Raw genomic sequence first — 72,089 nt, forward strand, 5'->3', positions numbered from 1 at the left:
AATGTGCCAGTGCCCAGGAAGCTTCTAAATTGACACTTGGATCAAAAGATTCGCCTAATGATGAGTTAAGAGGTTCTAAAGCTCCAAGTGGAAGGCAGAAACTCTGAGTGAAGGACTGAAGAACAACTGGAGTTGAAGAGGACAACAAGTCACACATCAAGCTGACTTATCTTCACTCCAAAACTCTATATAAGGATCTCATCCCATGGGATCTGAAGGCCGGAATTTTGTGCAGAGAATTGTTGTTGGTTTACAGTTGAGAGTATTGGGTGATTGCTTGAGGGAGGTGAAGAAGAGATTTCTCTCCGTCAGGAAGGTGATGCTGGATTGGACCTCTCATGGTTGTATCACCGCCTGAACCTTACTTCCATATATTAATAAAGCATTTGAGGTTTCTTCTATTCGCATGTGTTTCAATAGTGTATTGTCTTACTTGCGTCTTTGATTTATGCTAATCCTTGAATCGATTATGAATGCATGCTTCTTGTAGTTTCCTTTTCTTGTCTTATTTGCAGGATCTCGTGTAGCTGGGCCCGTAAAAAGACTTGGAGCTGGGAGCAAGCGGCAATCAAAGGAGATTGGATCGACCATTTGCGCAAGACATCGGTAAGTGGATCTCTTCCTTTTATCTCTTGCATGTCATAAAGAAGAAACTTTAGATAGCTTTGCTTTCAGTTGTTGCTAAGGAACTGTCACCCTTAGAGTGGGATAGGGTCATTCCGTGTTGGATACTTTTCCCCACAATAGACTGGCGACTCCGCTGGGGATCATGTCTTGTTGGTAGCTTGTGTATTCTTGCTATTTATCTCTTGAACAAAGGGAGTACCGAATCGAACTGCATTCGAATCCTTCGAATGCAAAGTAGAGGGCAGCTACTCTAGCCCAGTGCTGGGCATGTTCATGATTTAAAGAGCTGATCCACAAGGACTCTTTTTTGCTCTTTGTGATAGTGTTCATCTTCCTCAATCATCCTCTAGTGTATACTTGTCTGATAGCTTCTGATTTGGCCAAAAACCGCTCATTTTTTAGCAAACTGTGACCCGGAATCTGAGAGAGACGTGAGTTGTCTCATCAGTGCAGCTGCAACAAAGGCTACCTGCACTGCAACACAGGTCCCGAAGGGGCTACCTGCGCTGCATCTCATATTGACAGTGCAGCACCTGCGCTGATCCAGTTTTGCTTTGTGCAATTTGGATTCTCCACTGTCTGTTGCCCAGTTTTCAGTATTGTTTTTGCAGCCTGTTGTCAACCTGTGTACCCAGCTGAAACTACCTTTCTTTGCCCTCATTCCGCCTCAGTTGTATGATGAAACCGTGATTGTTCTTATTGTATTTCTTGCTTGCATTCATAGTTTCCCATAGCGAAAGTGAACTAGTCTTGCTGTGACCTCTTGGATCTAGACCTGTGAGAAAGTGTCATTGTGATTCTAAGAGTTAGTTTATTGCTGTTCATAGCTGCTTGAGCATTTGCTTTCGTTATATGGTTCGAATTTCAGTATTTCTTGTGTTTGAAACGAGTGAATCTTAAGGTGTTCTTTTGATTATTGGACAAATACTTGTTTGCTTTCGCTTGAAATTGAATTCGAAATCGTACAACAGCTTTCTTTTTGTCATACACCAAACATTAAGAGAGAAGAAAAGAAATACTTGCATTGTGCATGTGCATTTTGACAGTTTTCATGTCGATTTAGGAAAGTGCATCAGTGTGTGCTCTATGATCTGTTTGAAAAGATGATGTCTTTCTTTTCCTTCAGTAGTTAAGGTTTTCATAAGTTGAAAGAATTGAAAAAGCTTGCTTATCATTCTTAGACTGCATTTAGGAGTTGTCTCATACATCACGTGGTGATCCATAAAGGCAAACTGCTAAGCAAGATCAACCTAAAAAGAACTGAATTTATCTAACAACGCTTTGAAACATAACGAAACACAGTAGAGGTCTAGGTAGAGACGTGAACCGGCGTCGTTAAACATAGTGACTGTTGATCTCTACGAAGGTGGGTGATTCCTCCTGAGGGACGATAGCACTAATACGGACTTGTGCCCCCACGTACCGTCGCGTATATTGGGGGACCCCTATAGGAACAAAGCCTTTATCCATAGGAAGCCGTGTCGGCCGCCCTACTGATCGCGATGCAATGAACACAGCATTCATGAAGATCGACCACTCGTACCGTAAAACGTATTCTGTGGTTTCGCGAAAGGTTTGGCACACCCTTGCCTAGAACTCCAGAGTAGTTTCTTTTGGCCTTTTTCAAACTCTATAACTGAAAAAGTCCATCCGAGCATTTGTCACTTCGGGCTCGTTAATACATCGAAGGAGACTAGAGTCATCTTTAGCTTTTTCTCGACTCTTAAAAAGTGAAAAAGCAAGTTGTGTCTAAAGCGTCGTCATATAAAATTCATCTTAAATGGAACATAATTACCCTTGATTCCTACGTTGATCTTTAAAGTTGAGAACATGGAACACACCAACCAAGGGATCCCACAGGGGGGGACCCCTAGCCCTTTCTCCTCTTGGGGAGAAGTTGGTGCGCCCCACATGGCCACATTGTCGCTTCCAGGACTGACAATTGGCCTGCCAGTTTGGCTATTCTCAACCGCTGTAGTTCAGACCACCACGGTTCCTGAACAGTCGAGTCAACAGTTAGACCAGTCTAGAACTACCCTCCAGCCTTCCACTTCTTATGAGCCTTCCTCCGATCCTTCTTCTTCGAAAGGTCAAGCCGCCAAAAGCACGGCTCCCATAGAAAAGAAGAAGGAAAAGAAGAAGAAAGAAAAGAAGCAGAAGGAGCCAAAGGCGCCTGGGGGCAAGCAGAAGGTATCTAACGAAAACCCACACACAGCATGGACCGGGCCCAAGTCGCCATGTGTCATATGTAGAGGGAACCACTTCCACAGTGATTGTCCCAGTATTCCCCGGATACTAAGGGACTGGTCCCCTCGCTTGCACAGTTCGGAAGCGTCAACCTCTGACAGTCAGGTTGAATGCTTACCGTCGACCAACGAACGTGAAGGTCCTAGACGACGAAGAGGATGGACATCCTCCTGCGAATTGTGTGAAGGCAATCACACCCTCCGCCGTTGTCCCTTTTTAGACGAAGCCAAGAGAGTTTTGGAAGATCAACCGGTTGCACCGTTGCTACTTCCTCCTGGATATCAAAAACTCGCGCCAAGTCCTTCGCTGGTCGAAAATACAGCTGCCCCGCTCATAGGGTTAGCTGAAGTGTCAGTCGCTGAAAGTGAACCTACTGAATCCGGACCGGACGAAAGTCCAAAGGTCGAAACGGCAGTTGACCCGGTTCTCCCTTCAGAAGTTTCATCTTCAAATACCACAGTCACTGAGGATTCATCTTCAGCTGACACCCCTACCGAAGAGAGTCAGGATGACACCGTCCAGATTCTTTTCATCAACACCGATTCTGATGAACATCAGGGCAATGTGCCCACTCCTTTATCGCAGGAGGGAGCATTGTCAGGATCGTACCCGGCCGTATATTCGGTCCCACCACCAAGCAACCTGGTTGTGTCCTTTGATTGGAACCAACTAGGCAGACCCCGGTTACCAGCCAGTATACCATTTAGAATTATAGTCCAAATATACAAAATGGTGATGGCTGGAACTATCATTGATGAAGGGGCGTCTGTGAGTATCCTGTCCTCTATTGCTTGGAAAGCACTGGGTTGCCCGACGCTTTTGCCCGAGACAAGGCGTCTCTCGGGTTTTGACAGAGGAACCAGTCGACCATTAGGGATTCTGCCTAATGTGCCTATTACCTTGAAAGGGAAGGCTGTCAAGATGAATTTGATGGTCGTCCAAGGACCCTTGGATTATAACCTACTCCTTGGACGAGACTACATATATTGCATGGAAGCAATAGTCTCCTCGCTCTTTCGAATAATGTGTTTTCCATACGAAGGAAGGATGGTCAAGCTCGTAGACCAACTTTCACTTCCGGGATCACACATCGCAAGTAGTCACATACCTATCCTCAATGGTCTTTTTGATCAAGAAAGGTCTCTACCCCCGATTCTTCTTCCTGATGAATGCGGGTGATTCGGGAAAGGAAGGCTGGAACCCAGGGGGCATGCATCCTGGTCTGCTCTGGAGGCAGAAAAAACCTTGGGTGTAAAGTAGAATTTCCACGGAAGAATATGACTAGTCCGTACCTCGTCCCCCTCCTTCATCTTTGTGAATCTTCCTCTGAGCCATCTTCGTGGAGAAGAAGGACAAGAAGGCAAAGAGAGAGTTGGACTCTCAGAAGGGGCTGTTAGGGATAAGGTTGTTCTGGAATAAGATGCTTTTGTTAAAGTTAAGTGTCTAACGTTAGTCACGTCATTCACCTTTGTCTAAATAGGTAGGCTCTACCAAAGAAGGGGATCTGTTTGTGGCAGCAAGTAGGTACCAGCTTTGGGTAAAAGGCCAGCCTCACCCTTTAAAACAAATGTTTTAAAGGATAAGTAGGGGCAGCCCCCAAAGATAGAGACGCTGTTGTTGCCACAAATTGTAACCATCTTTGGATAACCTAATGATAGACATCGCCGAAGATAGATTCTGTTTGAAAGATGAGCAGGACAATCTTTGGGTAACCTGAAAGAGGTAAGCCTCACCTGTTGAAAACAAAGGTTTTTAACGGAGAAGTTGGGGCCACCTTGAAATTAGACTTACACCTGGGGGCATGCAAACCTCTTGGAAGGCAAGCACGGGCGGCTTTTTAGTTTTAGGTAGGACTAACCCCTCTAACCCGTAGGATAGGCCGATACCCGGCTTGCACAAAGAGAGGATATGGAGCAATACGTAGGGAGATGAAGCTCTTTAAAAAATAGCGATCTTCCATGAGACCTTCCTACTCTATGACTGGTAAAAAACGAGTAGTTTTGGCAAGTTCATGCTCGTTAAAAAATAAACACAAGATCCGAGCAGTTTTAATGCGGAAGTTCATGCTCGTTAAAAAATAAATGTTAAGCTTGTGAGCAAGCTTCCCCCAGTGTTCAAGCTCACTAAGAAAAATGAACCGGTAAATAACCATTTGAGACCGTAAATTCATCAGCGATAAAAGCCTTGGTCGTGTTTGTGCACCGTCACCTCCACTTTTCATTTGGCCGATCATTCACATCCACTTGTTTGTTTACCTATTTTGAGGAACAGCTGCGAAGAGTGATTTCACCTAGCCACCCTTGTAATACTGCCGTGATTGGAAAATTCCAACCTGTACCTGGAATCTGCTGCTATCCCTGTTTATCACTCGTTCCTCAAAAGACGAGTCTTCTTTGAGCTCTTTTCACTGACTCGTAAAAAATGAAAAGTTTGCCGAGTTTTGGCCTTCCAGCTCGTTAAAAGGACCGGAAGAGCTATCCCTCCTCTAGATTTTAATCTTTTTGGACCTGAGGGATTATTGCACAAAAAGATCGAGCGCTTGTCTAGTTCGGCTCGATAAAGATATCGAACATTCATCCCTTCTGTATTGTTTTATACTTTTTCGGACTTAAGGGATTAGATGACAAAAAAGGACCCCTGGAGTCTACTTTATGTACCCTTTTCGGACTCTCTAAAAATGAAAAGGACCGAGTTGTCGTTGTCGCTGGGCTCGTTAAAAATATTAGATAGCGACAAACTTGTCTTTAGACGAGAACGAGTTTCCCTATCGCTAAGCTCATTAAAAACATAGCGATGGGCTTGCCCGAAGGGCAGGTTATAGATCAAGCATATGTTATCCTCCTCAAGCTTGACAAAAATAAAGAGGTACTGGTCAGAAATGACTGGGGAAAAATTGGGAAGAACCTCAAAGCTTAATGGTAGCAGGTCGCTCTTGAACATGACACTTTTGCCTCCGTAAAATATCGGGTTGGGTTATTATCATTCACCAGTCCCTTCACCATGGTCTCGCCATACCATCCATACATGGGGTAATGCCACCGATCCATCACATCAGTGTCGTTATATGTTCAAGAGATGTCATTCAGAAAGTGTCAACCGGGTCCCATCCACTACCATACATCATCTTTCATCCTTCCATGACCGCCACCCTGAATCATATTTCACAGATCGTTTTCACCATCATCACTAGCTCCGTTCCGTGTCACTGATGTGGGATTCATTAAAGCCCTCCTTTGACGGATCGCTTCTTGTCGACATCAGCTCATTATCCAAGAAGTTGATCTAGGAACACCCCCTCAGTACTTTGAAGCTTGCATGCCTCAATGGCAAGTTTCTCACTTCCGGCGATAGGTATACATTAATGACCTTCGACCGGAAGACTTTGCGTGGTGTTCGACGTCAGATCCTATATTCACGCCGCGTGAATTGTGCTGCAGTACCTTGAGGGTCATCATCATTATCGGTGATTCCTCTCGCGCATGTTAACGGTTTACATTATTGATTGGTAATCAAGCGATGTCTTTCCATGTTCGACTTCGAGAAATTCTCACATGGATCGACTTGTATTTAGAGTGAAGGTCGGAAGTTTGAAGACCCCGGATCTAGTTTCATCCATCCAGGCTGCGATATATATTCAGGAGATAAAAACATAGACATGTGCAGCAGATGATCATCCTACTAAAAGGATGATAATTAAAAGCAGAGAATTATCAGTCTATTATCAGACGATCGTCTGTTTATGTACAACAAATGTATTTATAAAGTTGAGCATGGGAAATGCCCGCATCAACTAGATCATGAAAAGAAAGTATGAAAAGATAATGTATTGTATTGTATTTTGTTACAGGTCACCTCCCGACGATTGAATGAACTTTGGATCCTCCTAATAAAGCATTTCACCCGATAAACGACCTCATACTTTAGGGGGCAACTGTTATAGACATTTTTGTGCCTAACAGCATGGAGCATGAAATGTCAATAATCTGAGGGATCCAAAGTCCCTAAACATGTTGTTCTTACCCTTAGAGGAACAAGGTCAGCAAACCACAGCACTACAAATCAATTCTCCACTGAAAAACACTCAAAAACAGGCCAGTTTTGGATCAAAGCAGCTGCTCCACTAGGCATCTGCGCTGCATAGCAGGTACAACAAAGGCTACCTGCGTTGCATAGCAGGTAGGACAAAGGCTACCTGCGCTGAGCGTACTTGGACATGTGGAGGAATCTTTTCTCAATGTGCCAGTGCCCAGGAAGCTTCTAAATTGACACTTGGATCAAAAGATTTGCCTAATGATGAGTTAAGAGGTTCTAAAGCTCCAAGTGGAAGGCAGAAACTCTGAGTGAAGGACTGAAGAAAAACTGGAGTTGAAGAGGACAACAAGTCACACATCAAGCTGACTTATCTTCACTCCAAAACTCTATATAAGGATCTCATCCCATGGGATCTGAAGGCCGGAATTTTGTGCAGAGAATTGCTGTTGGTTTACAGTTGAGAGTATTGGGTGATTGCTTGAGGGAGGTGAAGAAGAGATTTCTCTCCGTCGGGAAGGTGATGCTGGATTGGACCTCTCATGGTTGTATCACCGCCTGAACCTTACTTCCATATATTAATAAAGCATTTGAGGTTTCTTCTATTCGCATGTGTTTCAATAGTGTATTGTCTTACTTGCGTCTTTGATTTATGCTAATCCTTGAATCGATTATGAATGCATGCTTCTTGTAGTTTCCTTTTCTTGTCTTATTTGCAGGATCTCGTGTAGCTGGGCCCGTAAAAAGACTTGGAGCTGGGAGCAAGCGGCAATCAAAGGAGATTGGATCGACCATTTGCGCAAGACATCGGTAAGTGGATCTCTTCCTTTTATCTCTTGCATGTCATAAAGAAGAAACTTTAGATAGCTTTGCTTTCAGCTGTTGCTAAGGAACTGTCACCCTTAGAGTGGGATAGGGTCATTCCGTGTTGGATACTTTTCCCCACAACAACTGCAGAACAGAGGATCAGCTAGCTGACATCTTGACAAAACCATTAGCAAATAAAAGTTTTGATCATTTCAGGAAATGCCTGGGTATGCAGCGGTTGAAATTAAGGGGGAGTGTTGGAATTTAATTCCAACTGCAATAATGAACAGCTGGACATAAATCTGATTTTCAACAGATATTCCAGGCCGTTGATACCTCAAGTCGCGCTTGATATTATGCATATTTATGTGCATTAAATTTTGAATTGAATTCCCCTGCAACAGCCGACTTCATTTTCTTCAAAAGGCATCACCGCTTGCTGCATTCAATACACAGTTAAGCTTTAGAAGATATTTGTATTATTTTATTGTTTAAAGACAAATATGTTTTAACATATAAATGTAATGAACAGCAGTTCTGTTTTAAGTTAGAAGAATGTAGAAAAAGGTAGAGAAGCAGGCAGAGCAGAAAAAACAGCAAGAATACAGAGTCGCTCTGTTTTGGAGCAGCAATGCATTCTACAGGCTGTAACAGCAACTGCCTGTGTGTTTCAGCAACAGACTGTGTGGCTGAAGCTGTAATTCTCTGAGATAGTGAGAAATCGGTTTGTGGAACTGAAGCGTTCCTGCTGTAATCCCTCTATCAAGAGGAAGATGCTTTTCAGCATAAATCTTTTGTGAAAGTCCCTCTATGTGAGGAAGACGAATTTGTATCAGTTGGTTTACTGTTTATAAATACAAGTTTTTTTTACGTTGTTGTTACACCGTTGCACGTTGCTGTTACACCGTAAGCAAAAAATAAACTTGACGTCAAAACAACGTGTTGCTATTACACGAGTTTCAGCGTTGCTGAAACACCGATGCTGTTACACTGTAAACAGCAACTGACGAAACTGCGTTGCTGTTACACCAGTTTCTGTGTTGCTGAAACACCGTTTCCAGCAAACGATTTTCAGTTTTCTGTGTTAAAACAGAGTATTGTTCTGTTTTTCAGTTTTGTTTAGAATTATCAGAAATTCCAACAGCTTCGCCGGCTAGGAATGCGATTTCAAGAACCACGAATGGGGTGACAACAAAATGTGTACATGTGCGGAACCCTGTCTCCCTCGTTGGAAAGCAATTAATATTTCAAAAATAAAACAACTCCACGAATTACAAGTCTCCATTGGATCAGAATTTTTGGAATCAGAACCACTTTTGGAAGCTGGCCCACGTAGATGTCAATACAACATTGTATGCAAATTGTCTCACCGCCAATCTCACACAGCGTCAGCTCCAGTAAAAGATACGTGTTTTGGGACAATCACAAGCATGATTCCTAACCGTGGAGGAGAGAAATATCCTGAAAAATATATTCTCTGTGAGGAGTCGCCATATAAACACTAATAAACAGGGAATCCTATCAGGTAAATGACAATGTCGCCATCCATTAAATTTACAGAACCGGGCTCTCATTCTCGTTGTGTTAGAACATTAATCATGCCTAATCGTATGACGACGATAGTGGGCGAGTCATCAATATTAGTCGGAAGTGGGCGAGTGTTGGTGAAAAATAAATGACAATCAAGCTCAATCTATGTGTTTGTGAATGGAATGATTAAACTCTTTGATAGAGTCTTCAGTTTCTGTCATGGTATTAGAGCTGAGGGTTTCGGCTGTGGTTGCTGTTCGAGGAAGAGTGAGAGTTGTGGGCTCTGGGGTGGCTGTGTGTAAACTTGGAGCCAGCGGCAGCCTGGATAGCTGGCTAATCCTTGCGTGCGTGGAGTGTGGTTGACGGAGCCACTGCAAATCAAAGTGTGGAGAAAACCTGCGGTTATGGGTAGCGCTGAGTGAGGGAGTTGGCTGTTGTGAGTTCGTTGTGCCATTAATAGACGCTGCCGAGTGCCTTTAGGTTGTGAGGAATCGGTTGTGTGAATAGCCAAGTGTTCGCTGAAGAGCCCACTGAGTGACTAAGGAGAACCAAAGTTGTATGCGCCATTGTGCATAGTTAATCAAATCAATAGTTAAGATCTGTTGTGTGTTTACTGAGGAGAGTCTCCAAGGATCCGTAGCCGCTGTGAGTTGAAGTAGGCCGTTGTTGCCTGTTGTGATGTGAAGTGAGAGGGGTGAAAGCCTGGAGTTGTTTGCTGCGGTGGTGTGCAGACAAAGCATGAAGCTGTTTGTTGGGTGCCATTGTTGTGAGACATCAATAGCACTGTGTTGAGAGGGCTTGACGACAAATAGTTAAGATCTGTTGTGTGTTTACTGAGGGAGTCTCCAAAGATCCGTAGCTGCTGTGAGGTGAAGTAGGTAGTTGTTTCCTTTTGTGATGTGAAGCGAGGGGTGAAAGCCTGGAGTTGTTTGCTGGGTGCTATTGTTGTGAGATATCGATAGGACTGTGTTGAGAGGGCTTGAGGGTACGGTAGCGACTGTCAGACGAGTTGTCTATTTTCATTTACAAATCAAATGCAGGACAATATGTTTGTAGCAACAAAATTGATTAAAGAGGTTGAAGACATGAATCAACCAATTATATCAACAAAGAAAGAGGAAGGAAGCAACAAAACTTGAAGAAATTGCAAGCATTAAGAACAAGTATAAGTTTCAAAAACTTGTCGTGATGTTGAATACAAAGAATGTTAACCCGCAATCAAGAAAGGAGAAGCTCCATCACTATCTTATGGTAAAAAAAGTGTAGATGAAACTACACCAGCGAATGAACAAGCGTGGATCCTTTAGCAAGAAGGCAAAAATGAAATGTTTTTAGATCCTTGGTAATTAAGAAGAAGTGTTAGAACATTAATCACTCCTAATCGTATGATGACTCGATAGTGAACAAGTTATCAATATCAATCGGCAGATCGGAGTGTTGTAAAAAATATCGGCAGATCAGAGTGTTGTAAAAAATAAATGACAATCTGGCTCAATCTATATATAAATCTATGTGTTCGTGAATATAATGATTAAGCTCTTTGATAAAGTCTTCAGTTTCTATCGCGTTGTCCTAATCAGCCGAAGGAGGTAGGTTAAGATCCAGCAGAAAAGAAGTCTTCCTCCGCAGGGAAGAAGAGATCTTCTGCTCAGAAATCGCAACGCAACGCAGGGAGAATTGTTACGAGATTCGAACTCGGGTAGCCAGTTGCTTGCCAAGCCGACTTTACGTCTCTTGCTTGATTGCAAAGTCGGCGCAGAAGGAACTCACACTCGAGAAAAAAAAAACTGCGTTCCTCACACAATCAATCAAGTCACAATGTTTGTCGACAATCACCAGTGGAATTCTGGGTACAGGTGCGTGGTGTGTTGGGCGCAGAGCAATTGTATAAAATATTGTGGCTGATGATGCTATTCCTTGCAATCCAGGTGGAGAGCAACTTGAGCTACCTAACTGCAAATTTATATCTCACAGTAAAACAACCAGAAACCTCCACACACTTATGCTATTCTATGTACACAAAATCAACCAGAAACCTCCACACACTTATACTATTCTATGTACACAAATCAATTTTCAAATCTCTTCCATCTTTCTAGGCTGTCCGTTGAAAGAGTCAGGCTCATATTCCTACATAGGAAATGTCGCACAAATTCACTCACAAATCCATTTGTATATTTCGTAACAAAATCAAATTACAAATCACATAAATAATGATCATGAGATCTAACAATTTCTAAGACAAAAGAATTGTTGAAATATTAATTTCAACTGCTCTGTTTTGCAAAACCGCCAACAGTTTTCCCCGCACCACCTTTCACGCTGAGTGGTATTTTCCGAGGGGCTCCGATCACATTTGCTGATCGACACGTGGCCGCAACACTATTTCAAAACCACCCATTCCCCGGCCGGTAAAGTTCGATTGAAAGGGCCTCCCGGGGAATTAATGACAGCCGTCCGTTTGATGTGGATCAGATCTATGGTTGTGGTAGCGGCACATCTTTTTGTTATTTTTTTTGTTTTATTATCGTGAGGACCTCCGTAGCAGCTGTATAACAGGGTTAATAATAAAAAGAATGTTGCACCATGCTGAAACATTTAATGAACTTACCGTGGCCAGTGAAAGTCGTTAAAAGTTTAATTTTGTTTTATTCACGGATACGTTGACTATCTAATGGTTTTTTTGGTTGTTCTGGAGTATTGTATGTAGTAGCATGTGTAATGAAAAGCTCGCGGCAGCGAATGAAATAGAGGGATTTTTTTTACAGCAGGTTGAACACATGGAAAACGCAGCAGCGAAAAGGGAATGTATTTTTTTTTTTGTTGAAATGTAATGTAATGAAAATGCAGTAGCATAGGTAAGGAATTACATTTACAGCAGTAAATGTAAGAAAGTTTTTTTTTACATTAGTGTAAAGAATGAAGGAATTTGTATCAGCTGTTGTTTTATTAATGAATACAGAGTTTTTATGTGTGAATTTTGTTCTTCTCCAGCAAACAACTTTTTTTTGCTTCCCTGTGCTAAAACAGAGTATTATTTCCTGGGTTAAAAATAGAGCATTTTCTCTGTTCAGTGTTTTGTTTGAAATTACCAGAAATTTCCAACAAGAATACTGTTGATAAAATCTCTTAACAAACTCTAAACACTAACCAACAAAATCTGCCTCCATTCTAATGTAATGCTGACATTATTCCAAGTCTATGGTGTATTGTGCAATACATTTAGTGTCCAAAAAACGAATCAATCCTCTGATGTTTTGTTGCATTCAATTCCCAAAAAAACCAATGAATCCTCTAATTATTGTCGTAGTATAGTTTTGATGTTACCATGTGAAGCAAAACTAGCTCAATCTCCTCTTTCCGTTCTTTGAAGTTAGTATCCATTTCTAAGTGTGCAGAATTAAGGGCTGCAATATGAGATGTTCTCTCGCTAGCATGCAGAAAAGAAATCGCTAGTTCTTTTCATGGACAAGCAGTTCATGTTGGTTAAATCTATATCCGTAAATGGAACTTATGGATAGAAAGTGTAACCACATTTCACAGATAGAATAAAAACGTGAAATATAAAACATATTTATTTAATAGAGTAGTCTGAAAATAACATGGAATTACTTGATCATCGAAAAACAAAAATGCAAAATATTCAAAACAAAAGCATTAAGTTACTATTATTAAGTTTACGTGTATTTTTTGTGTTACATGAGTACAATTATCCCATTAAAATGACTTTCTATTGTACAATGACCAAAAAAACAATGAATCCTCGGAGATATTTTATTGCATTCAATTCCAGAAAAACACCAATGAATCCTTCGAGATATTTTTTTATTCTGGTATAGTTTTGATCCTACCATGCGAGGCCAAAATGGCTCAGTTTCTTCTCATTCAATTCTTTGATGTTAGTAGCTCTTTTTAAGTATGCAAAATCAAGGGTTCCAATCAAAAATAATCTTTCTTGCTAACATGTAGGAAAAAAAGCACTAGTTTTTTTTCACAGATAAGGAATCCATTTTGCTTCTGGCTAACATGTAAGAAAAAAAGCACTAGTTTTTTTCCATAGATAAGGAATCCATTTTGCCCTAGTCTATAAATAAATGGTACTTTAGGATAGAAAGTGTAACACGGTTGTAAGAATAGAATAAAAATTGAAATATAAAACATATTTATGTAATTTCGTGGTTTAAAAATTAAGATGGAATTTACTTCATTATTGCTAAAAGCAAAGTAGTTATACCTAAAACTTCACAAACACATTGTATTGTCATCGATGTGCATATCTCTGGTTACACAAAATATTTTTCACTAATTGTTCTGTCATCAGTGTGCACATCTCTTGTTATACAAAATACTCTCACTAATTGTCTATTGCATGAGTCGAGTACTTGAAACCTATGCCTTTTTTGGTTGTATCCGATCAAAATAACCTATATCTCTTGCTATATAAAATGTTCTCACTAATTTTACATGTATTATTGAGTAGTTTTCAGCTTATCTGTTGCATGAGTGGAGTACTTAAAGCCCATGCCCCCTGATCCCATGAAAATGACATATGTATTGTGCAATGCATTCAATGCCCCCAAAAAAACAATGAATCCTTGCCTCCTTTTGCTAGTATACCATGAAAATTAAATATCTATTGTCCAATGCATTCAATGCCCAAAATACAATGAATCCTCTGAGATATTTTATTCCATTCAATTCCCAAAAAAAAATGAATCCTTTAAGATATTTTATTGTCATGGTATGGTTTTGAGGTTACCATGTGAAGTAAAAGTGGTTCAATTTTCTCTTTCAATTCTTTGATGTTAGTAGCTTTTTCGAAGTGTGAGGAATCAACGGCTGCTGCAACATGAGATGTACTCTCTTGCTAGCATGCAGAAAATAAAGCACTAGTTCTTTTTCATGAACAAGTGGACAAGTGATTCACGTTGGTTGAGTCTCAAACTTAGGATAGAAAATATAACAACACTTGATAAATAAAATAAAAACTTGAAATATAAAACATATTGTAGTACTCTGCTGGAAATAAGATGGAATTTACTTAATCACGGGAAGACCAAAAAAACTGTACCTCTTCCATGTATTTGTTATGGCAATATTGCTCTAAGAAGTGAAAATTACAATGACTTAAATCCCATCTAATGTCGTAGAAGTTAATTAACTGTCCTTTAAAATGGAAAAAACATCAACTTTCTATTTTTTTGGGCACCTTTTAGTTACTAGAATTAAGATATAAATGTACTAGTTATATAAAAGTTATAATATAAGTCTTTTCCACATCTATTCATAGTTTTTTATATTAAAAAGTAAATAGGTATCATTATATTTATCAAGATATTCCCTTCAATAATTTTGAAACTAAAAAAATATTTTTGTCTTTTTCACCATTCAAAACAAATTCAAAGTTCTTACATGGACATGGAAATATAAATAAAACAAATCCACAATGCATTTTTTTTATATATAGAAAGGCCATTGAACATAAAAATTTCCATGATATAAAATTTTATAATTGCAACATTTCTAGAATGCCATCCATTGCAAATCTCACTTTATTGCTGATCCACATGCACCCAACAAGAAAGATGCCATAGAAAGAAGGAAAAAGGAATATGACTCAAACTACATGCAACCAATGGCAATGGACTCAAATTAGTTTATGGTTAAGCTAAGAAACCACTACTTCTTTAGGCTAGAATGTGGAAGAACTTTGGGCTTCGACAAAGTTATTTTGAGTAGTGCTTGAATTTCCCAACAAATGTGTTATATCTGATTGGAATGTTGGAATTCTAGTGACTCCTAAGAACATATTTCTTATGCTTTGGAGTGTACCCACAATATCCATCATATTAGGACGTCCTTCAGGGGATTCTATTGTGCATAACAAACCCACATTTATGAGTTGTTTGAGGCAATTGAGATATTTATCTTCTTCAATGCTCATACTAGTCCTCAATAGAATTGTGTCTACCACTTCCTCTACTCTGTTTGGAAAAGCATTACCCACCCATTTCTGTAAGTTCATTCCTTCCACAAACATGTTGTCGGTAGGCTTCTTTCTAGTGAGCATCTCCAATAACAATATTCCATAGCTATAAACATCACCTTTTGTTGTGACATGTCCACCCAATCCATATTCTGCATTCAAACATTATCATAGTAAGGTTTCAAATTCAAAATGTTTAATAAAAATATGAAACTCATAACATTGTCTAACATGCCATCTAGTTCAAATAATACCTGGAGGAATGTAGCCAGTAGATCCCTTAAGTGCAAGTGTAGAAGTGAAAGTTGAATCTTCATAATTTGCAAAGCATATGGTTGCAATCCCAAAGTCTATTACATATGCTGTCATATCTTCACCAAGAAGCACATTGTTTGGTTTTAAGTCACAGTGGATCACTTGCACGAAACAATGATGGTGGAGATATGTTATTCCCTCAGCAATATCTATTGCTATATTCAGCCTTTTAATCAAACTCAAATCACTTTGTTCTTCATTATTGTGATATAACCACTTCTCCAAATTTCCATTTGGCATTAATGGAAATATTAAAGCTTTGACTTGGAGGTCTGAGTAAGATGTTATAATTCTAATCAAATTCCGATGCCTAACTTTACTTAGAACCTTGCATTCCTTGTCAAAGCTCTTGTAAGCCCTTTCATCTTCCACATTAAGAAGCTTGATAGCAACAATTGTGCCATCATTCAAAACCCCTTTGTACACTTTCCCAAAACTTCCAATTCCTAACAAGTTGGCATCACTAAATTCATCTGTTGCAGTAATGAGCTCTCCATAGGAAATTCTTCGGTGCCCCACATTTAAGGATGCACTAGACAATTTATGTTTCTTGTGACATCGTCTCCACAAAATTCCCAGAAATAAACATAATACAACAACAATGGCTATAATTGCACTAACAATTATTATAACTCTTTTTAGATGCCCAACATTATGATGTTTGCCAGTAGAGCATGGTGGCAAACTTACCCAAGGCCCACAGAGACCAGGATTTCCAGCAAATGCAGTGGCACCGAGCTTTCTGAAAACTCCCCCTTTAGGTACTTGTCCTGACAACTTGTTGAAAGAAAAATTCAAGTGACGAAGCATTTTGATATTTTCCAATGACATGGGTATTTGACCTGACAAATTGTTGGAGGATAAGTCCATGTCCTCAAGACTGAGAAGTTCATCAAGTGAATCTGGAATCAGACCTTCAAGTGCATTGTAGGAAAGATTAAGATATTGTAGTTCTTTGCAACTTCTGAGTGCATTTGGAATGTGACCGATTAGCTGATTTCTAGAAAAATCTATAGCTTGAAGCATAGTCATTTTGCTTAATCCGGATGGCACGGGACCATGTAATAAATTGTTTGAAAGGTTGAAATAAAAAGCTAAATTTGCAAGGCCTGCAACTTCTGGAGGTATGTGCCCACTAAGCTTGTTATATGATAGATCTACCAGTAATAAATTAACACATTTCCCTAAATTTGCAGGTATATTACCTGATAACTGGTTCTGATGAAGATATAGATGTGTTAGTTGTTGAAGATGACCAATAGAATCAGGGATTCTTCCAAAGAGATTATTTCCCCTTAAATCCAGTAAACTTAAGCTTTTGAGTTTCCCAATTTCTATTGGAATGTTTCCTTGGAAATTGTCATAGGCCATATATAAGCCCTGCAACTTTTGAAGCATATTAAGTGAAGAAGGAATTGGCCCTGTAAAAGAGTTAAGACTCAATGCAAGGCGTATTAAATTAGTGAGGTTTCCAATCTGTGGAGGTATTTCTCCTGTTAATTTATTGTCTACCAAGCCTAAATAGGTCAGTTGTGTAGAGAGCTGTCCTATAGAAAAGGGCAAACGTCCTGTGAGACGATTAGCCGATAACTCTATGTTCTTTAAGTTGGAACAGTTAACAAGAGCAGTAAGAATGGGCAAGTTCATGGTGCTGCCGCTAACCAGTTGATTATGGTATAAGCCAAGCGTGAGAAGCTTTGTCAATTTACCGAACTCCGTGGACACCACTCCACTGAGCTGATTTCTGGCCAAATCGATTATTTGAAAGTTCGTACAATTGAAGAGGGAAGCAGGAATGCTGCCAGTCAACTGATTAGAACCTAGATAGAGTTCTGTCAACCAGATGTTCTTGCTACACAACTCTCTGGGAATGTGACCAATCAACTGGTTTACAGCTATATCCAATACTTGAAGGTTTGTGCAGTTAGACAAAGAAGATGGAATGTGTCCTATGAGATGGTTAACATGCAGACTTATAAAGCTGGCCTGACTTAACATACCCAATTCGGAAGGAACACTTCCATGAAGATTGTTGTTACCCAAATCCATCTGGTCCAAAGAAGATAGGTTTCCCAAGCATGCTGGGATTGTACCCGTCAAATTGTTATTTCCTAACACAAAGAATTGCAAGCTGGATAGAACACATAGTTCTGCGGGAATATTTCCTGTGAGATTGTTAAAGGACATACTCAAGTCCCACAAACTACGGCACTTACCAAGAGTGGGTGGAATAGAACCTTGGAGTTGATTGGAAAATAGGTAAAGAGTATTTAAGCGAAACAAATTTCCCAAATCATAAGGAATATGATCGTGGAAACTGTTATTGCTAACATCAAGTACTCTAAGAAAGGAGAGATTGGCGAGAAGAGGAGAGATTGTACCTTGTAATGCCATGCTTGAAACATTGAGGGAAACGACTCTCTGCCTGCGCCTGCTGCATATGATACCCGTCCACTCGCAGAACGAAACATTCGGTTTCCAGGTAGCGGCTAAGGATTGGAAGGGATCATATGTAATTGCAGACTTGAATGCAAGTAGAGCGTGTTGATCGGTAGCATTGGTTAGACGAGGATGGTGACGATTAGAGAGATGAGTTGTTGAAAACACAAAAGGATTGGCAAAGAGAATGAAATAAAAGAGGAGGAGGCACCACCAGGAAAGAGAAGGGATGTAACAGATCTCCATATTTTCCTTCTCTAACAGAATGATCTCTGAAACACAACAGTCACAATGCTTCAGAAAACCATTGTGATTGCTTCCTTATATAGACGCATAGATTCATTTTTAACTTCAAAATGTTAGAAATGTAAAAGGAGAATAAATTCAAACTTAGAACAAAGTTGGCAAAACCGTCTAGCTGTCTGCCATTTTTTCCAAACAAACAAACGTCTAGTTGTTTTTCGCGCAAATCACGCTGTAAGAGAGGGTTCATGTTAGCTGCATTACTAAGCTGTTAATATGAGGGATTAGGAATGATTTATTAATGTTAAAAAAAGGGTGTTAAATTATGGATTAGATGTCAATATTTAAAAATGAGTGTTATATGTTTAAAATAATGGCTTAGAAGTTAGAAAGAGAGGTAAAATAATAAAACAAAATGTTAGATGTTTGAGTCGTGTCTATGTGTTTATGGAAGGAGGGGTACTGGTTGGGAAGATCTGTTTAATATAATGTGTTTTTTAGTTGTATGTTTGTTTTACATTTTTATTATTATTATTTAATATTATATTTTAATAAGATTGTTATGGTTTGTAGGAAAAATATTTGAAGAAAAATATCAAGTTAAAGGTGTAGAAGAAATCGCTAAGAGGACATTGAGGTGATTTCCAACAGATAGTTATGTTGATTTTCATGAAGGATGAAATGAGATTATGTGGAACATTGAGATTGTGAAGTTAGAATATTACAGTAGATAAGGGTTGGACTCTCAAAGAGTTCTAACCATGTCATAAAATTATGCTTGATTATTATAAAGAAGATTTGAGATTTGTTGAGGGGTAAAATGCTTTCTATAGCTCCATCTCATTATGATTGAGTTGAATATGTTTGAGAGGAAAGACGAAGTGTTAGGTGCTCATACATAAAGCTCCCTTTGTGAATACTTATGAGTTATTTTGTGAAAGGTGAGATTATTCATATGAATTCCTAGTAAAAGTTAGTGAAATGTGTTTTTCTATGTGAGTTATTATCAATATTGTTGAGTCGTTAGTAAGAGGGTGTAAGACCCTTGCCTAGAGTGGCATTAGGCACCTCCATCGAACTAATGCAAATGACCATGTTGGATAGATGATTTGGTGGAGACATCTTGATCCATTGGCAAGGTGAATTTTAGGGTTGACTTGCTTAGGCAAACTTCAGATAGACATTTTGGCCCATTAGCAAGATAGACTATGGACAAGCTTGGGTGCACTCCTATAGAGAAATAGGGTGCAATACGAAGACTTGGGTTCTTTTGCAGATAGATAGGGTGCACTACAGAGACTTGGGTTCTTTTGCAGATAGATAGGGTGCACTACAGAGACTTGGGTGTTCTTCTAGACAGATAGGGCGCACTACAGGTACTTGGGTGCTCCTGCGGATAGATAGGATGCCTGCGGATAGGGTTTGGGCACTTCTTTGGATGGATAAAGTGCATTTTTCATGGAGTCAAGCTGAATTCAACAAGGATTTGGGCAGACTTGGATAAAGGCTTGAGAATTTGGAGTGTTGAGACTTATATGAATCAATGGAATTAGGTGTTTTGCACTGGGTTCTAACAAGCAAATGAGATGCCTTGGAGCACAAGTTGACATGGATTACAATTGTGGGATGCACTCACTGAGTGTAGTCCCTTGGGCATGCATCCATCATGATATGTTCATTGGGTGGTTTGGGTGCATTTGAGTGTAGAGAGAGTTGTGGATGGATGAACACCCTTGGCATGCTAGATAAGACTTGGTAGATGAGACAACCTAGGTGGATGGATGACTTAGTGGGATCAAGATGACTTGGACATGGACTTCACATGATGGAATGGTTTGGTGGAATGAGCTTGCTTGATGAGACTTCTTAGAGTGACATGACTTGTCAAGAAAAAGGAAAAACACATATGAGTGGATGTTTCATGAGCCAAGGCACCAACAATCATAAATGAATCATCACTAATTGATGGAAGAAAAAAGTGCTTTAAAGGAGGGAGTTATATGCTTGTGCCATGGAGGGATGTGATGAAGCAACTTGTATTTCCTTGGTGAGATGGAAAATGGAACATGGTTGTAGAAGGAAGACATGTCAAAGTTCTTGGGTTGGTTTGTACAAGGTCATTTGGACATTTTTGGGCACAAGGTTGTCCTTCCACGATTTATTTGTACTCTGAAATTGAGCCACAAGCATAGGCATGCTCTTCCTATTGTATCAAACACACACACACACATAAGAGTGTTAGGAACCTAGCTTGGGTGCTACCCATCCACATATACTAAGTTCTTCTGTGGATGTTTTACACATTTGAATGTATTGTCACATGTATGCGTAACACTATCTAAGTGTTATGTAAGTTTTAATCCTTTTACAATAATGCAATGCACATAGGATTCTTAATTATAATAATACTAAACAATGGAAAACACAAAATAAATATAAATTTTCGATGGAAACCCTAACTAGTGTTAGCCTCCTGTTGCAATAGGTGTTCATCTTTCATGATTGACAATTTTACATGCCAAATATGTCATACTTTGCATGCTGCAATGCTCCATATTTCCTAAAAAAGGCCAAAGAAGAGGCCATGAAAGTGTGCCAATCTAAATGCCACTGCTGTATTCCAATTTTGATGACTTAACCATTTTTGAAGAATGTTCTGTTAAGGGAAGTCCAAACAGCTTAATCTTGGCAGATTTGTAGATAGGTAGCGAAACAAAGGAGCCCAACTGCTTAATTTGGGTCCTTGGCAGAAATAATGATAGATTTAGATAGGAGGGCAGTCAAAAGAAAAATTGTAAAGCAGGGTCTGCAAGTCTAAGTGCACCCAAACCAAAAGGAAGAAAAAATGCTAGGTAAGTAGGCTGGGTAGGTAGTTTTGAGGTTGCAAAATGTTGAATGGTGATCAATTTTGCGTTTCAAAGTGATATTGTAGTTCAGGTCATAGGTACAAGGCAGTTTTCATTTGGAGGAGCTCAAGCGAGGCGTGTCTAACTCCCCCTTCTTCTTATTCCCCAAAGTCACTCACTAACTTCCCTGAAGAGGTCAAGATCTGCTTGATACCTCTTAGTTTCATCATTTTCCATATTATTTGCCTTGGTAAAGACCTGCTTTACCCAAGGAATGTTAATACTTCCTCTATGAATCATTTTCCCCCTAAATAGCCTAAGATTCACATACTTAGTGCTTTCTTATCACTTATCATATTAACTACTAATTTTACTATATAGCTCCCTATCTGTCTCCCCTTCCCCTACTAAAACTATGTTAATAACTCCCCTATATACATATTCCCCTCCCCTGGCATTATAGCCATACTTATCAAGTCAGGGAAATAGCAGTCCATCTGGGGCTACTACTAACCCTTCCGTGTCCTAATCTGGAGTTGGTCTGACATCTGGTCACCCTAACAACCATTTCCCCAAGTCCTAACCCTACAACACTTATTTCCCGCCCTTATCCTATAGTCATACTTGTAAATATTTTTCCCCCGCTTATAGATAACCCAAAAACCCACTTTCCTAAAGTTTCCCCCCCCCCGGCCGTATGAATAAAACAATTAAAAATGGCGCGCGGGCCCCGTCCCTAACCCTCTGCCGCCTTGTCTGTTCCGTCGGCCTTCAGATCTAGCGCGCCCAAGATCTACGGTGGGCGGGTCTTGTCATCTCCGAAGCCGTCGAGGGTTAGCACCTGGGAGATGGGCGGTTTTCCCGTCGTACTCCCGCCACGCGTCACCCTCTCGACTGTGGCGGAGCCCCCTCTGCCGAAACCACTTCTGCTCAAAAGCGGTGCGCCCGAAACCGGATACCGTTTTCCCCCCTCCTGCATCAGCGCCACGTCATGCTGACGTCATCATCCTGCGTCGGCCTCCTGCCGCTGTGTCCCTGCCATATCACTGCCACGTCACCTTCTCCACCGTACCGCCACGTCATACGACCGTACTGCTGATGTCACCCTGCCACGTCACCGCCGTACTGGGACCCACCGCTGACGTCATGCTGACATCACCGTTAAAAAGTGCGAAAGGCGCAAATCGCAACCTAGGAAGCCCGAAATCGGAATCGGAGGCAGTTTTTCATGCGCGAATGGCTACGGGAAATAGGCCAAAATGGAAAGCCCTTCATAGCTCGGCCTCCAGCAGGCCCGAAAGGCGCAGACTGACATGAATTTCTTCGCGAAGCATTCAGAAAAGGGCAGACACAAATTTTAAAGCAGCAGAGGGCCGAACAACAGCCATAAGAGATCTATGGGACAGTTTAAAGAGTATTAGTGGCGGAGAAAAGACGCATATTCAGTGCCAAAGCAGATCAAGGAACCGGCAAAGAGTATCAGTTGAAAGTTTTAAATGGAAATCTTTATTTCCCAAAGCAGGTGAACATTGAATGGCCTCCAACAAAGTCAAAGAAAATGGTGGAGCTATATCGAGGCTCTCCCATCACAGTTAAAAGCATTTAAAGCCACCGAACAACAATGGATCAAAACCCAAATCATAGTTATGGCTAAGTGATCAGCACAGAGCTAGAAAGACAACACATTAATTCTTTTTTTGATACAGCTGCCCCAGCGCAGCTCGAGGATATTTTCCCGCATTTATTTCAGACATGTGTTAGGTTAAAGACATTTATTACAGCAGATCTGTCTGAGATCTGATTAGTGTAGATATTTTGCTTATAAAACAACCCTAATTCACTGTCAAAAGGGTTGGTTGGTTGATTGTATAGCTCAAGAGAGACTCGCTCTGTATACCTGATGTTTTACTTAATCAAAGACTGCTGAAAAGCTTGGAGGAATGACTGTGTGCTGTGTATTAATGGTCTGAAGAATTGAATGTGGAATTCTTGTGCTGCAACATGATGCAATAAGTGTTTCTTACCTCTGTTTCAATTTCATATATGTTTTTATCATACCTGTATCACCGTCTAAATAGCAGAAAGAAAGATTAGCTTAGAACTGGTTTAATTGCCCTCTATGCTCAATTTCTGCTGTTTCTTTATGTTTTCATCTGGATTAGTAATGAATATGAATTCCCTGTGGCTCATATTTCCCCTAATTCACTCATGTTTGACAGTTATCTAGGGATTCTTCATTGCTCCTAGATAGAGCTCATTCACCTTCCCTCTGCTAAGCTGAACGAGAGATTCTTAATTGCCTCTCAGTCCTTAGCCCTCATTCCATCCTTTAAAGCTTGGATCATTGTTTCATATGCAGCTAGCTTGCTCCATATTCCTTATTGTGACCAAGAAAACGCACCAGCAGTCCTACTCCTTGACTCCACGCCCAATGGTTCTAAAACTTTCATGCTATCCCTGCCTCTTTACTTGAAAGCATCATCCTTCCCACCAAAAATCAAAACAAAACCCCTTGAACTCAATAACTAGCCTAAAAACCTTATCAACAAAGCTAAATCAGAAAGAGAGAGCCCTCTCTGATTGTAGGTGGGCTAGAACCTGCAGTCCAAAGATTGGTCTGTGGTTACCTCGGCCGTATCCTTTTGAGCTGACCAGGAGGACAACCTAAGTGCTAACATAATGGCGACTCCACTGGGGAGCATCCTTAGTTAATTTCACAAAACAAGTCAGAAAACTCCATGGGAACAAAAATCAATTGTTCAAGTGTTGTCTATTCCTTAAAACTACAGATGAAGTCTGAATGTCGGCCAGGAAGCCTTTGAAACTGTTCTTGCTTTGCATTTACAGGAGTAAATAAATGCTGCTTCAGTAAATCTTCATGCTAGTTTTAAACTGCATATAGTTGTTCCAAAAATTTGATCATTTCTTTGCTAATTCTAAAAACATTCACAGAAAATACCAAAACAAATTCAGAATCTGGCTCCCAAAAAGAATTCTCGTTATACAAGGACAAATCCAGACCCAAATCCCCCAGCTGCTTTTGAAAATCCGAACTTAATCCCAAAGATCCTTAGGAAGCAAGAACAAAGAGAAGATTTTGCTGATAATAGTCCTGAAGCAGTTCACCCAAGCATTGTTTCAACCCCTGTCAAAGTTTTATTCCGTTCTACCCCCACTTCCCCTTGTTCATCATCAACTTCTCAAAGCACTCCTTCCACACCTCCATTCACTGCACATACTTCCATTACCACCACTGTTGTTACAGCTGTTCCAGCTGTCCATGTTGTTCCTGTTGTTCCACTTATCCCTGTAAACATGGCTAATAGATATGCACCCCTGCAATTACCTGCTAATCCAGGGGCTATGCCTCAGGATTATCAAACTAAAATCACATATTTTGATGGAACTGGTTCTTGCACTTCCCTTCAGCATACAAAGAAAATGCAAGACTATTTTGAGAACTACGAAATAGATGATGATAGCGTGAGAATGAAAATTTTTGTCCAAAGTTTAACAGGTGATGTAAGAACTTGGTTCAGAGCACTTGCTGCAAATTCCATAACCAATCCAGATGAGCTTTACCAATCCTTTACCAACAGATGGGAGAAAAAGAAAGACCCCTTGCACATACTAGCTGAATACGATACAATAAAAATAGGCCCTCAAGAGTCTGTCCTAGATTATTGTGCAAGATTCAACAATGTTTATAATGCAATACCATAGAACCTAAGTCCTCCACCTGACCTTGCCTTGTATAAATTCCCTGATGGATTCGACCCAGATATGGCCTACCAGTTAAAAGAAAGAGCCCCTCAGACCCTTGCAGACATGCAAAATGTTGCTGTTAGCGTAGAGGCCAACCTAATTGCCAAAAAAAACAGAGCTAGAATGGAGAGAAGAACCACATTCAAAGAAGAACCCTCAGCCTTAGATCAGAAACTTGATGCTATTATCAGTGGCATGCAAAGGCTGGGAGACAGAGTAGAAAGTGTTGAGAGGAAGTCATCATGGGAAGGGCAACAGTCCAATACCATAAGGAACCCAAATTTCAGGAAAACGCAGAACACAAATGTTGGTAGGTCTAGCCCAGACCATGATATAAGACCCCCTTTTCATGAAAATTATGCGGAAGCATCTACATCTAGTGAGCCCACAGAGGACACTCACATGAACTTGGTGGATTCTAAGGCTGAGCAACAAATTTTCCTAACTCAACAAGACCAAGATGAGCATGACTTTAATCAATTTCAGACTAAGTCTGGTGAGTCTTTTGATTTTAAACAAGGTTATGATACTGCTGTGTATGAGGTCCACAAACAATATAAGCTGAGAACTAGGACCATTGACATTCCTGAACCTAGCAAACCAAAGGATGGCAAACAACCCAACAAGATTAAAGGCAAGGCTGTCATAACAGAACCAGCTGATATACCTGTCCCAAACCCGCATCAAGTGACTGTAGAGGACATAACAGAAATGCAGCCTTCTATTGATCAGCCTCTGCCACCTTCTTCCTCAAAAGAGAACTCGAACAACGTTCCAAAAAGCCCTCCTAAAACAGAAAAACCGCAATCAATCACTTCCCATAACGCTGGTAAACAAGACCAAATTGCTGATACTCCAATGGAAAAAGGGAAACCTGCCTCTCAAAATACTAAAACCCAATCTGAAAAATCATTTGACTTAGAGGCAGAGATAGGTAAATTGAAGATATCCATCCCCTTATCTGAACTTGCTAAACATGATGTGTATAGGCAACAAATTCAAAGATCACTTCAAATGCCAGAGGTTAAGGATGATGTGAATGTTCTCGATGATCAGCCTGAGCTGCTGTTTGGTCCAGAAGTTAATGGAAAATCAACATATGGATCTGTCTTACCCTTTTATTAAGGAATTTAGACTTCTGTGATCCATAACATTTTTTAGATAATCTTTGACGAAATCACATAACCAATCTTTTGTCGACGCGTTTCGAACCAACCAGTGTGGTTCATCGTCAGGACAAGTTGAAGAACCAATCCGGCTTAGCTTGTTTAAATAGAGTGTGCAGAGACTCCAACGGCTATATTGCCAACGGCTAATTTTGACCTAATGACCCTAGTCAAACCACTAATATTCTTGTTATATTTAATTATTATTATTCTTAGAAAATAGCTAAATCAGGTAAATAAATTAAAAGAATTCATTTGTGGTTTACATATACATGACAAAGTCCTGCACAATGCTATGTTTGACTCAGGTGCTTCACACAACCTTATGCCCAAAGCTGTAATGGAAAAGCTGAACCTTGATGTTACAAGACCCTACAAAGATCTATTCTCCTTTGACTCAAGTCAAGTCAAGTGTTTAGGCCTCATCAAAGACCTGTGTGTCTCCTTAGTCCAATTTCCTAACAAGACAATCCTCATGGATGTGGTGGTTGCTGACATTCCACCAAAGTATGGCATGCTATTGTCAAGATCTTTGGGAGCAAAACTCCAAGGATCCATCCAATTAGATCTCTCTTACGCCACTATATCTGTCTTTGGGCAACCAAAGAGACTGTATAGAGAAACACTGATGAAATATGTGGTAACTAGTGAGAGCAAGCCTGAAAATTTTCCCATTTACTCAATCCATTCTGATATGGATTCTTTTATTTTATTTAATGATGAAACAATTCCTCCCATTGATGACAAGCCGTTGGCTTTAGAACTGAACACACACATCAATGAAGAATCGGTTGCCCATACTGATAAAACTGTCAAAACAATCAAGGCAACCAGCTTACAAGAAGAACCTCCCCAAACAGAAAATTCAAATCTGTCCACTGCAAGAATGACTGAAACTCTTGACACTAACCACAAGCAAGAAATCACATGGTATTTAGAGTTTGATGGCTCTGTCAACAAGTTAGGAGCAGGGGCAGGTGTGTGGATTCACAATACACATAACAATCATGCAGAAGGCCATGCCTACAGACTAAATTTCAAATGTACCAATAACATGGCAGAGTATGAGGCTCTCCTGTTAGGCCTTAAACTGCTCAAAGCTCTAGGAGCTGCAAAAGTGTCAATTTTAGGTGACTCCGATTTAATCATACAACAGATGAAAGGTAACTTTGTCACCAATGACAATAGAATGAGGGCCTATAGGACTGCTGCCACTAATATACTCAATACATTCACTGAATCCAAGCTGGCCAAGATTTCAAGAAATCATAACATTCATGCACACAGCATAGCCACTTTTGCTAGTACATGCAAGCTTACCTTTGAGCCAAATCACCATTTTACTGCTGAGATAAAACATAGGCCCACTATCCCAAATAATGTTAAAGATTGGCAAGTGTTCGAAAATGATGCCCAGATTAACAATTTCCTCACTCTTGAGCATGAGTTTTCAAATATTAACATTGACATGGATGCTATGACGGATGAACAATAGCAAACAAATGAAAATCAATAGGCTGTAATCGCTGTAACAGCTAAACAAATGTTAAACCCAACTGTCTTTGATAATACAAACATAGAAGAGCTGAAACTGATGCATTTGGAGGAAATAACCGAAACAGAGGCCGAGATCGTTGATCTAAAGGATAACTTTCTCCCTGTTGGCCTCACTCCGTTAGAAGATATGTCTGATGCTAATGATGTCCCCAAGAAGCCAAAAATGCAACCCTTAAATGCTGCTGTAGAAGAACATAACATCGGGACAGCAGAGAAACCCAAAATGATCAAATTATCAAAAAATCTGCCGCCTGATCAGAAGCCCAAATATGTTGATTTGTTCAAAGAATTCCAAGATGTATTTGCTTGGAGTTATGAGGATTTGAAGTCCTATGACATCTCAGTAATCCAACACACCATTCCCTTAAAACCAAACCAAAATCCCTTCAAACAGAAACTGAGGAGAATCAATCCTATGCTTCTCCCTTTGATTGAAAAGGAAGTGAAAAGAATGTTTGAAGCAGGTTTCATAGCACCCATCAGATTTTCTGAATGGGTATCCAATCTTGTTCCCACAAGAAAAAAAACAGGTGAGATTAGGCTATGTGTAGACCTAAGAAATTTAAACCAAGTCTCCCTAAAGGACCACTACCCCTTGCCAAAAATGGATCATATTCTGCAAAGAGTAGTGGGGTCATCTAGAATTTCTTTGCTAGATGGCTTTTCAGGTTTCAATCAAATACTGGTTCACCTGGATGACCAAGACAAGACAGCCTTTACCACATCGTGGGGAACATTTAAGTATGTGAAGATGCCATTCGGACTTAAAAACGCTGGTGCTACCTTTCAAAGGGCAATGGATATTGCATTTTCCAAAGAAATACATGACTTCCTAGTTGTCCACCTTGATGACTTAACCCCTTTCTCCAAATCTGATCAAGAGCACCTAAAACATTTAAGACAAATATTCATGACATGTAGGAAATATGGCATTTCCTTGAACCCCAAGAAGTCCCTTTTCGGCCTTGAAGAAGGCAAACTACTTGGCCATATCATATCAAAAGATGGGATTAGAATTGATCCTGAAAGAATCCAAGCCATTCTCCAAATCCCATATCCAAGAAACATAAAAGAGTTGCAAGCATTCCTTGGAAAAATAAACTTCCTAAGGAGATTTATTCCAAATCTAGCTGAGCTGATAAGACTGTTAAGCAACATGTTAAAAAAGGATGCCAAGGTAAGATGGTCTCTTGAAACCAAACAAGCCTTTGAGGGCATAAAATCTGTCTTAACCCAAGCCCCTGTCCTCACCAGTCCACAATTTGACAAAGATTTTATCATATTTTCTTTTTCATCTGATCACACCATAGCTGCTGTCCTTTTGCAAAAGGATGATCAAGGAGCTGAAAAGCCAATTGCATTTTTCAGCCGAGCCTTAAGAGATGCCCCTTTGAAGTACCAAATCATGGAAAAGCAGGCCTATGCCCTTGTTAAAGCAATCAAAGATTTCAGAGTGTACATTTTATATTCACATGTGATTGCCTATGTCCCAAATGCTGTTGTAAAAGACATATTAACCCAAGAGGGATTAGAGGGCAAAAGAGGCAAATGGATTGCAAACATCCTTGAGTATGACTTAGAAATAAAACCAACCAAGCTCATAAAGGGACAAGGTTTAGCCAAACTGATGTCCGAAACAAACTTTCAAGCCTTAGACATTAACCAATTGGACAATGAACAGGAGCTGGCGACTCCATAGATCAGTGAAACCTTTTTGCAATCCCCATGGTATGCTGATATATGTTTTGTATTGTTAAACCTGTTTGCTTCCCCAGGATTGTCCAGAACCAAGAAAAGATTTTTGAAGATGAAGGCTTCAAAGTTTTGTGTCATAGATGGTGCATTATTTTGGAAAAATCATCAAGGTATATTGCTTAATTATTTAACCATGAATGAAACTAACAATGTCATGAAAGAATTCCATGCAGGTGACTGTGGAGGACATCTATATTGGAAGTCCACTGTTGATAAAATTTTAAGGGCTGGTTTCTATTGTCCCTCTCTTTTTGCAAATTTAAAGAAGTTTGCCATTTCATGTCACAAATGCCAAATCTTTGAGGGCAAAAGAAAGCTGTTGCCCCTGCCCCTTAAACCCATCTCAACCGAAAAGCCTTTTCAATAATGGGGTCAATAAGAGAGCTAAGGCTGAGGATTTCTACATTGGCGACAAAGTTCTAAGGTGGGACTCACGAAGAGAAGACAAGGGAAAACATGCAAAATTTGATTTTTTATGGAAAGGGCCATTTGTTATTTCTGCTATTCAGGGGAATAACACATATTTCCTCAAATCTGTAGAGGGCAGAATTGTTGGAGAAGGCCCTGTCAATGGCCGAATGTTAAAACATTACCATGATCCCTTTTAAGGGATACAATGCAACTCTGTATATATCTCTTTGTACATTGATATTGTATATATCAGCACTTTGTTTTTTTTTTTTTTTTGTATAAGCAGTCTGATTGTTAGAGGAGCAGCAGAAAGTTTGCAAAGACACAGTCAATGCAAGTGCTCCATTTTGTTAAAAGCTCTATATCTGCATTAATCTCAGTAAAACAGCAAGAGTAACGCTGTCATTTCACAGCAATTCATGGTAAAAAGAAACTGTTTGCAGCTTGCAGTCTTCAGTCAAACAATATCAATAGGAGAGGAGCATTTTTTAGTTTCACATCAGCAACTGTTTCTAGATCAAGGTTAAGAGAAATACATCATTTTTGACCCATGTTTTTCAAAGGCACATGCTCAGGCAATATTGTACATAACATAAAGCACGCAGAAGAAAGCAGGCGATGCTATACAGTTCACAGTAATCCAGTTGAGGAGAGGGTTGTTCATATTTTAAAGTTTCACATTTTAGCAGCCACCACAAAGAAGTTTTTCAATCTACAGCAACAATACAAGATCAAGGTAGTCTGACCTGCTGTTCTTGGCTTTTCACAAGGAAAAGCCATCCCCAAGTGGAGCTGCTGTTAGCCTCCTGTTGCAACAGGTGTTCATCTTTCATGATTGACAATTTTACATGCCAAATATGTCATACTTTGCATGCTGCAATGCTCCATATTTCCTAAAAAGGCCAAAGAAGAGGCCATGAAAGTGTGCCAGTCTAAATGCCACTACTGTATTCCAATTTTGATGACTTAATCATTTTTGAAGAATGTTCTGTTAAGGGAAGTCCAAACAGCTTAATCTTGGCTTCCCTAGGTTTCAATTTCTTGTTTTAGAATATAGAGAATTGATATCTGTCCAAACAACTTAATCTTGGCAAATTTGTAGATAGGTAGAGAAACAAAGGAGGGCAGTCAAAAGAAAAATTGTAAAGCAGGGTCTGCAAGTCTAAGTGCACCCAAACCAAAAAGAAGAAAAAATGCTAGGTAAGTAGGCTGGGTAGGTAGTTTTGAGGTTGCAGAATGTTGAATTGTGATCAATTTTGTGTTTCAAAGTGATATTGTACTTCAGGTCACAGGTACAAGGAAATTTTCATTTGGAGGAGCTCAAGCGAGGCGTGTCTAACTCCCCCTTCTTCTTATTCCCCAAAGTCACTCACTAACTTCCCTGAAGAGGTCAAGATCTGCTTGATACCTCTTAGTTTCATCATTTTCCATATCATTTGCCTTGGTAAAGATCTGCTTTACTCAAGGAATGTTAATACTTCCTCTATGAATCATTTTCCCCCTAAATAGCCTAAGATTCACATACTTAGTGCTTTCTTATCACTTATCATATTAACTACTAATTTTACTATATAGCTCCCTATCTGTCTCCCCTTCCCCTACTAAAACTATGTTAATAACTCCCCTATATACATATTCCCCTCCCCTGGCATTATAGCCATACTTATCAAGTCAAGGAAATAGCAGTCCATCTGGGGCTACTACTAACTCTTCCGTGTCCTAATATGGAGTTAGTTTGACATCTAGTCACCCTAACAACCATTTCCCCCAAGTCCTAACCCTACAACACTTATTTCCCGCCCTTATCCTATAGTCATACTTGTAAATATTTTTCCCCCGCTTATAAATAACCCAAAAACCCACTTTCCTAAAGTTCCCCCCCCCCGCCGTATGAATAAAACAATTAAAAATGGCGCGCAGGCCCCGTCCCTAACCCTCCGCCGCCTTGTCTGTTCCGTCGGCCGTCAGATCTGGCGTGCCCAAGATCTACAGTGGGCGGGTCTTGTCATCTCCGAAGCCGTCGAGGGTTAGCGCCCGGGAGATGGGCGGTTTTCCGTCGTACTCCCGCCACGCATCACCCTCTCGACTGTGGCGGAGCCCCCTCTGCCGAAACCACTTCTGCTCAAAAGCGGTGCGCCCGAAACCGGATATCGTTCCCCCCCCCTCTTGCGTCAGCGCCACGTCATGCTGACGTCATCATCCTGCGTCGGCCTCCTGCCGCCGTGTCCCTGCCATATCACTGCCACGTCACCTTCTCCACCGTACCGCCACGTCATCCGGTCGTATTGCTGACGTCACCCTGCCACATCACCGCCATACTGGGACCCACCGCTGTCAAAAAGTGCGAAAGGCACAAATCACAGCTTAGGAAGCCCGGAATCAGAATCGGAGGCAATTTTTCATGGCGCGTAATCGCGCATGGCTACGGGAAATAGGCCAAAATGGAAAGCCCTTCATAGCTCGACCTCCAGCAGGCCCGAAAGGCGCAGACTGACATGAATTTCTTTGCGAAGCATTCAGAAAAGGGCAGACACAGTTTTTAAAGCAGCAGAGGGCCGAATAGCAGCCATAAGAGATCGATGGGACAGTTTAAAGAGTATCAGTGGCGGAGAAAAGACGCACATTCAGTGCCAAAGCAGATCAAGGAAGCGGCAAAGAGTATCAGTTGAAAGTTTTAAATGAAAATCTTTATTTCCCAAAGCAGGTGAACATTGAATGGCCTCCAACAAAGTCAAAGAAAACGGTGGAGCTATATCGAGGCTCTCCCATCACAGTTAAAAGCATTTAAAGCCACCGAACAGCAATGGATCAAAACCCAAAGCATAGTTATGGCTAAGTGATCAGCACAGAGCCAGAAAGACAACGCATTAATTCTTTTTTTGATATAGCTGCCCCAGTGTAGCTCGAGGATATTTTCCCGCATTTATTTCAGACATGTGTTAGGTTAAAGAAATTTATTACAGCAAATCTGTCTGAGATCTGATTAGTGTAGATATTTTTCTTATAAAACAACCCTAATTCACTGTCAAAAGGGTTGGTTGGTTGATTGTATAGCAAGAGAGACTCGCTCTGCATACCTGATGTTTTACTTAATCAAAGACTGCTGAAAAGCTTGGAGGAATGACTGTGTGCTATGTACTAATGGTCTAAAGAATTGAATGTGGAATTCTTGTGCTGCAATATGATGCAATAAGTGTTTCTTACCTCTGTTTCAGTTTCATATATGTTTTTATCATACCTGTATCACCGTCTAAATAGCAGAAAGAAAGATTAGCTTAGAACTGGTTTAACTGCCCTCTATGCTCAATTTCTGCTATTTCTTTATGTTTTCATCCGGATTAGTAATAAATATGAATTCCCTGTGGCTCATATTTCCCCTAATTCACTCATGTTTGACAGTTATCTAGGGATTCTTCACTGCTCCTAGATAGAGCTCATTCACCTTCCCTCTGCTAAGCTGAACGAGAGATTCTTAATTGCCTCTCAGTCCTTAGCCCTCATTCCATCCTTTAAAGCTTGGATCATTGTTTCATATGTAGCTAGCTTGCTCCATATTCCCTCTTGTGACCAAGAAAACGCACCAGCAGTCCTACTCCTTGACTCCACGCCCAATGGTTCTAAAACTTTCATGCTATCCCTGCCTCTTTACTTGAAAGCATCATCCTTCCCACCAAAAATCAAAACAAAACCCCTTGAACTCAATAACTAGCCTAAAAACCTTATCAACAAAGCTAAATCGGAAAGAGAGAGCCCTCTCTGATTGCAGGTGGGCTAGAACCTGCAGTCCAAAGATTGGTCTGTGGTTACCTCGGCCGTATCCTTTTGAGCTGACCAAGAGGACAACCTGAGTGCTAACAACTAGGAAAACAAAATTTTTTTTAGAGCCACAACCTTAAGTTTTATCATCAATTATCTTCATTGTTTACAATATGATATATAGGATCTTGTGACATCCAAGGCACCTAATCGACTGACTCAGATTAGATTACAATCTTAATTCCTTAACCGTAATTACAAAACCATGGGTTGGAATTCTATTCACCGTAATAACGCCAAAAGAAAAGTCGTGTGTCAAAAACCACTAAAAACCAAACAAAAAATACACTCCTCTTTTTTTCCCTAGTGACTTCATGGAAAAACACCCCTCTTGGAGGAAGTCCAAATGTAACCCACTTTTATGGCTAAGTTAATAAACTTGGGAGTAGCTAAAGTGCTATAGACTTTAAGGGGGATGTTGGATATTCTAGTCACCTTAACAATAGGTTTGGGTAGACTTTCGAGTGGAAGCTTGGAATAACAGTTGTGACGATGACTCTCTTTGTGAACTCAAGGCAAACTTGTGTTATAGTTATTGGAGGTGGTCTTGGTAGTCAACTACCACATTCCTTTTTTTAATTGAAGCATCAACAACTCACTACCATGAAGTAGGTAGGGGAATCGAAAGGAAATTAAAGGTGTTGAGCTTGGTGAAAGATAAAGGATATGGAGGAGTGGTTTTGTTAGAAACTTTTGATGGCAACATGCCATCCTCTCCTATTTAGAAACAATGAGTTGGATAGTTTGGAGTTCAAGATGTAGGTACTAGTGCGTGGGTGACTAAGAAGAATCATTTGAGTTGTGGAGGCAACTTGATAGTTTTGTAGAAGAAGTGAAATTTTCCCTTAGGTGACTGGGATGATAATGTGAAAGCACCAAATACTTGTTTAGTGAGACAAGGAAGTTCTATTCTATGTGATGAGTGGAGACAATGAAGGTGTCATCCAAGGAAACATTGACAATCGACCTATATGGGGCAACAAGGAATGTAGACCAAGTGACTTGGACAATGTCCTCCCACCTTTTGTACAACACTTAGGATGAGGTAGAGAATTCCTTAGGTAGCTTGAAAATGATTGTTGGATGACCTGAAGATTGGAAGGATCATTATTTGAATGTGATTGAAGTATTGGTACATACATGCCTCTCTTTAACAAGAGGTACGAAAGTATTTTAGCTATCTCATTTGATTTAGGACACTTTGGATAGATTATTGAGACACTTGAGGGATGCAAACATGTTGTTAATATGCCACCTTCATTTTGGATGTTGAGTTGCAAAAGGTCACTTGACAGTTGGAGGCAAAGGTGGGGAATTTACCAAGGTCCAAAGGAATTGTGTAGATAGACTTGATTGTATCATGAAAAGATATTTCCAGCATGGTGTGTATTTATCATTACTTGGGCATGATCGTTGGGTTGGTCACTTGACTTTTGAACACATAGATATATTTATGTACAAGAGCATGGAAGGTTGATTGAAGTAATGGTGTAGTATCAAGTTTGGACATGTAGGATTTGGATGAACATTGAACATGTTGGAGTAGAGGCTCACTAGACTTGGAGCCATAATGGACACCATGGGGATGGTAGCGACTACATGATGCATGTTTTCTTGTCTAAGTAGGATTACTCAAAATTGTTTGCTTTTATAAGTAGGAAAACCTAAACTTGAGTAAGTATATGAAGACGATGGAATATTCAACCAAGGAAACCATGAAGCTTTTGACTTGTATGGTAGGCTTCGCAACAAACTAAGATGACAAGTTTGAGGTGTAGAGACCTTGGTATTTGAGGACCAAGGAGGAGGTTGAAACTTTCTTGGGCACACTTGAGTGAGCCAGTTGGTGATAATACTCAAAACTCAAATGATTATTGGAAGAATGCAAGGGTAGAATTGGATTGGATGCGCTTATATGGGCCTTTTGATGCAAAAGTACAATGGCCTTCCAACCTCATCACATGAATTAGACATGGGTGAATTATGGATATTGGAAATGGTCTTGATAGCCACTTGCCATGGACTTCTAATTGAGATGCAACGATATGGCTCATTGTCAAGAAGCTAATGGTGGAGCCTAGTGTTCCTTTGAAGAAGGTGCCTTGGCTCAATAGAGACAACATAATGTTGGATTAGAGGAAATGACTTGACAATTGAGGTAAGAGTTGTGACATTTCCTTAGTCTAGGAAGAGTTGTGTAGAGGGAACAAATTACATAAGGATAAGACTATTATGGGGCATGGGACATGAATTCTTACAGATTGGACATGGCAGTTGGAATAGATACCCAACCAATTCAAGACTTGGGACGTTTAGAGAACAAAAGAATAAAAAAGGGGTAAACGTATGAATGTTGTAGTAGGTTTGGAGGTGTGACATTTGGATGATATGTTTGATGAAGGATGGATTGCACTTATAGGAGATAGTAGCAATAATGGTGGATTAAAGTGCAACCATTGTAGCAAAAGGAAACAATGACCAAGTGCATTGTTTATAGAATTGGGTAGTAGTCATTGTCCACGAAGTGGATATAATGCAATTACATGTCAACTCTATCATTGAAAATGTAGAGTAGTTGTGATTTTTTTGATATAGTAGGATTTTAAAATCCGGGGTTAAATACATTAGCATGAAATTCAAGGTTTCCACTATTTTTTGGTTGCAAACAAATGCATGGATTCAGATGGACTTGAGAATAGAGGTTCTTGGGATGTTGTTGAGGATGTAAGATAATCACTTAAGAGTTGTGTTTAGAACCTTCATTGCATTGATGTAGACGACTATGTTTAATAGACGATTTGGTGGAGATGCCTTTGCCCATTAGTAAGGTGTGTTATGGATAACCACCTTGGCCCATTGACAAGGTGAATTTTGGGGTTTCCTTGGCAAAGTATAATCTATTCGAACATCTAGGACCATTGGATAAATGGAACGTGGAAAAGCTTGGGTGCTCCTATGGTGAGACAAGGTAAACTATGGATAATTTAGTACTCGTGTGAATATATAGGGTGTAATATGGAGACTTGGGTGCTTTTACGAATATATACGACTTGTTGCAGAGACTTGGGAACTCCTGCAGATAGATAGGGTTCATTGTGGATAGGACTGTGGTGCTCATATAGATAGATAAAGTGTGTTGTGGAGGGAGATAGGATTGATGCACCAAGGAGTTACGTGGATTTGACTAAAGGTTCAAGGATTTGGTGTGTTGTGACTTATACAAATTGACAGAGTTAAGTTCCTTGGGACGCAAACTACCATAAACCACAATCATGGGATGCACTCACAAAGCATACTCTCTTGGGCATCCATCCATTAAGAACATGTACATTGGGCGCTTTGGGTGCACTTGAAAATGGATAGAGTTGTGGATGGATGGATGACCTTGTTGTGCTTGAGATGACTTTGTAGATATAGTGACCTTGACATGAACAACATAGCATATGGATGACTTGGACGTGGACCCAGTGTAAACTGTTATTTCTAAGATTGAGTATTCTAAGAAAGGAGAGTTTGTTGCACCGAGAGGTGCATTCTACAACCCAATATGAGTTGACATGTTCAACCTGGAGTTGAAATGTGTCTCTTTTAAAATAATCTCAATAAAAAAACAATGTCAGATAGAATATAAAACAAATACATACATACCTACATATATTAATGGTAAGTTTTAATTAAAAGCATTATAAAACATCAATAATAAACATCAATAATACCACTCTTAGTATCCTTGCTTGGTTAGTTGTTGCGCCGGAGGCGCTCTACAACCTAGTATAGGGTATATGTGTAGGCATTAGATGTAAGACGTAAACATTTTTTAAATTCAATTTTTTTAATTGTAATTTTGTTTTTATTAATAAAATTACCAAGATTTTTTTAGATAGAAGAAAATCATAATATATAGATGACATATAAATAAGTCATAAATTAACATCCATTTTACCATATAAATTCTATTGATGATTCTCTAACCATATTTAAATTTAACTAATAAGCACATAAAGAATTAATATCTACAATATAACAAGATTATTAACCATGAATATTCACTCTCGTTTTACCATGGATATTATTAGCTTCTATATAAAATTTCTTACAATACCATAAGCCAATACCATGTTTTATCAATACCACATACCCAAAAACCATAACTCATATATATATATATATATATATATATATATATATATATATATATATATATATCTATATCTATATCTATATCTATATCTATATCTATATCTATATATATATATATATATATATATATATCTATATCTCTCTCTCTCTCTCTATATATATATATATTTCAAATTTATTTTCATAAGATTTTTATATTAAAACATAGTACTTACAATAAATTTACAAAATATTCTTAATCATGGATATTCGACTCAATTTTATCATGGATATTCTTAACTTGTAAATAGGTTTCTTTACAATACCATAGGCCAATAACATGTTTTACAATACCATGGGTCTATCAGGTTTAAGAAAGTATATAGATATATATATTTTCACTTTTATTGTGAGAAAAATGCATAATTCTTAAACTTTATAAAAATATTTCAATAGAGAACATAAATAAATTATTTGAATACTCATATTAATTAAATATTTCAGGGTCATTTGTATGTATATATAGGGAAAGTAGAGAAAGTGAAAAAACAATATTTTAATATAACCATAATAAAATATTTCAAGGGCGAAGAGAATAAATAATTGAAAATGAAAAAATTCAATTACTTCTTAAATTTCTAAAAAAAAATATATAATTCATTTACAACTTAATATAAAAATGATATATAACATTTAAACAATAAAAAAATTCCACATAAAAATAAAATATTTCAATAAACAAAGTTAAATATTATTAATGTTATTTTAAAATATATTAATAAAAAATATATTCATATAAAAAATAGCTATTCATATATAAAAACTTATCCAAAAGTCATCGTGATTATTGACTCCTGATCTGAATTTTGGATGGACGCAGATAGATAATCGAAAGTCACCTTTCCCACTGACTAATTTCACATACCTATAGTCAAGATGATCCTTGATTCATCAAAGATATTAAATTTCAAATCAGTGGTTAACAACGGTTGACTAGTTAAAGAAAGGTTTTTTGGCAAAAATTATATGGAATCTTATTTGTCGACGCCTTTCGAATCAACTAATGTGATTCATCGTCAGGACAAATTTCTAGATTTGATCTAAGTCTCAACACTACAAAGACCCACCCAATTGAATAATGAAACTGTTTAGGAGATTCTAGATAGTAAGAAACCCTAAAAAAAAAGGACGTCCAGTTGTTTTGCGTGCAAATCAGGCTGTGAGAGACTGTACATGTTGCTACATTACTAAAGGTGTTAATATGAGGGATTTACGAAGGATTTTTTAAGGTTTAAAAATAAGTATTATATAGTTAAAATGATGGTTTAGAATTATAAAAGAAAATAATTATGTTGGATCTTTGATATTGAGTTTGGTTTATATTTTTCTTATCTTATTTAAGATGCTATATTTTAGCATGATTGTTGTGGCCCGTGGAAAAATGATTTATTGAAGGAAGAGAGTAAAAATAATTATGTTGATTTTCATAAAGATTAAATGAGATTATGAAGTTTGAATATTACAATAGAAGAGGGGTAATATACTTTCAAAGAGTTCATACTTTGTCATAAATTATGTTGGATTATTGTAAAGAAGATTCAAGATTTGTTTAGGGATAAGGTTCCTTTCGTAGTTCTTTTAAGATATAGTTGAGTTGATTATGTTTGAGAGGAAAGAGAAAATGTTAAGTGTGTTGTAATATTGTTTTATATTTTACATTTATATTTCAAAAAATATATATAAAAATATATAAAGAGAAAGAAAACAAAAAAATAAAAAAGATAAAAATATGAATATGAAAAAATGAAAAAAATATAAAAAAGAAATGAATCTCAAGAAAATAAAACCAGTGAGCAAATTTAAATGTCGCTTTCAAAATGTGAAATGCTAATCTATAAGGTTTAAAACTTAGTATTTTTGCTTTATTTGATTATTATTTTATATGGTATAATATGACAAAATGTTTTTGTCATTTGTCAATAAACGCTACGCCAAAGACAATAGTGATGACTCACTCCGCCCAGATCTATGATAAACAAGGCTTTTTACCCTCCCCCCCCAACGCTCTTGACAGTTAACATGGGGTGGTGGGGGTGGGCAGGAAGTAGTTTCTCCCAAAACTACTAACGAGACGTGGCAGCGGTTGGGCCATTTTGGGGGGTCATCTCCAAATTCCACTTACCATCGACACCCCCCCCCCCCCCCAAAATACCACCTTCACTCTCCTGCCAATGACTCTTCCATCTGCCTCTCACCTCCCGCCATGTGTCTTCCCCTTTGTTGCTCATATCCTGCCAATGGCTCACCGTCCATCACTCCGCTTTTGCCAGCACTCCCGTCCACGCCATTTTCTCGTTTAACATTCAAAAAATGTCGCCAATTTCTAAATGAACATTAAGACATTAAAACCCCACGCCCTATCCATTTTACAAATAATTCCTTTCCACTCCATAATCATTAAGAAAGTCATTACACAGTTAAATCCATCTTTATAAAAGACCCTCTGGAGCTAGTACACCATTTCATTTTTCTTGTCATTCGTCTTGCAAGACGAAGGATGAAATTGCTATCGTATGCCAACCTTCAACAATCACTTCCTTGTGCACAGTCAACAATTTCAAGGGTAACTCTATCCTCCAAGCTTCTTCTATCCAAGTTTTTTGTAATCTAGTCACTGCCCTTTGTTCTCTATTTTCATTTTTCAAGATGTCAAACCAAAAAGGAAAAGGGAAGGCTACAGAGTCAAATCCCCTTATTCCTCCAGTGCCAGATTTTGACAAGGCTCTTTTAGTAGATACCTTGTACAAGATTGTTGAAGCCTTTTCTGAATTCGAACTCTACGAGTTCCATAACTTGGGAAAAAAAATGCTTGGATAAGAGTGATGAATTAAGTGTCTGGGAATCCTTTCTCCCACAATTTGTTTTCCCCCAGACTCACTTCTTTCTTAAGTCTTTTGTCTGGTACCACCTAAGATACTTACTGAGTCAAATGACAATCATTTCTTAGAACAATGACGTCATTTTCCCTATCTCCCCTAAAAGTATCTGCAAAGCCTTGCAAATTGAATGTCAGGCCTCCCATGCCCCTTTTTCTACTGATAGTCTAATGGAATTATATAACAAACTCACATTCCCTCAGAGAGCCCTGATTTCTTAGTATTTTCTTCCTGAAAATGTTGAATTACCTAGGACCAGTCCCCCATATCCAGCTTCAATTTTCCCTTAAATCTCCAAGCAGGTGATTTCTATGGTAACCCGACTGCTCGGATACCATAATGATAAATGGGTAGACGAGTTAGTGTTATTTTTTCTATATTTTTTTCATTTGGTAAGCAACCCTCCCTCCTTTTCAATTACAATCATTTTTTGGCTAATTCAAGCCATGACTAGATTGTAAATTTTAAAGTAGAAGTTTTATTTAAGTATCATCCAGTCCTAGTTTACCTTATGCTATTTTACCAATCAGACAAATTTAAATATTCTTTACAAAAGACAAATAGTGAAGGTAACCCTTGGTCAGTCATTCACTGAACTTCTCTGGTTAGAAATAACTTAGAGGAGTATTCTTTCACTAATTATGTTGAAATTTTTTTATATACCTCACTATGTTTGTTAAGCAGTGATGTAATCCCAAGAATCTCTTTGGAGATAAATAAATTTTTACACTTAATAGAGCAAGCAAAAGTTGGATACTAGTATTTATACCAGAACTAGATTGAGATTAGAGTTTATGGATCAGAATTGCCCCCTTACAGGCTGCCAGTTTTTGTACCTATTAGGATCTTTGCATTGGAATACTCTAGGCGAATGTTAAATACCGATCTCTTATAAGAAGAAAGCACAATTGAATATGAAAACTCACATAGGGCCATATATCATCAACACCAGAGCTGCATTAAAGGAAATAGAAGCAATCTTGTGTCACATGAAGTTCAAACTCAATTTTTCTTGGTCTTATGATCCTCAGGGCATCATTTCCAAGCTCAGATTGGAACATAAAAGTACTCCCTATAGGTTAAATGATATTCTAGAGAAGCAGAGGATTGATGTCTTCATAGGGAATTTAAAGGATAACATTCAACACGAGGTTCGCCTTTGGGACCCTGATTCATTAGAGAAGACATACAGGTTGGCAAGAAAAATTGCAAGCAAAAATATGGCAACAAGGAAGCCTGCCACTCATAACTATAAAGATGGAAGTGTTGTTTCTCCTAGCCTTTCACCACCTACAAGGCTGAGACCACACAAATTGGAAGAAAAAAGAGAAAAAGGGCTTTGTTACAATTGTGATATAAAATACACTAAAGGTCATGAGTATGCCGAGAAGAAATTAATTTACATAGATGGGGAAGAGGAGCAAGAAAAGGAACAAGAAATGTCAAAAGAAGAGGATATACACCAGGAATCAATCCCAGAGAAAGAAGGAATGACTCTGACCATATCTTGTAATGCATTGGCAGGAATTACCACTCCTCAAACTCTCAAGATAGAAGGACATATCAAGAAGAAAAAGGATAACCTCACTTTCGCACAGAATCAAATGAAACAACAGGTAGATCAACATCACAATGAAACAATTTTTGATATAGGCGACTGAGTATTTTTACGAATACAACCATACAAACAAATGTCCCTCAAGCAAGCTAAGAAGGATATTAAATTATCACCAAAGTACTATTGTCCTTACAATGTGCTACAAAAGATTGGTACTATGGCATACAAATTGGAACTTCTTGCATCTTCTTGGGTGCCCCCAGTTTTCCATGTTTCATGCTTAAAGAAGGTTATAGGTGACAAGCTACCAGTTCAAAAATATTGTTAGAACTTGACGAGGAAGGAAAACTCTTATTGGAACTTGAAGCAGTCATGGAAACAAGAACCCAACAGCTACTAAATCGATTAATTTTGTGTATTTCATCAAGTGGAAGAACTTTCCTGCTGAAGATTCCACATGAGAGGACGAGAATTTTATATAGAAGCATCCATAACTACTCAAGCATTGAGGATAACACTTTTTGAAGGAGAAGGGCATGTTAGGTCCCTATACTACTAGTGTAACCCCTTATTTTTATTAGTGCAACCCCCTTATTATATTATTGTGCCCATGTAGCCCCGATATTGTTATTATTGTGCTCCATAGAAGCCCACTATTGTTATTGTTGTGCCCTTACATTATTATTGTTATGTAGGCTCTGATTATATTATGACCCCTTAGAATCCTATATATAGAAAGGAGGTCTTGTGATTTGTATCATCCAAGAATTTTTCATTTGTGTAATGTAGAGGAGGTTTCCCCCTCGAAGAGGCTGATTTTGAAGTCGTTGATCTATCTTTTCTATTTTTTGTGAGATGGTTTCATAACAATTTCAAAGGGAAATGGATTTAGCTTTTTTTGGTAAAATTAATAAGTTTATTATTAACTTTTTGGATGATTTAACTGTGTTTTCAAACTCTGATGAAAAGCACTTAAAGCACTTGAGAAAGGTTTTTGATAGGTGCAGAAAATTTAGAATCTCGCTCAACCCAAAGAAATCTCTGTTTGCCATAAAGGAAGGAAAGTTACTTGGCCATGTCATCTCAAAAGAAGGAGTGGTAACTGATCCTAAATGAGTCTAAGCCATTGAGGTAATTGGTATACCTAGAAATAAAAAAGAAATTCAAGCATTTTTAGGAAATATTGGTTCTCTAAGGAGATTTATACCAAACTATGCTGAGATTATTAAAGATATTACTAATCTGTTGAAGAAATATTATGAGGTTAAATGGATAATGTAGGCTAGATATGCATTTACACAAATCAAAAGGTTATTTATGAAGCTAGAGTACTAGCTAGTCCTGATTATACAAAGCCCTTTAGCATTTTTTCTTTTGCCTCTAACACCACTTTAGTTGTTTCTTTACTGCAAAAGAATGATAACCAAGATGACCATTCAATTGCCTCCTTTAGTAAAGTTATGAGAGATGCAGAGTTGAAATATGACATCATTGAAAAACAAGCTTATGCCCTTGTAGAAGCCCTACAATCTTTCAGAACTTATGTCCTTCACTCCCCTATTACTGCCTATGTCCCAAATAATGTTGTCAAAATTGTTTTGACCCAACGTGATACAAATGGTAGGAGAGGGAGAGGGATAGCTCAAATTCTTAAATTTGATCTAGATATCAAATCCACTAAGCTGGTAAAAGGACAAGGTTTAGCCAATTTGTTGGGTGAATCTAATTGTAAAGTTCTGGGAATAAGCACTATCATGCAGGTATCAATAGAGAAGAATCCACAAAAACCTTCTCCAAGTTCAACAGAGAAGAATCCATAAGAACCTTCTTCATCTACAAACTCAGCTCCTCTTCCACTTCATATTGAGGAAAAGTTCCTGTTATCTGAATGGGATGTTGATATTGTACACTTTCTTCATGATTTTGAGTACCCTCTTGATTTCACAAGAAATCCGTGCAAAACTCTTAGATTAAAGGCTATGAAGTATTGTATCATCAATGCCAACTTGTATTGGAAAGACCCATTAAATATCTTACTTCTATGCCTAATTGAGAGTGAAACAAAATGTGTTATTGATCAGTTTCATGAAAGAATATGTGGGGGTCATTATGCTTGGAGAGAAACAACACATAAGATTTTGAGAGTAGGTTTCTATTGGCCAAAGTTGTTTTCACAGGTTGGGGCAAAAGTCAGAAGCTGCATTCCATGTCAGATTTTTTTTTGGCAGACAAAGATTAGCAAAACTCCATTTTGTTCCAGTTTTGATTGAGGCACCCTTTTTATAATGGGGACTAGATTTAATTGGAGAGATACATCCAACATCTAACAATCAACACAGGCGGATCTTAACTGCTACAAATTACTTTACAAAGTGGGTAGAAGCTATCCCGATAAAAAATGTTACATATACTGTTGTCATTAAATTTATATAATATCTAGATTTGGTTGTCCTCAAAAGATAGTCACAAATAATGCATAGACATTTAGTAGTGTTAAAATGATAGAATTTTTCCAGAAATATCAGATTTATTGCATCATTCTACTCCATACTACCCTCAAGGGAAGGGATTGGCAGAGTCATCTAACAAGAGTTTAGTAAAAGTGATTAAAAGGTACTAGCAGATCATAAGAGAAACTGGGACATTCATCTCAAGTGTGCAGTTTGGGCCAACATAATTTCACCTTAAAGATCAATAGGAAAATCCGCTTTTCAGCTTGTTTATGGCACTGAGGCCATTCTTCCTACACATCTAGCTTTTCCTGTCACAAATATTTTACAAGAGTCGAATTAAGAGCCTGATGATTTTTTTAGAACAATCAATCAGATTATAGAATTAAATGAAAATAGAGATGATGTTCAGTACAAACTTCATCAATATCAAAACAAGATGAAAAGTTTGTTTGATAGGAAAGCTAAAGAAAGAGATTTCAGGGAAGGAGATTTGGTTTTGAAATAGGATGCCCGAATAGAAGAAAAATGGAAACATGGTAAATTTGATAATCTCTGTTTGGGACCATTCAACATTGCACATGTCAAATGAAACAATATTTTTATTCTACAGAACCTAGAAGGAAGATATTCCTTATTTCATGTCAATGGACAATATCTCAAGCACTATATTCAGTACTGAAAGATGTTACAACCATAGTTTTCATGGCAAGTGTGTTTTTCACAACAAATACTCCATAGCCTAAGGATAAGGCACATGGATCTACATGTTCTCTACATCTCACAGGAAAATGCAATCCCCAGGTGGAGTCAATGTTGTAACATTGTTTTATATTTTACATTTACATGTCAAAAAGAAAAGAAAGAATAAATATATATAAAGAAAAAGAAAATAAAAAAATAAAAAGAGATATAAAAAATGAATATGAAAAAATGAAAAAAATATAAAAAAAAATGAATCCCAAAAAAAAAAACCAATGAGCAAATTTAAATGTGGCTTTCAAAATGTGAAAATGTAAATTTATAATGTTTAAAACTTAGTATTTACGCTTTATTTGATTATTATTTTACATGTTATAATATGACCAAATGATTTTTTCGTTTGTCAATAAACACCATGCCAAAGACAACAATGATGATTCACTCTGCCCAGACCTATGGCAGATAAGGCTTTTCGCGCGCCCCCCCCCCCCCCCCCAGTGCTATCGACATTTAACATGACGTGGGGGGGGGGGGGGGGGTGGGGGGAAGTAGTTCTCCTTAAACTAATAACGAGATGTGGCAGACGCTGGGCCATTTCGGTGGGTCACCTCCCAATTCCACTTACCGTCGACAAAACCCCCCCGTGATGAAATACCACCTTCACTCTTCCGCCAATGACTCTTCCATTTGCCTCTCGTCACGTGTCTTCCCCTTCGCCATTCATATCCTCCCAATGGATCATCCACCCACCACTCTGCTTCTGCCACCACTGCCATCCATGTCAATTGCCCTTTTAATATTCAAAAAATGCCACCAACTGTTAAATGAATGTTAAGACATTAAAACCCCATGCCCTATCTGTTTTACAAATAATTCCTTTCTGCTCCATAATCGTTAAGAAAGTTGTTACACAACTAAATCCATCTTTATAAAAGACCCTCTGGAGCTAGCACACCATTTCTATTTTCTTGTCATTCATCTCACAGGACGAACGATGAAATTGCTACCATATTCCAACCTTCAATAGTCAATTCCTTGCACAAAATCAACGATTTCAAGGGTAACTCTGTCCTCCAAGCTTCTTTAATCCAAGTTTTTTGTAATCTAGTAATTTCCCTTTGTTCCTTGTTTTTACTTTTCAAGATATCTAACCGAAAAGGAAAAGGGAAGGCTATACATTCAAATCCCCTTATTCCTCTAGTGCAAGATTTTGATAAGAATCCTTTAGTAGGTATCTTGTATAGGATTGCTGAAACCATTTCTGAATTCGACCTCTATGAGCTCCATAATTGGGAAAAACAAAAATACTTAGATAAGAGTGATGAATTAAGTGTCTTGGAATCCTTTCTCCCACAATTTGTTTCCCCCCAGACTCACTTGTTTCCTAAGTCTTCTGTCTGGTGCCACCTAAGATACATGTCGAGTCAAAGGGCAGCCATTTCTCATAACAACGAAGTCATTTTTCCTATCTCCCCTGAAAGTATTGGCAAAGCCTTGCATATTAAATATCAGGCCTCCCATGCCCCCTTTTCTATTGATAGCCTAATGGAATTATATAACAAAATCACATTCCCTCAAACAACCCTGATTTTTTAGTATTTTCTTCCTGAAAATGTTGAATTACATAGGACCAATCCCCCATATCCAGCTTCAATTTTCCCTTAAATTTCCAAGTAGGTGATTTCTATGGTAACTCGACTGCTCGGATACCATAGTTATCAATGGGTAGATGAGGTAGTGTTAGGTTTTCCATCTACTTTTGCAGTGGGAAAGCAACCCTCCCTCCTTTTCAATTAAATTCGGTTTTTGGCTAATTTAATCCATGACTAGTTTGTCAATTTTAAAGCAGAAGGTGTCTTTAAGTATGAATTAGTCCTAGTTTACCTTATGCTACTTTACCATTCAGGCAAATTTAAATTTCCTTTACAAAAGACAGATAGCGAAGGTAACCCTTGGTCAGTCATTCATTGGACTTCTTTGGTTAGAAATTTTTGGGTTGTGTTATATTCTTTCCACGACTAGCCCACGTAGTTAACCAGGGGATTAGAGGGGGGGCAAAGCCCCCCTTTGTTGCGCTGATTGCGCAGTGGGAGGGTCACAGGGGGTTTGAGGGGGGCGGGTAGCCCCCATCTACGTGGTCCTGGGCAGTGCCCCATGGAAATTTTTTTTGGACCCTATATTATCTTGGGCAGACCTACCTATGGTTTTGTGCATGGTTTATGCACATGGTTTTGGACACGATGGTTTTTGGTCCATGGTATTGGATGCTTCGGCATGTATAAATATGTATTGTAACATTAAAAGGAACATAATGAAAAATCAAGCTGGTAGTCCTGTTTTTGGGATCCAGGGGAAAATCTCTGTGTATATGTGTTTTATGTGTTATGATCTCGCATTGTTTATTTTCTGTGTTTTAGAATTCGTATGCAGGTGATTTCTGTACAGGGTTAAAACCTACATTTGGTATCAGAGATGTTTTAGTTTCAAGGGGATGCCTTTGTTGCTGAGGGGTTTCACTCGGGCCTGTGGTAGACCCCGTTCAGTGGGAGATTTGCAGGATAAATTCTGGTGGTGAAAGAAGATGGCAAGGAGTGGAAAGATAGAGATCAAGAAATTTAATGGTCAGAGTTTTGAGTTATGGAAACTCAAGATGGAGGATTTTTTGGTGGATAAAGATTAGTGGATCGCGGTAGATTCGGGTACTAAACCAATGGGAGTGTCCGATGAAGAGTGGAAGAAGTTGGATCAGAAGGAAAAGAGCACAATATGATTGTGTGTCTCAGATTTAGTATTGTTGAATGTATCAAGGGAAGCTATGGCTAAGGCTTTGTGGGACAAGTTAGGGACTTTGTACTAATCTAAGTCTCTGGTGAATAAATTTTTCCTATGGAAAAAGCTATATAACTTGAGGATGAAAGATGGAGACTCGGTGACAGAGCATCTGAATGCATTTAATAATATGGTAAGTCAGTTATTATTTGTTGATATTAAAATTTTATATGAAGATAAGTGCATTAGTTTGTTGTGTTCTCTACTAGATTCATGGGATAGTCTGGTTATTGCAATAGGTAGCAATGCAACTGCCTTGCAGTTTGATGAAATAGTCTCATCCTTGCTGACGGAGGAGATGAGACAAAAAAATATGGAGAGCCAAAATGGTGATGCCTTGTCTGTATGAGGACGGTCCTAGAATAGAAACAAAAATAAGTCATCGAGTGTGAGATCTAAATCTAGAGGGAGATCTAAATCTCTAGGAAAACCTGTAAAGGTGGTTTGCTGGAAATGCGGAAAGGAAGGGAACTACAAAAGGGATTGTAAATCTAAAGATTATAAAAAAGGAAAGGCATCTGATGATGCTCCTTCTACAGAGGTGAAAACCACCTCAGATGAAGGTGGGGATGTGTACTTGGCTTCTTCAAGTACACATGTAGATCATGAGGCATGGTTGATTGACTCAGGTGCATCCTTTCACTTCAATCCCCATAGAGAGTGGTTCTACGAGTATGCGAAATACGATGGTGGTGATGTCTTCTTAGGGGATGATAGGAAGGCTATAATTGTTGGTCGTGGAAAAGTAAAGTTGAAGTTGCAAAGTGGAAGGGTTAGAACACTTCCGGGTGTTCTGCATATTCCTGCATTGGCCAGAAATCTGATGATCCAATTTTGGATTCTCAAAATTTCATCGAAATTACCAAATGTCCAAGATGGTCATTTTGAAATAAGTAATTATCGATAATGTAATACAACAGGTGTTTTGACCAACATGGTCGTCGACTTAAGTTTAAATTTTCGACATCTATTGACATTAGTTTCGATATAGGTATCGACATCAGTTCGACATCAGTGTCGACATCAGTTCAACATCAGTTCGACATCAGTATCGACATCAGTATCGACCTCAACATCGCGTCAGAGCAAGACATCATCATAGAAACCTATGACATAAAAACACAAGAAGTTATGATTGTAATGACTTAAAGGTGCTAAGAATGTCAAATGTCTAGTCCACTTTGTAAACCTTAAAGGATAAGAAATCCTAAGGTAAAAAGGACTAAAAACCTAGATTCAAGGTCCTTGGTCTAAATCAAAATCCTAAGAACAAACCCTAGGTGTCAAATGAAAATCTACTTAGGCTAAGGTGAGAAACCATGTAAAAGATGTCATGCTAAACCTTGTCGGACCCTATGCTATAATCCTAATACATTAAGACAATGTATTAATGCATAAACAGAGGTGCTAAACCCTCTCGTCCTATTGTTTTGAAATCATTGTAAAACATTACAATCAAAACATTATACAGTCCAAACCGCAGGTGGAGACCACGTCGGAAGAAGTTCATGTGAGCAATGCAATGTTTGAGGTTAGCTACGGGTTATGTAACCGTCGTGGGATTAATGGTTTTTGGAACCGCAATCATCGAAGCCAGCATGTGAACAACACAACAGTTTTCGGTTAGCAGGTAAGGGTTAGCGTAACCGTGTTGGGGAGCAGGTAGCATGTGAGCAATGCGGAGGTTAACAAGTCGTGGGCCTGTAAACTGTGCGGAGACCGTAACCACGGGCTAACTGCGTAATGTGAACAGAGCAACGAAGTTGCGGGGCTTTGAAACTTAACTGTTGCCAGCAGTTCACCGTAACCGCCGGGAGTCAGCCTGCTCACATGGCACCGCCAATCAATGTAGCCAGAACCGTCGAAGGGAAGCCATATCTGCAGTGGGAAAATTCAGTTGGTTTCCATGTGACAGATGTATGGGAACCATCGGAGTGACCGCTAGAGGAAAACCGTAACCATCGGTGTTACATCCGTACCCACCTGCACTGATCACATGCGAAAGTTAGATCTTCTGCCCGGTTAGTTAGCCATCAGTGCTAAAATTATACCATATAGTTCTAAAGTGGGTTTTTGGATGCAAAAAGGGCGCTGTCTATTAAAAACACCATTATCCAAAGACACTAGGTGTCATAACAAACCCGAGAGAGCTATGTTCAATGGGATTTAATATCTCTTCGAGGATATGAAGGGATTCAATTTGCCAAGTTTAACGAACTCCCCATATAAAAAGAAAAGGATGTTTCTTTGTAATAAAGGAGGGATGGAAGAGTGACTTGAGAGGAAAGGAGATAGTGTTCTCCACTTCAAGATGAAGTGAACATTCTGGAGAACATATCAAATATGACTAGTGGAGAGTTTCTTTTTGCAGGTTATTGAAGGAGCAAAGGACATCCTTACTTGCATAGTTTCAGTGTCGAAGTACGTTGATGATCGACGAGACCGACTTCGAATTTTCAAACTCTGTTAAAACACCATATAGTCAAAGGTCCATAAAGCTTCAGTTCTTCAGTAATAGTGTGCAATTCATCCTCATCCTTTCTCAGTTGTCGAAGGATAAGAATCTGTATTCAAGTAGCCTTTTCAGGAGATGATCCATATCTACAACATCAGTAGTGCAACTGATGATTCATTGTAATCATATTTCTTTTGGCTTAAGGAATATAACGGACACACATTTCTGAGGTGGACCTGGAGACGTAGTCTAGGAGGGACGAACTCCGTAACAAATTTTTGGTACTATGGTATTATTATGTGATTGATGTGGAATTAGTTAAATCTAAACATCCATAGATTTATACTTAAAATCATTTCATGTCTAACAGTTAAATCACATACACGAATAATTCTTTCAGTAATGCTTTCATTCCATTTTGTACGAGAACTAGAAAAGATCTTGGTAATTTCCGCATTCAGATCATATGATTTCCATAAGCAAGATGGATGATGCAGGTGTAAAAATAGTGTTCGAGAAGGATACTTGCAAGATGGTTCGGGAGCACTGGTATTTATGCAAGGAGTTTGGATTGGAACTCTGTAAAAGCTACAAGGTAGCACTGTTGTTGATGTGTGCAACAGTTCTGTGGTTCCTGAAAGTGGAGCAGGAAATCTAGTGGTCTTTGGAGAGAAGACCATGCTGTGGCATCAAAGACTTGGACATATTGGAGAGAAGGGCCTTAGAATACTTCACGGTAAAGGTATGGTAGAAGATATGAGAAATAGCTCTTTAGATTTTTATTTATGTGAAAATTGTTTGTATGGGAAGCAAAATCGGGTGAGTTTCCCCTCTGGTGGTAAGAGGGTGAAACATATATTAAAGCTTGTGCACAGTGATGTGTTTGGACCTGTGAAGGTTCCATAACTGGGTAAGTCTATGTACTATGTATCATTCATAGATGACTTCTCAAGGAATACAAGGATACATTTCCTTAAGAATAAATCTGAAGTCTTTGAGAGGTTTAAAGAATTTAAGGCTCTGGTGGAAAACCATACAGAGAAGAAAATAAAGGTGTTGAGGTCAGATAACAGTGGAGAGTTTTGCAGCAAGGAATTTGATGCTAGCCTAAGCTGCATATACCCCAATGATGTAGCCTAAGCCGCATATACCCACAACATGCAATTAATATTGCATGCAACACTATGTGTGTCCCAGGAATTTCAAGGATTCCTTACTTAGGAAAATTTCTCTTAGATCAAGGTTTAAGGCTACTTAATTAATCTCTATGTGGAAACATTTCATTTGACTATCCAAAGTCTAAACCTTCGATAAACCTTTAAGCGGAACCTTATGCAACCCTTCATAAACTTTGGTTAAACCCCAAACTTAACCCACAAAACCTTAACTCCGCTTATTTCTATTATAATTCCCATATAATATAAATATTACAACACCACACTTAAACCTTTACCTTTTCACCTTTCTTCAAATCTTTGCACATATATCGATGTTCTCCTTGGCATTAGATCTCTGCCGTCGATCTTATTCCTTGATCCGATGGTTATCGCATCACTCGATCATCAACTAACCTCGAACGATCTCTACCGTTGATCTACTCTATCTGATCCAATGACTGTCACATCACCCGATTGCCAACAAGCTTGGCTGATCTTCACTGTTGATCAATCCCGCTTGAACCAACGGTTATCACGCAATCTCGGGCAAAAGTAAGCATGAAAAATATTAGAATGAAGGCACGTGAGAAAAGTTGTTTTCTCTTTCCTCCATGTGCTACATGTCAGCCGTTAAGGCTAATCACGTAGAATTACGAAATACCATTTACTACCTTTAGGCTGCGTAAGAAACTGCTTACCCTTTGCGAGACCACTTCATCCTTTTCTAGCACGTGGGTTTAATCTCCTCCGCTCATCTTCTTCACTTTATTTTGTGTGACTTAATCTTAGCCATCTATCTCCCTCACTCTTGTTCATTGATCTGATTGATCCAACGACTGTGCTTCGCTGCTACGTTCTTCTGTTTCTTACTATGTAACAACTCATTCGACTTTCTGCCTGTGTATTTGCTCCCACCTGACGATCTTCATTGGTTCTGAACTCGATCTCTGCTCGCGCCTTTACGCTTCCTTCACCTTCGCTATAACATTAAAGGCTTCCTCCTGTACTGTCTGTGTGTAAATCCGTAACACTCCTCTCTACACCTCTTCTCTGGTTTTGTACACCTGCAACCTATGTTACGCAGAATTACTGAAGTTCACACATAACTTATAATTCAAATACACATCACACAAACTCAGAATCGAGTTATCTGTATTAATAAACAAACATTTACACAGGAATTTCTTCCTCGGCCTGATCTTCTATATCAGTGGCCTTTCTTTTCTGCCTGTAGGCTTACAGTCAAACCTATCTAATCTCACTCTAACTAACACTCTACCCACTGACCACTATGCCTTTTAGGCTTTCATTTATACAAAAGGTTCTGTTTAACCAATTCTGGTTCAGATACTTAATCTGCTGAACTAAATCCTGAATATCCTCTAAGTCCACTTTTAACTCTAGTTATCGTTAAGAATCCTCTCTAGTTCCACGGATCAGACACCACTTTCTAGTCTAAGACTTACAATTGATTTCCAATTCTCTCATCACCACTCACGTTCGCCTAAGTTCGAGAGAATTTACAAATATCCTCACAACATATAATTAATTCCTATTCTAATCACTCAAAACATTAATAATTACATACATAGGAATCCAACTTCATTGAAAACACAAGACCCCCTAAGTTAAATAAAACATAATGAAATTTTTGAGTTGTATGCTCCTGCATCAGGAATTGAAGAATTCTGTAAGAAGTGTGGTATAGCACGACAGAAGACTACTCCATACACACCTGAGCAAAATGGAGTTGCAGAAAGAATGAACAAGACATTGATGGAAAGGGCAAGAAGCATGCTCAGTGGTACTGGGTTATGACATGAATTCTGGGTAGAGGTGGTGGAGACAAAATGTTACCTGGTCAATAGATCACCTTCATCAGGGTTGGAGGATAAGACTCCACAAGAGGTATGGACTGGTAATAAACCCTCTCTTTCACATATGAGGGTATTCGGATGTGATGCATATGTACATGTTCCAAAGGAGAAAAGAACCAAGTTGGATAGTAAATATGAAAAGTGCATCTTTATTGGGTATAAGGATGGTTTAAAAGGTTATAAATTTTGGAACCTAGTAACAAGGAAGGTTGTGTACAGCCGAGATGTGGTGTTCAGAGAGGTGAAAAATGTTATTAAACATGAAGTCCCATCAAAGGAACCTGAGAAGATAGAGTTTGAGCTAAAGGAGGAAGAATCAAACTCTACAACAGAAGAGGAATCAGAATATGAATAGCCACAAACAAAAGGTTGTGAGAAGATCAGTTCGAGAAAGAAGGTAGCGAGAAAGGTATAGTCCATCTGCTTTTTGTTCAAATTTTTCTTTATCTATTACTGATGATGATCCCAGAACTGTGAAGGAAGCAGTAGATTCAGAGGATGGAAAACTTGGAAAGAGGCCATGGTTGATTAAATGGCATCTTTTCACAAAAATGAGGCTTGGGATCTGGTGGAGTTGCCAGCTGGAAGGAAACCCATTGGCAGCAAATGGGTGTTCAAGAAGAAGACAAATGCAGAAAGAAAGGTGGAGAAATACAAAGCTCGGTTGGTAGCAAAAGGTTATTCCCATGTGCCAAGAATTGATTTTTGTGATATTTTTCTCATGTTGCCAAGGTAGCTTCTATTAGATTACTTTTATTTGTTGTTGCTGCTTTTGCTTTTGAGGTAGGACAGATGGATGTGAAGACAACATTTCTTCATGGGGATATGGAAGAGGAGATCTACATGAAGCAGCATGAAGGCTTTGCAGTGAAGGGTAAGAAAGAACTGGTATGAAAGTTAAAGAAGTCTCTGTATGGGTTAAAACAGTCACCAAGGATGTGGTATCAAAAATTTGATACATTTATACGAGGACTTGGATTCACCAGAAGCAAGGCAGATCACTGTGTGTATTTTAAATTAATTGGTGACCATGTTATTTATCTGGTCTTGTATGTGGATGATATGTTGCTGGTTGGAAATGACAAAGAAATTATCCAGTGTTTGAAGACCCAATTGTCCTCCAAATTCGACATGAAAGATCTTGGTGCTACAAACTATATTTTGGGCATGGAAATTAAAAGAGATCGGACAAAGAGGAAGCTCTAGTTAAACCAGAGGAAGTATGTCGAGGCAATACTGCAGAGGTTTAATATGCAGGATAGTAAACCGGTGAAGGTTCCTATTCCTATAGGTGTAAATTTATTTGCTGAACAGTGTCCCAAGACATAAGAAGAGGAAGATTATATTTCCCGTGTTCCATATGCAAGTGCAGTCAATAGCCTGATGTATGCAATGGTCTGTACTAGAACAGACATTGCACATGCAGTGGGAGTATTGAGCAGGTTTATGTCAAACCCAGGGAAGGAGCATTGGACAACAGTGAAGAGGCTTTTTGGTATTTGCATGGAACTAGTGATTATGGTTTGTGCTATCAAGGAAGACCATGATTGGACAAAGTTTTGGTGGACTGGGCTGGAGATCTGGATCAGAGAAGATCTACGAGTGGGTATGTTTTTAACTGATTTGGAGGTGCAGTTAGTTGGATGAGTAAGAAACAATCTATAGTGGCACTATCAACTACAGATGCAGAATACATGACAACCACTCATGCAAGAAAGGAAGCAGTTTGGTTGTAGAGACTGTGTTCAAGTATGGGGTTAGTACAGGGAGCTATAAGGATAGACTGTGACAGCCAAAGTGCAATTTTCTTGGCAAAGAACCCTGCTTACCATTCAAATACAAAACACATTGATGTTCAGTATCACTTTGTGAGGGATATGATAGAAGACAAAAAGGTGTTGCTGGTAGAGGTGGAAACATTGAAGAACACTGCAAATGCATTAACAAAATCTGTGAGCTCTGAGAAGTTCCCTTGGTGTAGATAAATAATGGGCATGTTGGCATTATTACACAGGTTTGGAGCTATGGCACAAGTGTTGTCCTTGATGGCAACTCTCTTTGGTAACAAATCTCAGTTCAAGCTTTCAGAATGAAGGAAAAGACATATACGTAGGTTCATCTAGATGAAGACGCGTATATACACTGGTTCAGTGAAGGAAAACAACGTATACGCAAGTTGTTCCATACGCAGAAGCGTATGCACACAGGTTTTAGGTTATTAAAGTAGCGTATATATTTTGAGTTGTGATTTTGCTGCTTCTGTTTATTGCTGTAGTGTTCTGGGTTCAGATTTGGTGTGTGGTTACTGTTACTGTGATCTGGGTACAGTCATTAGAGAAGTGTTTATTTTGATTCAACTTTGATTGGTGAGAAGGTGATTGGTTAATGCAGAAATTCTTGATGTTTGATTGATGTTATTTGTGGATCCAGTCTGAAAATTAATGAAACATGGTCCCTGGAAGAAAGAGAAGGTTGTAGCCTTCTGTAGGCCAGCACCTACGTACTAGTATCTTGGCTAGTGCAAGAGCTAAGGGGGTTGTAGCTCCCTTCTAGGAGAAGCTGGAGAACGAGAGAGGGTTGTAGCTCTCTGCAAGTTGCAGCCTGCGTACTGGTAATGGACTGCACCAGTACATTGTAAAAGGAAGTTTCTAATTAAAAGAAGATAGAGACGAATTGCAGCAGGTGGTTTTCACCCACATTGGGTTTCCACCTTATATCTTGTGTTCTTGTGTGTGATTGTCCTCTGCTCTGTTTTTACTGTTCCTGGTTACTGGTTAATTGATTTCGATACACAGATTGACAATCAACATCTGACAGATAGTGTAAATTATAAGTTTGCATTGTATACGTGGTTTTATTTCGACATAGTTGCGTATATACGCAGGTTTAATTAACTGAAGTAGCGTATATCATTTGAATTTGAAAAAGAGAATTTTTGGCTTGATAATATTGATTCACCCCCCCTCTCAGTATTATTTCCAACAATTGGTATCAGAGCAGGTCCTTCAGAAGAAGCTTGATTGCTTGAAGGAAGATCGTTCATCATGAGCAACTACGAGAGGGAAGCATCAATCAGGCCACCGATTTTTGATGGGACAAACTTCGTATATTGGAAGGTAAGAGTTAGTGCCTATCTTCAATCTCTTGGTACAGAAGTCTGGGATATCATAGAAACAGGGTATACTTTTCCATCAACAACTCCTACAGATCCGGCTGAGAAGAAGAAATATGAAATAAATGCAAAGGCGATCAATACTATATTAGGATGCCTATCTCAATCAAAATTTGTCAAGGTTATGCTGTTTAAATCCGCAAAAGAAATATGGGACAAGATTGTACTGAGCTATGAAGGAGATGATAAGGTAAAACGAGCAAAACTTCAAACCCTTAGAATTCAGTATGAAAATTTCAGAATGTACAATGATGAAAGTGTGGCTAACTATTTTCTTCATGTAGATGAGATAGTTAATTGTATGAAAAACTTGGGTGAAGAAATAAAAGAGGCTGTTGTGGTTGAAAAAGTTCTAAGATCTTTGTCACCTAGGTTTGAATCTAAAGTTTTTGCAATAGAAGAAAAGGAGAATCTACAAAACCTTAAAATGTCACAGCTGCATGGAATTCTAACTGCGTATGAAATGAGAAAAGGAGGTCCATCAGACAGGAGAGAAGCTGCCTTCAAGGCTTCCGGCAAAGGAGAGTACTATGAGTCAGGACACATGTCAGAAGAAGAAGAAGAATCAAATTTTGTCAAAAATCTTCAACGGGGTGCTGGATGATTCCGAGGTAAGTTACCTTTCAAATGCTTTGCTTGTGGAAGAGTTGGTCACTATGCTGCCAAATGTCCTCATAAGGATAAGATTAACAAGGGGAAGGAACCTATTAGATGGAACAAGAAACAAAATGCAAATAAGAAAAGCTATTACACTCATGAAGATAGTGATGGACTTTCAAATAGTGATGAAGATGAACGAGGTAATGATTATAAACTTTTAATGGCTTTTGAAGATGATGATTACATGGATGCTATAGATGAAGAAGGTTTTTATGAAGAGATTTCTAATCTCAAAATTTGCTTAGAAGAGAAAAATGTGATTATTGATTCTCTGCAATGTCAACTGGCTGAAAGGGAAAAACATCTTGAAAAATTGGAATGTGAAATTGTTGGTCTTAGAAAAGAGATTGAGAAAACAAAAACTCTTAATCTTAAATTTGTTAAAGGATCTGAAACTCTGGATGAGATTATCAATGTGCAGCGTTCTCCACTAATCAAGACAGGTCTGGGTTATAATGGAGAAGCATCTCAAGCATCCACCTCCAAAAGTTATCTTGATGCAGCAAGGAGGAGTGAGCAAAGGCCTAATAGAAATCATCAGGTAAATCAGGGACAATTTACCTCTAGAACAAACAAATATTATCAAGAAAATTGGGGGCAAACTACCTTAAGGACAAACAGAAGCTACAACCAGCCATAGGTAAAATATTCCCAATTTGCCGCAAGAATAGATGTTGGTAGAAACTACAATCGGTTGGATGATAGATTTGATAATCGCAGAAGTTTCTTCAATGGGCAATGTTTCTCTTGCCATAACTTTGGTCACAAAGCAGCTCAATGTGTTTCCTATAAGACAATCATGACTAGAGAAGCTCAAAAACAAAGAAGTATGTCTGGAATCACGAAGAGGACCTATAACAATTTTTCCGCCCTTGAAAATGAAATTGAAAGTTCTATTTGTAATAACTTCGGTCATGAAGAGTCTGAATGTAGGAGCAGGTTTCGGAAGACAACTTAGAAGGAACAAACCTCGAATGCCAAAACATGGAAAATGAAGGAACCACAAACAAAAAGATGTGGGATAGCTTTTTATGTAGAAGGACAGGAAAATCTATGGTACATCGACAGTGGATGTTCGAAGCATATGACAGGTGATAAAGAAAAACTTGAATCATATAGTGTTTTAGAAAAGGGAAAGAAAGTCTCTTTTGGAAATGACACCCCTGCAGTCATAAAAGGAAAAGGCACTGCTCATTTGAAAGAAAGAGTCAAAGTTGGAAACGTTTTGTATGTTGATGGCTTGAAGCATAATCTCCTAAGTGTCAGTTAGATGTGCGATCAAGGAACTGAGGTAATATTTCGATCAAATGGATGTAGTGTTCATGATCTTGATACATGAAAAACAGTGATCAAAGGCAGAATAACTCCAAATAACTTATACATATTTGAAGAAGGACAACAACAATGCTATTTGAGCAAGGATGATGAACACTGGTTATGGCACTGGAGGTTGGGGCATCTAAGCTTTTCACAAATAAGGAAAACATGCAAATATCAAGCAATTTGTGGTCTCCCAGATATCAAAATTCTAGACAACACCATATGCAAATCATGTCAGTTTGGTAAGCAAACTAGAACCAACTTCCCTGAGAAGGAAGGCTCAGCCAGTAGGCCTCTTGAACTAGTCCATACAGATGTATGTGGTCCATTTAGGACAAGGTCACCTCGAGGAGAAGAATACTTTATATTATTCATTAATGACTTCTCCAGGATGGTTTGGTTAGGACTTATGAAACACAAGGACGAAGCATTCGAAAAATTCAAATATTTCAAAGCCTTAGTGAAAATGAATCAGATCACAAAATTAAGTGTCTTAGGTCTGACAGAGGTGGGGAGTTTACCTCAAATGAATTTTTCAATTTCTGTGAATAACATGGAATAAGAAGGGAATTCTCTACAGCTAGGACTCCTCAGCAAATGGAGTGGTGGAAAGGATGAACATAACGGTTCAACAAATGGTTCGTGATATGCTTGATGAGTCTGGAACTCCCGCAACCTTCTGGGGTGAAGCTACATTTGCTGTGGTTGTTATTCTCAACAAAACAAATGTCCGAGTGAACAACACTCAAACTCCTCATGAGCTCTGGTATGGTGAGACTCCTTCGGTAAAGCATTTCAAAATTTTTGGAAGCAAATGCTATATTAAGAATAATGATGAACAACTTGGCAAACTTGAACCTAGAGCAGATGAAGGCATTCTCCTTGGTTACTCTCCCCACAGCAAAGCATATAAGTGTTACAATAAAAGACTTGGAAGAATTGTTGACAACATTGATGTAGTGGTTGATGAAAAAGGATACATTCCTAGGCAAGTAAATTATGAAAATATCGAAGAGGATGAAGACTACTCTCCAAATCAGACTGATGATGAAGAAGAACCTCAAGAGGCACTAGAGGAACAGATAAGGATAGAAGAGAAGACTCCATCCAGGTATGTTCAGAAGAATCATCCAGAATCTCAAATTTTGGGGCAGAAAGAGGCAGGCGTACAAACAAGAAGAACAATTGCAGAAGCTTCAAGCTATTTGGCATTACTCTCCTCCACTGAACCACAAAATGTAAGAGAGGCATGCAAAGATGAATGTTGGGTCAAGGCAATGGATGAAGAACTTGAGCAGATCGAAAAGAACAACACTTGGGAGTTGGTTCCTAGACCAAAAGATAAGAATGTCATAGGGACAAAACAGGTCTTCAAAAATAAGTTGAATGAAAAAGGGGAAGTAATTAGAAACAAGGCCAGACTTGTTTGCAAAGGGTATGCTCAACAAGAAGGAATAGACTTTGAAGAAACTTTTGCTCCTGTTGCAAGACTTGAGGCCATCAGAATGTTCCTTGCTCTCTCAAGCTTTCAAAAGTTCAAGGTATTTCAAATGGATGTGAAATCAGCCTTTCTGAATGGAGACTTAGAAGAAGAAGTATACATTGAGCAGCCAGATGGTTTCATTCTCGAGAATGATCCAAATCTTGTATGCAGACTGAAAAAGACTCTATATGGTCTTAAACAGGCTCCAAGGGCTTGGTACTACCGCTTGTACAAATATCTTCATCAACAAGGTTTTTCAAAAGGATCAACAGATAGCAATCTTTATATAAAAATTGAAAATGACAAATTGCTAATACTTGTTGTGTATGTAGATGATATTATCTTTGGCAGCAATGAAGAAGCTATGAGTCAAAGCTTTGCCTTGGTGATGCAGAAAGAATTCGAAATGTCTTTGCTTGGAGAACAGACATACTTTCTTGGATTGCAAATCTAACAAAATGAAGGTGGTATCTTCTTGTCTCAAACCAAGTACCTCAATCAGATTCTGAAAAAGTATGGCATGGAAGATTCGAAACCAGTATGTACTCCTATGGTTACAGGATGTAGTCTCAGTGCAAATGATGAATCAGCAGCAGTACATCAACCAACCTATAGATCTATGATTGGAAGTCTACTTTATTTGACAGGTACCTGACCAGACATCATGCATGCAGTGGGAATAGTTGGAAGATTTCAGGCAAATCCAAAGGAAACTCATCTTCAGGCAGTGAAGAGAATTTTCAAGTGACTTCAAGGAACTCAAAACTATGGCTTATGGTATCCTAGAGATACAGATCTCACTCTTCATGCTTATACAGATGCAGATTGGGCTGGAAGCGTGGATGACAGGAAGAGCACAAGTGGTGGTGCATTCTTTATGGGTTCCAGATTAGTATCTTGGTTCAGCAAGAAACAGAGTTCGATTGCTTTATCTACAACTGAAGCGGAATATGTGGCCGCTGCATCTTGTTGCACTCAACTTCTTTGGATGATGCAAACCTTGCAGGACTTTCAAATCACTTGTACACCACCCATCTCCATATTGTGTGATAATACAAGTGCAATCAGCATTTCAAAGAACCTAGTCATGCATTCAAAGACGAAGCACATACCGATCAAGTATCACTTTCTCCGGGAACAAGTGTTGGAACAAAAGGTCAAATTGGAGTATGTTCCTTCTAAGGAACAAGTTGCTGATATTCTCACCAAACCACTGCCCAGGGAGACATTTGAATACCTCAGACAGAAGCTGGGAGTAGTTGATGTATCATCTTGCTGTTAAAGCTCGCCTGTTTCAGAGAAAAATGGGTGTACGCGAGTTGCCTGAGGAGGATCCGCGTACATATGCCGGTTTGTTCAGAGACAATCGTGTATATGGAGGTTTGATGGATATCAGTAGGGACAAGCTCTGATTGAAGATATTCTGATATGGGTCTGACAGAGACCATCCGGCACAGGTTCAGGGGGAGCAGATAATCTTCTAATAATGCATTGTTGGCATTATCTTAGAAGCTTTTGGTTCTAGTTCACAGCTATTGTTGGTTTCAGGTGGAACAAAGGCAGAAGGAGAACAGAAGGAAATCTTGGTTGCTGATCTGAATGGTGATTGACAGATGCTGCTGCTATCAGTTATTGGTGACTTTCATAAGTCTTGTTCTAGATATTTCGTCTCTATGTCATGTATCTTTTTGTGGTATCTCTTTTATGGTGTCAAGGTCATGTAACGGCCTATTTTTGGTTTCCCCACTATGCCTGGGATGAACATGTAATGAACTTGGTTGTCATATGTAAATTTCTGATGTATCCCCACTTGGTTGGGTGGATGATCCCCACTTGGTTGGGTGATGGATGTATGTATTGAGTCTTTTGGTGATAGGAAGGTCTTTTATGATGTATAAGTCATGGTTCTTCTTAAAGAACATCTTTTGCAGATCTTGCCTACAGTCAGGGGGAGCATGGTCAGCACAGCAGGGCAGAAATTTCAGCATGCACTCAGGGGGAGCACAACCCTTTGCCCTTGATGACAAAGGGGGAGAATGACTTTGAGGATTTTGGGTTGCCATCAAGTCCAAAGGGGGAGATTGTTGGCATTATGACACAGGTTTGGAGCTATGGCACAGGTGTTGTCCTTGATGGCAACTCTCTTTGGTAACAGATCTCAGTTCAGGCTTTCAGAATGAAGGAAAATACATATATGCAGGTTCATCTAGACGAAGACACGTATATACGCTGGTTCAGTGAAGGAAAACAATGTATACGCAAGTTTTTCCATACGTAGAAGCGTATGCATGCAGGTTTCAGGCTATTAAAGTAGCATATATATTTTGAGTTGTGATCTTGCTGCTTCTGTTTATTGCTGCAGTGTTCTGGGTTCAGATTTGGTGTGTGGTTACTGTTACTGTGATCTGGGTAGTGTTTATTTTGATTCAGCTTTGATTGGTGAGAAGGTGATTGGTTAATGCAGAAATTCTTGATGTTTGATTGATGTTATTTGTGGATCCAGTCTGAAAATTAATGAAACATGGTCCCTGGAAGAAAGAGAAGGTTGTAGCCTTCTGTAGGCCAGCACCTACGTACTAGTATCTTGGCTAGTGCAAGAGCTAAGGGGGTTGTAGCTCCCTTCCAGGAGAAACTGGAGAATGAGAGAGGGTTGTAGCTCTCTGTAGGTTGCATCCTACGTACTGGTAAAGGACTGCACCAGTACATTGTAAAAGGAAGTTTCTAATTAAAAGAAGATAGAGACGAATTGCAGCAGGTGGTTTTCACCCACATTGGGTTTCCACCTTATATCTTGTGTTCTTGTGTGTGATTGTCCTCTGCTTTGTTTTTACTGTTCTTGGTTACTGGTTAATTGATTCTGATACACAGATTGACAATCAACATCTGACAGATAAAGTAAATTATAAGTTTGCATTGTATACATGGTTTTATTTCGACATAGTTGCGTATATATGCAGGTTTAATTAACTGAAGTAGCATATATCATCTGAATTTGAAAAAGAGAATTTTTGGCTTGATAATACTGATTCACCCCCCCCTCAGTATTATTTCCAACAAGGCATTACAGGGGCAGGTAGCCCTCCTCTACAGGGTTTGGGGTAGCACCTCGAGGAATTTTTTTTTGGACTGTATATTAGGTTGGGTGGACCTACCTATGGTTTTTTGCATGGTTTATGCACATGGTTTTGGACACGATGGTTTTCGGTCCATGGTATTGGATGCTTCGGCATGTATAAATATGTATTATAACATTGAAAGGAACATAATGAAAAATCAAGTTGGTAGTCCCGGTTTTGGGATCCAAGGGAAAATCTCTGTGTATATGTGTTTTATGTGTTATGATCTCGCATTGTTTATTTTCAGTGTTTTAGAATTTGTATGCATGTAATTTCTTTACGGGGTTAAAACCTACAGAAATAACTCAGAGGATTATTCTTTCACTGACTATGTTGAATTTTTTTTATATACCTCACTATGCTTGTTAAGCAGTGATGTAATCCCAAGAATCTATCTAGAGATAAATAAATTTTTACACTTAACTAAGAAAGCTAAAGTTGGAGACTGATATTTATATCAAAACTACACTGAGATTAGAGTTTATGGATCAAAATTCCCCTGTTACAGGCTACTAGGTTTTGTACATATTAGGATCTTTCCATTGGAATACTCTAGGAAAATGTTAAATATGGATGAAGCGAATTTTGTCTCTTATAATAAGAAAGCACAATTCAAGCTGAAAACTCACATAGGGCCATACATCATCAACACCAAAGCTGCAACAAAGGAAATAGAAGCAATCTTGAGTCACATGAAGTTCAAACTCAATTTTTCTTGGTCTTATGATCCTAAGGGCATAATTCCAAGCTCAGATTGGAATAGAAAATCACTCCCTATGCACACACACCAAGGCCTGAGATTGAACAATATGCCAATCAAGAAGAATTTACAGAGGGTACTCTACAAGAAGCTGAAGAACAACTTGTCAGCCAATCATCCATGCAAACACCAATTCCCAAAGAGAATGAGCAGAAAAGAGAAAGAGAACATATGTCCCCTATAGATTTTGATAATCTAGATGCAGAGTTTATTGTTTTTAAAAGGAAGAAGAAGGACCCTAATACTACACAAAAATAAGATTCTCCAATTAATCCTCAGTTTAGGCCTCAAATAATAACTATTCACGATGAAAATCCAAAGGAAGGGAACACAGTGCAGCCAACCATAGTGATTTTATCAGGGACCCCTATCACTCCTACTTAAGTAGAACAAACCGTACAATCACCGATTGTGGAAGCAACGATCCAATCTTCATTTTCATCCAGTTCACAGGTTTCTACTGAGCAGAGTATATTTTTAAGATACAAGGAAATAAAATTAAAGAATGAAACTTTAAAGGCCTCCACCTACTTTGAGTTTTGGAAGCAGATAACTAAAACTCAAAACATACTACTTTCTGCATTTGATTCAGAAAAGGGGACAATTCCAGATGGATTTAATCGAACCTATAGTGCCAACCCCCAGGAGTGTTGAAGACTATAAAGGTTCTATATTTTCAATTGATACCAAGGAAATTCATGAAATCGATCAGATCGATTTACATAAAACAGGGGAGCCAATCTTTTCATCACTCGCTAGTTCAGCAATGACTGTTTCCAAATTACAATCATCTTTGAATAATATAAATTCTCAGTTTTTTTTGAAAAAATGTCATCCTTTTCTAAGGATAACAAGATCAAATCTCTGAGAGATCTAATCATAAATCTACGACATGATCCTAAGGATATCAAAGAAGCATAAGAGCTCATAAAAAACAAGGAAGCAAACATTCAAGCATTGAGGAAGCAATTGAAGCTGCCCTCCTGTTGAAGCCCCGAAAATTGGGTCGACAACAAGGGGGATACCCACCCAGTCTGGACCTTGGTTGGCAGCTCCTTATCCGTTTGGTATAGCGGGTCCGACTGGGGATAATGGGACCAGTTTCCAAATCTATGGGTGTGTGTGTGTAGAATTGGATGTTGCTGATCTAACAGTTCCTATCTAAGCTATTCTAATTCAAACTTTAATCTAATTCTATTTTATTGTAATCTAATAAAAATAACACATCTAATCTATGCTAACCCGGGATGTAATTCTTCTATTATGTGATCTAAAGAAATTTCAAATAACAACTGGTAATAAAGATCATTTAGTGATTATAAGAAAGGAAATCAATTAAGATGAACTATTTCGCATAAAAAGTTAGGCAAAACAGTTGTGAACAGCATATCGCATAATAAGCTATTCATACATTAAACATAAATAAATAGCTACCACCGTACAAAAGTGCCAAATGGTAACTCAAGCATTCATGCAATAACATATAAACAACTAAAAACTGTATATCACTTTAACATATAAGCAGAAATGGTCAAGAGATAAAAGTACCATTTATGACTGGTCCTACTCATAAGATTCAAGTAATAATGATTTATTTCTCCTTGCTCTAACATCTACTAAGAGTACAGAAGTGCAACATCTGTAGCAGATATCAAATGAAAACATCAACAAATCTTGATCCATTCATTCACCAAAACCTCCTCTGAGGGTGCAAAAGTGAATGTTCTGAGGACAAGTTTTTGATAAATTTCTGGACCCTTCTCTAAATGCATGAAAAGGGTTTAAATACTACTAAATAAATAACTTAATTACACAGATTCAGGATACGGTTTAAATGACCGCCCTTTTTCTAAGCAAAACTATTTCTAAAAATTAAATCTAATATCTAACTATTTCTGCATTTGCTCCTTAATGTTGCGAGCATCCAATATTTGCCTGGGTAGAGTCGGCTGACTGTCTTCCGCTTTTGGTTGAGCTAAGCAAACAGAAATGGCAAGAGCTGGCACCATCTTTTCAAGAAAATAGAAGATATACTTGAGAGTCATCCTCTGACTATGTGGATTTACTGTGTATGCTCAGTAATAATCCAAATTCTACTTGGTTAATCCTCAAATTGCCTCTGCCTTTGCTTTTTTACGTTTTCCGGGCTTATGAGTGACTGAGCAGTTAGGGACATTGCTTTTTGAACAATTTTCTCAGCGATGCGCGATTCAGAAACTGTCTCCGTTCTTTGATCCGGGCCTTTCTTGTGCGTTTTTCGCCTTTAGCGCCTTTTCCTTCACCGGGTATAAGCTTCAAAATTTTGTAAACATACTGCTTTCGTGAGCTTCTAACCTTGAGCGTTAAATCGCCTGTTGATATCAGCATTGTTAAACTACTCATTCAACCATGGCTCTGACTGAAAGATCTGTAATGGATAGCTCAGCAGCGCTCTGGAATTTGCGGTTTTGTTGCATGCGATATCCGTTCATGAGGGCATCTCTTCTCTGTTTCTGAGCATTAGAGCTTTACCCTTTTCCTTTTTCGCTCCCTGCACATTGCTTCATGTTGTTTCTGTTTTTCATTCCTGCAGTTCACACATACGAAGAGAGTAATGATAATAAAAATTGACAAGAAATCTCTGAGCTCTACAGATGTACAAAACCATGCCACCTGACGTGAACTAACTCTTCGAAAAACACAAAACTGTCTTTCATTAACACTTGGCATACATTCATTAATTTTCATTAAAGCGTGTATCCAATTTTTGGTTTATGGACAACTTTTCTTGAATGTTGAGCCGGGGAAAATTTGCGATGGATAATTTTTACGATTCGCATCGCAGCATCGCATCATCGCATCATCGCAGTATCACATTATTGCATTTTCATCAAGATGCGTTATCACAGGGTTGCCCGATCACGCTTATTGCAAGATCACAGATTGCTGTATCGCGCGATCGCAAGATCGCAGATCGCAGTATCACGTTATCGCAAGATCGCAGATTGTTACAATCGTTAAATGGTTATGTGTTTTTTTATGCGATGTTGCATATCGGCCATCGGCGATTTCTTTTTTTAAGGTTTTCAAATATGAGCGTTTCTTAATGCATGCGATGCGATGGAATTCGCGTCGCACTTTCGCAGTTTATCATTTTACTCACAAGGAAATGTCCTATCTTCTTCGCGCGATGCGATGTTTTCTTAAGGAGTAGAATACATGAGTTTTAATTGAATTTTTTACTAAGGGTCCCCACTTACCTAGTGTTATTGCTAATACTAAATAAGGAGGGGGGTTGTTGGTGGCCACAACAATTGGCAATTCACTTGGAAGAACCAGTTATCTCTGTTTTTCTATTGAATTTTTCAAACTTCCAAAACAGAAAATTTTTCAGAAAACTAAACTTTGTTATGGAAATATAGAGTACATTATGCTTTTAAACTGTCAATGATATTTTGTTTCAACCTCTTTCTATTCTAATAATTTGCTTTCTTAGGCTAGTCCTTGTATTTACATCAGCCATTACTTGGTCTTGTAAAGATAAAATAAAGTCTCCTCTGTAAACCAGTTTTAAATATGCTCATTTGTCGTAGGTAGAGCCTCTGCTGTCAGTAGGCATTTATAGCCTCGACAGGGTTACCTGTTACCCAGCAATGATCCTGTTCTACTTAAGGTGACCTACAACTTTCAAAGAAAAATCCATATCCACACTTATTGCTTTGATTTTCTTTTTTATTCTTAAAGAACAATGTCTTGGTTTGGTAGCCAAATTATGACATAGTGACTCACTTGATTCATAACTTTGCTGAACAAGCTGGCTCGTGATGAGACCCCTTGTCTTTTGATTGCAAAAATCTTGAGTCATTGCCCTGTTGTGGTAGACAGTATTGGCAAAGCCAGCAAGTTATAATATCTGTGATCATGATAAGCCGGCTCGTGATGAGACCTCTTATTCTTCAAGACATAGTGTATCCTTGGATTATTCCTCTTAAAGCTGCGATTTTCCTTAGCAGGGAGGAAGTCATTGTTTCCTTAAGATAGCTCTAGATGACAATAATAGAGTTTTTTGGAAACAACTGTTCTACAGAGAATCTTCATTTTGTTATTGATACCTTTCATTGTACTGAGATAAAACAATTTCTTCACTAAAGGTTTCTTTCATCAATTTTTTTGAAGTTAAAACTAGTATCATATCTAGGCTAAAGTTTTTAACTGTATCTGTCAATAATAAAGATCATTTTTCCAAAAGATTTGCTATTTATACAAGCGAAAAGTTCAAAATCTGAAATAGAATTGGTGTCTTTTTCGTAAATACCTAATGTAACCTCTTACAACTGGTTTTATTATGAAAATAAAAACTATTCTACAAAAATAGAAGAATCATCTTCTATGGAAAATATTTCTTGAGAATTTGTCCATTAACAGGCAAAGGATCCCTCTTACCTGCTAAATCCTGTAACACAAATGTTGATGGACCTATGACTTCAACAATCTGAAAAGGACCAAGACACATCCTTTGAAATTTTGTATGTTTGCCCTTTTATTCATGAGCCTTATCCCACTTTAAAACTAAATCTCCCATCTGAAAATCTTTTCTGGTCATTATGTTTGAATCAAAAGAGGATTTTACTAGTGCTTGATGATGAGCATGCGTTTTCTTAGCTTGTTCTAGTTGTTCTTCTAATTTAATTATTTCCATTTGTCTTAGCTATAAGGAGGAAGTGGGTACTTCATCAATGTATTGTACTAAAGACAAAGAGGGAATGACTAAGTGAGTCGGAAGAACCACTTCTTTCCCATAAACTAAATTAAAGGGAGAAGTGCCGATTGAAGCTTCTTTGCGTTATCCTATCTGCCCATAAATCATATACCAAAGCCTTGTGCCAATTCTTTTGATTTTGGTCAACTGTTCTTTTAATAATCCTTATTAGGTTTTTATTTGTTAACTCAGCTAACCCATTACCTTGCGGATAGTAATTGGCCAAATATTTAAGTTTGAATCCTCTTTTAAGTGCAAATTCGGTCATTGCATTTCTAGAAAAGTATGATGCATTATCAAGCATTAAAGCGGATGGCAATCCAAACCTAGTGATTATAAATTGATCTATGAACTCAAAAATATTTTCAGAATTAGCTGTCTTGGGCGAAACTGCTTCTACCCATTTAGTAAAATAATCTGTTGCCGTGAGGATGTATCTATGCTGCTTAGAAGAGTGAGGAACGATCTCACCTATTATGTCCAAGCCCCACTGATTGAAAGGTTGCTCGATGTTTACCGGCTGTAGTGGCAGGGACAGATTCTTCTGTCTTCCAGCAGTAGTTTGGCAGACTTGACATCTTCTCATGTAACTGTGCGAGTCTTTGAACAGCATGGGCCAGTAATATCATGCGCGTAAAATTTTATGTGCAGTAGCATCTCCAGCGTAGTGTCCGCCTGCTGGCTCATCCTGGAGTTCCTGCAAAACTTTTTCAGCTTCAGCTTTCTCAAGACACCTAAGAAGAACAGAATCATAATTTTTTCTAAAAAGCATATCATTTATGAGCTGATATTGTTTAGCTTTCAATCTTAGAGCTCTTTTCTTAGTATGATCAACGTGTGAAGGAGCATACCCATTCTTAAGATAATAAATGATATCGGCATATAATGATTCTGCATCGTTTAGGCTTACCTCACACATTTGTACCTCTTCAGATGGACTTTCAGAAATTTGCGATGCTCCGGCCAACATTTTGCAGAAGCCTTGACCTCTTACAATTTTTGCTGGTTTGATCTCAAGGTCATATTCCTGTAATGCAGTAACCCAATTGGCCCTTTTCTCACCCACATCCTTCTGTACTAGAAGATTCCTTACCGCTGGGAACGGTGCTATGATCTTAGCATGGGTTTTAAGTAGGTAGGTCTGAAGTATTTGACTGCTTTGAAAACAACATAAGCCTGTTTCTCCACGTCTGAATAATTAAGTTCAGCACCCTGTAAATTTGAGCTAAAAAACGCAATTGGAGCTTCCGCTTTTTCTTGATTTGCTTGAGTTAGAATCGCAGCATATTACTTATCTGAGGCAAATGTGTATAAAATAAAAGGTTTTGAAAAATTCGGGGTTGCTAAAGATGGAGCATTAATAATAGCTTGCTTGATCAGGTTGAATGCTTCATGTTCATCTTGACCCCATTTAAAATTTGAATTTTTTTTAATCATGGTTTGCAAAGGAGACACGATTCGTGAAAAATCTGGAACGAATCTCTTTACAAAATTGATTTGACCAAGGAAAGATTGCATGGCTTTTTTGTTATGAGGTAGGGATATTTCAGAAATTTCTTTGATTCTGTCGGGATCAATGTGAATACTAGATTTTGACACTATGAATCCTAGAAGTTTCCCTTAACTTAGTGCGAAAAAAGATTTCTTTGGGTTAAGTGAAATTCCATACCTTAAACACCGTTGAAAGATTTGTTTCAGGTCTTTGAGATGGTCGCTTCACTTCTTGGAGTACACTGTTATATCATCCAAATAAATTACTACAGATTTATTGACTAAACCTTTGAATGCGATGTCCATGGCTCTCTGAAATGTGGCACCAGCATTAATCAAACCAAATGGCATCATCCGATATGTGTATGTGCCCCATTTAGTTCTGAATGTGGTTTTCAACTCATCATCAGGATGTACCAACACTTGATTGTATCCTGAAAATCCATCCAAGAAAGACATTAATTATGAGCCCGCCATTGCCTGCAGTATCTGCTCCATAGGTGGAAGAGGAAAATTGTCTTTTTGACAGGCTTTGTTAAGGTTCCGAAAGTCAATGCAAATCCTAATATCTTTGTTTTTCTTTCTAACCGGTACCATATTGGAGGCCCATTTGGAATGTCTGACGGGAAAGATTATCCTAGCTCTTAGTAACTTATTGAGCTCAGTTTTTATCTGATTTTCTAAATTGGGGTGGATCTTTCTCAGCTTTTGTTAGACAGGTTTTTCGTTATCGATCATGGGAATAGTATGCTGAATGATAGAAGTGTCGTATGTTTTCAGCCCATCATAATTCCAGGCAAAAACATTTTTATATTGTCTCAAAAGACGAATATACGCTAGTTTCTCCTCAGGGGCTAGGTTGAGGCCTAGATTAATGTTTTGTGGTTTAGCATCGGTCCCTAGGTTTACTAATTCGTAGTTCAAGGTTGAACTGTAGAGTTTTGAATTGGTAGACCTCTTAAACCGATCTTTCAAATCGTATAAGTCTTCTAACTTGACCACCGACTTAGGTATAGCATTATTAGTGCTATTTTGTTGCAATTGTTGATCGTGATGGTCTTCGTCAATTATTTGATTGGAGTACGATCCTTCAGATGTGAGGAAATTTACGATATCAAGATCGTCATTGAATACTCTCCAATTTGTGATGTTGTCAGGAATGGACAGTCTAAAGATTATTTTTATTGAGAATCTATCTAGACTAAAATCTTCGGATGGAATAAGCTTAGAGGCTACGTTGGCCAAAAGGTCTGCACTTGCGTTTTGGGGTCTGGGGATTGAAGAAATATTAAACGCTATGAAATGCTCAGTCAGATCTTGTACTAAAGATTGATAGTGTTTTAAGTGACCTGATAAGCAATGTATAGTGTTACGTACCTGTTTAACCACAATCTCAGAGTCTCCAAAGACTTGAAGATACTTGACGTCTAACCCGATTGCTTTGTACAGGCCTTGAACCAAAGCCTCGTATTCTGCTGTATTTTTCATGCAATCGAATTCGAGTCTGCATGTGAGCATGATTTTATCTCCTTCTGGACTAATTAGAAGGCATCCTGCTCCTGCTCCTTCGTTAGATCTAGAGCCATCAAAAAATAATTTCCAAAACAAAGATTTATTTACAGGGTTATCTAAAAAATTGATACATTTCGAACTATCAGTTCGAGAAAAATTCTCGACTTGGGACAAAACAGAGTGTTCTAAATAGGGGGATGCATGAGCATTGAAAT

The 72,089-nt window shown here is 38.6% G+C and overlaps 1 protein-coding gene across 1 annotated transcript; it reads right to left on the bottom strand.

Moving 5' to 3' along the window:
- Nucleotides 1–14,932: 14,932 nt before the first annotated feature.
- Nucleotides 14,933–46,080, bottom strand: LOC149173774 (uncharacterized). The gene is made up of 3 exons (XM_089426824.1): nucleotides 45,930–46,080; nucleotides 15,481–18,252; nucleotides 14,933–15,378 (listed from the first exon to the last, which is right to left on the bottom strand). The coding sequence occupies exons 1-3, from the start codon at nucleotides 46,078–46,080 to the stop codon at nucleotides 14,933–14,935; spliced, it is 3,369 nt and encodes a 1,122-aa protein (XP_089282950.1).
- Nucleotides 46,081–72,089: the final 26,009 nt, after the last annotated feature.

The sequence above is a fragment of the Pinus tabuliformis genome, chromosome 4_2, assembly GCF_031772625.1.
Source record: "Pinus tabuliformis cultivar Carrire ecotype Pingquan chromosome 4_2, CPIR1, whole genome shotgun sequence".
NCBI classification, from domain to species: Eukaryota; Viridiplantae; Streptophyta; class Pinopsida; order Pinales; family Pinaceae; genus Pinus; species Pinus tabuliformis.

Coding starts and splice junctions, on each gene's coding strand:
- LOC149173774 (XM_089426824.1), bottom strand. CDS start 46,080: ATGGCAGTGGTGGCAGAAGCAGAGTGGTGGGTGGATGATCCATTGGGA. Junction 18,253..45,929: donor ACGGGGGGGTTTTGTCGACG/GTAAGTGGAATT, acceptor GTTGTGTTTCAG/AGATCATTCTGTTAGAGAAG. Junction 15,379..15,480: donor TACTGGCTACATTCCTCCAG/GTATTATTTGAA, acceptor GTTTGAATGCAG/AATATGGATTGGGTGGACAT.